At 37.0% G+C, this 72,089-nt stretch overlaps 3 protein-coding genes across 3 annotated transcripts; 1 reads left to right on the plus strand and 2 right to left on the minus strand.

Annotated features, from left to right (window-relative positions):
* The first annotated feature begins 19,392 nt into the window (after positions 1–19,392).
* Positions 19,393–27,240, plus strand: LOC133337314 (angiotensin-converting enzyme-like). The gene is made up of 7 exons (XM_061545549.1): positions 19,393–19,638; positions 19,707–20,420; positions 25,562–25,720; positions 25,783–26,023; positions 26,129–26,713; positions 26,774–27,017; positions 27,131–27,240. The coding sequence occupies exons 1-7, from the start codon at positions 19,393–19,395 to the stop codon at positions 27,231–27,233; spliced, it is 2,292 nt and encodes a 763-aa protein (XP_061401533.1). The 3' UTR covers positions 27,234–27,240.
* A 16,778-nt stretch (positions 27,241–44,018) lies between these two features.
* Positions 44,019–51,040, minus strand: LOC133337315 (uncharacterized). The gene is made up of 2 exons (XM_061545550.1): positions 51,029–51,040; positions 44,019–45,152 (listed from the first exon to the last, which is right to left on the minus strand). Exons 1-2 carry the CDS (start codon positions 51,038–51,040, stop codon positions 44,019–44,021), a joined length of 1,146 nt encoding a protein of 381 aa, XP_061401534.1.
* A 13,706-nt stretch (positions 51,041–64,746) lies between these two features.
* Positions 64,747–71,040, minus strand: LOC133337316 (skin secretory protein xP2-like). The gene is made up of 2 exons (XM_061545551.1): positions 71,029–71,040; positions 64,747–65,904 (listed from the first exon to the last, which is right to left on the minus strand). The coding sequence occupies exons 1-2, from the start codon at positions 71,038–71,040 to the stop codon at positions 64,747–64,749; spliced, it is 1,170 nt and encodes a 389-aa protein (XP_061401535.1).
* Positions 71,041–72,089: the final 1,049 nt, after the last annotated feature.

Consider the following 72,089-nt stretch of genomic DNA (forward strand, 5'->3'; position numbering starts at 1 on the left):
CGTACTGAATTAAGTCTAGAACGATGTGTGTTAAATTTTGAGGAAATCGGTTCAGATTTAGATGTAGCTTCCATATATAGTTTCGCCCGATTTTAGGTAAATAGTGCACCAAAGCCCCTATATATCATTCGATTTGCACGAAGTTTGGCACAGCGTACTGAATTAAGTCTAGCATGATGTGTGTTAAATTTCGTGAAAATCGTTTGAGATTTAGATATAGCTCCCATATATATTTTCGTCCGATTTTAGGTAAATAGTGCACCAAAGTCCCTATATATCCCTCGATTTCCACGAAATTTGGCACATAGTACTGAATTATGTCTAGAATGAAAGTTTCCTGAAAATCGGTCCAGATTTGGATATAGTTCCCATATATAGTTTCGTCCGATTTAAGGTAAATGGTGCACCAAAGTCCCTATATATCTTTCGATTTGCACAAAAATTAGTAAAGCGCACTAAATTAGGCTAAGAATGAAGTGTGCTAAGTTTCGTGGAAATCGGTTCAGGTTTAGATATAGCTCCCATATATATTTTTTAAATTATTTTTAGGGCGTTATTATTATTTTATTATTATTTTTTAATTTTCCTTTTCGTGCCTCTGCCATAACCTAGTCTATAGAACCAGAACCATAATCTAATCAAATTTTTTTTGAGATGATTTTACATTTTTTCTACCTGCATATATAATTAGTTAACGCTTCATGCACTCACTCACTCCCTACATACATACATTAATGTTTACATATGAGTTTCGATGTTGCAGATTTTTTTTTTCTTTTTCTTCTGGTTTATATTAAAACCAGTAAGGAAAGTAGTAAAGTCGGACGGGGCCGACTATATGATACCCTTCACCACTATGGGTATATTAAACAGGACTATTAAGATGAAATTGGATGAAATAAAATATGTGATATTTATCTAAATGTGAATCTACCTAAATCTATCCATAAAGTATGTAAATCGACTTCAAACAAATATAAATAGGTCATCCGTTGGGCTATGTCTGTACTTCTACAAAACGCAACTACGTAATTCTATGCTCAATTTTGTAAGTTGTGCAAAATTTGATTTCAATCTGACTAACATGAGGAGTTTGATGCCCAATTTACTTGAAATCGGGCGAAAATATATATGGAAGCTCTATCAAAATATTAGGCGATTTCAAACAAACTTGTCACAGGTTAGGTTATACTAATTTCAGAAAGTTTTGTTCCTATCAGCCTATTGGTTCCTTGGTGCATCAATTACTTAAAATCAATCTATAATAAAAGGAAGCTCTATCTAAATCTGGACCGATTTTCACGAAACAAGACAGACATCACTCAAGGCTCAATTCAGTACGTTATGCCAAATTTCGTGCAAATCGAAAGATATATAGGGACTTTGGCGCACCATTTACATGAAATCGGACGAAAGTATATATGGGAGCTATATAGAAATCTGGACCGATTTTCTTGAAACTTGGCAGACATCACTCTAGGCTCACTTCAGTACGTTATGCCAAATTTCGTGCAAATCGAAGGATATATAGGGACTTTGGTGCACCATTTACCTAAAATCGGGAGAAACTATATATGGAAGCTATATCTAAATCACGACCGATTTTCACGAAACTTGGCAGACATCATTCTAGGCTCAATTCAGTACGTTATGCCAAATTTCGTGCAAATCGAAAGATATATAGGGACTTTGGGGCACCATTTACATGAAATCGGACGAAACTATATATGGGAGCTATATCTAAATCTGAACCGATTTTCTCGAAACTTGGCAGACATCACTCTAGGCTTAATTCATTACGTTATGCCAAATTTCGTGCAAATCGAAAGATATATAGGGACTTTGGGGCACAATTTACATGAAATCGGACGAAACTATATATGGGAGCTATATCTAAATCTGAACCGATTTTCTCGAAACTTGGCAGACATCACTCTAGGCTTAATTCATTACGTTATGCCAAATTTCGTGCAAATCGAATGATATATAGGGACTTTGGTGCACCATTTACATGAAATCGGACGAAACTATATATGGGAGCTATATCTAAATCTGGACCGATTTTCACGAAACTTGGCAGACATCATTCTAGACCTAAATGATTAGGCTGTACCAAGTTTCGTGCAAATCGAAAGATATATAGGGACCGTTTACATTAAATCGGTTAAATATATATATGGGAGCTATATCTAAATCTGAACCGATTTTTCCCAATTTCAATAGGGTTCGTCCTTGGGCCAAATAAGTGACTTGTGCCAAATTTCATCCAATTCGGATCATAAATGCGACCTGTACTTTGTTTACAATTTAACATGGACAGACAGACGGACAGACGGACAGACGGACAGACGGACGGACGGACGGACGGACATGCATAAATCGACTCAGAAAGTGATTCTATGCATATTCTCAAAAGGAACCATGGGTCTATCTCGATTATTTTTGCCTGTTACAAACATATGCACAAAGACATAATACCCTGTACCACAGTGTGGTGAAGGGTATAATAATAGCTGGAACTAATTTTTGTTGTTGCTACTGCTGCTCATAATGGCCAAAGCCAAGGTCACGAGTTTCCGCCAAATAAAAATGTCATTGAGCAGATTTAACATTTTAAGTTAATGCACTAAAATTCGGTGGTGCATAAGTTATGGCAGATGGAGGTGAACTCAGGTGTGGAGAAATTTTATTTTTTGATTTTCATGATGATAAGGAAATAAAGAATTATTTATGAATAAAATTAAAAAAAAAATTAATTTATTTTCAAGTGGAACGAAGAATGTGCAATTTTTTAATTTAATTAAAAAATGTATTTAAATTAAAAATATATATTTTTAAAAATCGACGACTTATGGATGACCAATAAAAATATTTTGTTTTTTTTTAAATCCATGCCTTATGGATGAACCATAAAAATATATTTTTTTAATCCACGCCTATGGTAGAAGTCTAAAAATATATTGTAATAAATCCACGCCTATGGAAGCCCAAAACTATTTTTTAAAAAACCTACGCCCTGTATAAATGCTACTTATTGGAACCCATTCAGCATCCCACTTAAATCTATTTAAATATCGAATGTAAAAATAATGGATCCCGACAATAAAATTCCTGAAAATGAATCATTTAATTATTATTGTTATTGTGGCGAATGAAAGACTCCCCCGAAAACGAAGTTAACTGATTTGAGTGGCACTTAGTTTGCAATAAACAACAGGGTGGTCGTATAATTATATAATTTCTATATTACACCTGTAGCTGAGGCATACATACGTACATACTTACAAAGATTTTGTGGAAGTAGATAGCAGCAAAAAATGAGCTAAGAAACTTGAATGGAACAAAACAAATCGTAAACATTTTTTTAATTTCATTCTGTTATCGGTTAAGTGGGCACAGTGGGATAAAAGAAATACATTTTATTTAATTTAAATAACTGTTTTCTTAGACATATATAAGGCGTGGATTTTTTAAATAATTTTTTCCAAGGCCTATCCAAGGCGTAGATTTTTTAAATCATTTTTTTCAAGGCCTACCTATCCAAGGAGTAGATTTTGTAAATCATTTTTTTCAAGGCCTACCTATCCAAGGCGTAGATTTTTTAAATCATTTTTCCAAGGTCTATCCAAGGCGTAGATTTTTTAAATCATTTTTTCCAAGGATTTTTTAATCATTTTTTCCAAGGTCTATCCAAGGCGTAGATTTTTTAAATCATTTTTCCAAGGTCTATCCAAGGCGTAGATTCTTTAAATCATTTTTTCCAAGGCCTATCCAAGGCGTAGATTTTTTAAATAATTTTATCCAAGGCCTATCCAAAGCGTAGATTTTTTAAATAATTTTTTCCAAGGCCTAGATTTTTTAAATAATTTTTTCCAAGGCCTATCCAAGGCGTAGATTTTTTAAATAATTTTTTCCAAGGTCTATCCAAGGCGTAGAATTTTTAAATAATTTTTTCCAAGGCTGCCTATCCAAGGCCTAGATTTTTTAAATAATTTTTTCCAAGGCCTATCCAAGGCCTAGATTTTTTAAATAAATTTTTCCAAGGCCTATCCAAGGCGTAGAATTTTTAAATAATTTTTTTCCAAGGTATCCAAGGCGTAGATTTTTTAAATAATTTTTTCCAAGGCCTATCCAAGGCGTAGATTTTTTAAATAATTTTTTCCAAGGCCTATCCAAGGCGTAGATTTTTATACCCTTCACCACACTGTGGTACAGGGTATTATGTCTTTGTGCATATGTTTGTAACAGGCAAAAATAATCGAGATAGACCCATGGTTCCTTTTGAGAATATGCATAGAATCACTTTCTGAGTCGATTTATGCATGTCCGTCCGTCCGTCCGTCCGTCTGTCCGTCTGTCCGTCTGTCTGTCCATGTTAAATTGTAAACAAAGTACAGGTCGCATTTATGATCCGAATTGGATGAAATTTGGCACAAGTCACTTATTTGGCCCAAGGACGAACCCTATTGAAATTGGGAAAAATCGGTTCAGATTTAGATATAGCTCCCATATATATATTTAACCGATTTAATGTAAACGGTCCCTATATATCTTTCGATTTGCACGAAACTTGGTACAGCCTAATCATTTAGGTCTAGAATGATGTCTGCCAAGTTTCGTGAAAATCGGTCCAGATTTAGATATAGCTCCCATATATAGTTTCGTCCGATTTCATGTAAATGGTGCACCAAAGTCCCTATATATCATTCGATTTGCACGAAATTTGGCATAACGTAATGAATTAAGCCTAGAGTGATGTCTGCCAAGTTTCGAGAAAATCGGTTCAGATTTAGATATAGCTCCCATATATAGTTTCGTCCGATTTCATGTAAATTGTGCCCCAAAGTCCCTATATATCTTTCGATTTGCACGAAATTTGGCATAACGTAATGAATTAAGCCTAGAGTGATGTCTGCCAAGTTTCGAGAAAATCGGTTCAGATTTAGATATAGCTCCCATATATAGTTTCGTCCGATTTCATGTAAATGGTGCCCCAAAGTCCCTATATATCTTTCGATTTGCACGAAATTTGGCATAACGTACTGAATTGAGCCTAGAATGATGTCTGCCAAGTTTCGTGAAAATCGGTCGTGATTTAGATATAGCTTCCATATATAGTTTCTCCCGATTTTAGGTAAATGGTGCACCAAAGTCCCTATATATCCTTCGATTTGCACGAAATTTGGCATAACGTACTGAAGTGAGCCTAGAGTGATGTCTGCCAAGTTTCAAGAAAATCGGTCCAGATTTCTATATAGCTCCCATATATACTTTCGTCCGATTTCATGTAAATGGTGCGCCAAAGTCCCTATATATCTTTCGATTTGCACGAAATTTGGCATAACGTACTGAATTGAGCCTAGAATGATGTCTGCCAAGTTTTGATAAAATCGGTTCAGATTTAGATATACCTCCCATATATAGTTTCGTCCGATTTCATTTAAATGGTGCCCCAAAGTCCCTATATATCTTTCGATTTGCACGAAATTTGGCATAACGTACTGAATTGAGCCTAGAGTGATGTCTGCAAAGTTTTGATAAAATCGGTTCAGATTTAGATATACCTCCCATATATAGTTTCGTCCGATTTCATTTAAATGGTGCCCCAAAGTCCCTATATATCTTTCGATTTGCACGAAATCGTTCTGAATTAAGCGTAGAGTGATGTCTTCCAAGTTCCGAGAAAATCGGTCCAGATTTAGATATAGCTTCCATATATAGTTTCGTCCGATTTCATGTAAATGATGCACCAAAGTCCCTATATATCTTTCGATTTGCACGACATTTGGCATAACGTACTGAATTGAGCCTAGAATGATGTCTGCCAAGTTTCGTGAAAATCTGTCCTGATTTAGATATAGCTCCCATATATAGTTTCGCCCGATTTTAGGTAAATGGTGCACCAAAGTCCCTATATATCCTTCGATTTGCACGAAATTTGGCATAACGTACTGAATTGAGCCTTGAGTGATGTCTGTCTTGTTTCGTGAAAATCGGTCCAGATTTAGATAGAGCTTCCTTTTATTATAGATTGATTTTAAGTAATTGATGCACCAAGGAACCAATAGGCTGATAGGAACAAAACTTTCTGAAATTAGTATAACCTAACCTGTGACAAGTTTGTTTGAAATCGCCTAATATTTTGATAGAGCTTCCATATATATTTTCGCCCGATTTCAAGTAAATTGGGCATCAAACTCCTCATGTTAGTCAGATTGAAATCAAATTTTGCACAACTTACAAAATTGAGCATAGAATTACGTAGTTGCGTTTTGTAGAAGTACAGACATAGCCCAACGGATGACCTATTTATATTTGTTTGAAGTCGATTTACATACTTTATGGATAGATTTAGGTAGATTCACATTTAGATAAATATCACATATTTTATTTCATCCAATTTCATCTTAATAGTCCTGTTTAATATACCCATAGTGGTGAAGGGTATCATATAGTCGGCCCCGTCCGACTTTACTACTTTCCTTACTGGTTTTTAAATAATTTTTTCCAAGGCTGCCTATCCAAGGCGTAGATTTTTTAAATAATTTTTTCCAAGGCTGCCTATCCAAGGCGTAGATTTTTTAAATAATTTTTTCCAAGGCTGCCTATCCAAGGCGTAGATTTTTTAAATATATTTTTCCAAGACCTATTTAAGGGGTAGATTTTTTAAATATTTTTTCCAAGGCATAGATTTTTCAAATTTTAATTTTAATATAAATTTTAATATTGAACCACTGTGCCTCATCACCCTCTTTACGATTGCACCCACCATTTCAAATACTTTGTTTCTGTCATCAATACCCGTAGCTTTGCAACACATACATACACATGTTTGTGTGTATTTGCTTCAGTGTGGAAACAATCTGACAACTCACCTGACCTCTGACTGTGTGAACTAAACAAAAACAAAATAAAAAACCCAAGATAACAACAACATCGAATTCCGACTTACATGCAATCGAACGAACAACAATAACAATAAAAATTCATAACAAGCATTTCGGATGTTTGGTTAACACTTTTCCGATGATGGCTGGTAGCTGGTAGTAAACATGGCCAGTTAACAAATAAACGTTTACGATGCGGGGGGACAGAAATGTTGGGGTTTTTATTGTTGTTGTCATATGGATGGAAAACCCAATCTAAATTTTGTTGTAACTCCATTGTCATCTGATGTTGCATGTGTGTGTTGAGGCATCATTGAATGACAACCGAAGCAACAACATCAATCGAGGCACGCATCATATTCAAACATTTTGTTGTTGTTGTTGGTGGTGACCCAATTTTTTCCGTCTTGAAGAAAATTGCCTATTTTTTGAAATTTAGAGGTTAATGCAATTAACATTAAGTGGGTCCCACATGTCATGCGAGGGGGGTTGGGGGATGGTGTATGATACATGGCCGGAAAATCCCCCCTTTATGAAAGCAGCTTTGGAAAATCTGCCTAGACCGACTACCGTCCATATTGACAAATGCTATGGAGAGTTATCAACAATTATTCGTAATTGTTTTTGTATTTTTGTTGTTGTTTTGTTTTATTGTTTGACTTTACAAAATATTTTAATTGTGGGAAAAAGTGAAAAAAAAACTATTTTTAACAAGTGAAAAAGCGTTAAGTTCGGTCGTGCCGAACTTTGGATAACCTCCACCATAGATATACTGACAGGTACTAGAAATGAATATAAAGGGAACATACCAAAAAGTGAACATATACCGACATGTCTAAAAACGGATTATGTAAACCATAATACAAATTTCAGAAATTTTTAATTGATAATTCAAAATCGAAGATGGGGAATATCGGTCCACTCCTTCTGAAACCTCCACACAGGGGCTAGGTCTAAATGCGGCTATAGTTAATTATCGAACCTTACGTTCTAATTTTTTATCTCGCTATCCTCCGCAGGTGAAATGATTACAACAGAGTCTTAGAACCAAACTCAAAACGCGGAACAAATCAGATAACTATTTTAATATAAAAAAAGGGTTATATGAGGACTACCCCAAAAAGGGGGCGAATATTGATAAATTTTACCATATACGACTACAAAATACCAAATTGAAGCAAATTTGGTTGAAAAACGCGCTCAAGAACCCCAAAATACCGAAAATTGGGGGTACCCTTATATGGGGACTATCCGAAAAATGGACATATATTCATAATTTTTTTGTGTAGAGATTTGGTACCTATTAAAAACTCAAAATACTAAATTACAGATAATTCGGCGGAAAATACGATCAAAACCCCCAAATACTGAAAATTGGGAGGTACCGTTATATGGGGCTACCAGAAAAAGTGGACCTATATTTATAATTTTTTGTGGAGACATTTGGGACCCAATAAGAACCCAATGTAGCAAATTTCAGCGAATTCGGCTCAAGAACCCCAAAATACCGAAAATTGGGGGGTACCCTTATATGGGGGCTAACCGAAAAAATGGACCTATATACATAATTTTTTGTAGAGAGATTTGGTACCTGTTAAGAACTCGAAATAATAAATTACAGCCAATTCGGTGGAAAAATACGATCAAAACCCCCAAAATACTGAAAATTAGGAGGTACCGTTATATGGGGGCTACCAGAAAAAGTGGACCTATATTTATAATTTTTTGTGGGGACATTTAGTATCCAATAAGAACCCAATGTACTAAATTTCAGCGAATTCGGCTGAAAAACGTGCTGAAGAACCCCAAAATACCGAAAATTGGGGGGTATTGTTATATGGGAGCTATGTCTAAACGTGGACCGATATATCCCATCTTCGAACTTGACCTGCCTGCAGACAAAAGACAACCCCGTGCAAAATTTCAGCATCCTATCTCAATTCCTTCAGAAGATAGCGTGATTACAACAGACGGACGGACGGACAGACGGACGGACATGGCTTAGAATTTTACCCTGATCAAGAATATATATACTTTATAGGGCCGGAAATGAATATTTCGATGAGTTACAAACGGAATGACAAAATTAATATACCCTCCATACTATGGTGGAGGGTATAAAAACAATGGGGGAAGGGGAAATATTTTTTATTTTTTTAAGGGTCAACCATAAGGCGTGGATTTTTTAAAAATTATTTTTAAGGGTTAAACATAAGAAGTACAAAGCCGATATTATTGCGTTACAGGAAATGCAATGGAAAGGGACTGGCATAAGTAAATCACATGATAACGCCCTGTATTATAGCTGCCATGAAAAGAGACGTGAATTTGGCTGCGGATTTATGGTTAACAGGAGAATAAAAGACCTCGTCTCCAGATTCGCTCCAGTAGATGAGCGAATTGTTATAATCAGTTTAAAAGCGAAGTTCTTCTACATCAGTCCCATTTGATCCCATGCCACGACCGAAGATAAAGATGAACAGACCAAAGACATATTTTACGAGCGCTTAGAAACAGCATATTATCGTTACCCTGGCCATGACATTAACATTCTGCCAGGAGATTTTAATGCAAAAATCGGAAGTGAAAATATTTTTGTCGTCGGAAAATTCAGCCTTCATGAAGAAACATCCGACAACGGCATGAGGCTGATTGACTTCGCGGCAGCAAAAAGCGTAGTAGTTAGCAGCACCAGATTCAAGCATCTCGATATACACAAGGCCATCTGGATCTCTCCTGATCAAGCAACGAGAAATTGATCATGTTGTGATGGATGGAATGCATTCATCCAGTGTTTTAGACGTCCGATCGATTCGAGGAGCGAATATCGATTCGGACCATTACCTTGTGGCAGCCAAGGTACGAACCTGTCTTAATGTAGCAACAAAGGTGCGATCTAACACAACACGGAAACTCGACGTCGACTCCGCTCAAATTACCCATCTGCTTGAAGAAAGCACTTCTTGTCCCGATGCCGAGAATGCCTGGTATAGAAACACAATGGGAAAGAATTGACCACTCTCTACAAATAGCAGCAAAAGGAACACTTGGGTACCAAAAACCACCACCAAGAAACCCATGGTACGATCAGGAGTATCGTAATGCTACTGATGTGAAAAACGCAGCGTATAGGTTAACCCTGCAGACAGTAGCAACACGTAACGTGATGGAGAATTATCGCGAGAAAAGGAGAGAGGAGATGTCGTATTTTCAGAAAAAAGAAGAAAGAACAAGAAAAACGTGAGCAAATCGAGATCTACAGGAGTCAGAATGAAGTCCGGAAATCTTACCAACGAGTAAAACACCAAACCGAAGGCTTTGGCGCTGGCACATTCTCCTGTAGAGATGAAGAAGGAAACCTGGTGACAGATACAGACAGCGTGCTGAGGATCTGGAAGGAGCATTTTGAAAAACTTCTGGTATTAAATAGTAGCGGTGAAGAGGATACCCCAGAACCAATAATAGATGACGGTATAGGGTGTGGTATACACCAAAATGAGGTCATAAAATCAATTAATCGGCTCAAGAACAGCAGGAGTCGATGGGTTACCAGCCGAACTATTCAAGACTGGTGGTCAGATGCTGGTCAGGAGCATGCACCAGCTGATTAGTACAATTTGGCTAGAGGAATGCATGCCCAATGATTGGAACCTCAGCATACTGTGTCCCGTGTACAAAAAAAGTAGACAAGACGATATGTGCCAACTATAGAGGAATAAGTATCCTTCCCATCGCATATAAAGTGCTATCCTGTGTGCTGTGTGAACGACTGAAGCCAATGGTCAATGACATTATTGGACCATACCAATGCGGCTTCAGACCTGGCAAATCCACCATTGACCAGGTTTTCACTCTGCACCAAATCCTGGAAAAGACCCACGAAGAGCACATCGACCCATACCACCTATTCGTCGACTATAAAGCCACATTCGACAGCCCTATTCGTTCAGAGGTGTTTAAAGCCATGTCTGCGTTTGGAATTCCTGCAAAATTAATACGGCTATGCAGGATAACTTTAACTGGCACAAGATCAGCAGTTAAAGTCGGAAAGGACCTCTCGGAGCCTTTAATACCGAACGAGGATTCAGACAAGGTGACAGTTTGTCGTGTGATCTTTTTAACATTCTGCTAGAAAAGGTCATACGAGAGGCAAAAGTGAACAGAAATGTCACTCTGTGCACCAAACAAGACATGTTATTCGCTTAAGCCGATGACATCGACATAATGGGTCGAACACTGAAAGACGTAACAGCCACCTTTGAACAAATTGAGAAGGAGTCTGCTAAAGCGAGTCTGGCTGTAAACGGGGAGAAGACCAAGCTGATGTTATTAACGCGCAAGACGTCCTGTAGACTCGGACCAAATGTGGAACTAGAGACCTACAGCTTCGAGGTAGTCAAAGATTTTATATACCTTGGTACCGCCAAAAATAAAACAAATGACATCAGTTTTGAAATTCGGAGAAGGATTGTGATGGCCAACAGATGCTTCTATGGTCTGAGTAAGCAACTCAAAAGCAAGGCCACCTCCCGCCAGACCAAACTCACACTCTACAAGTCGCTGATACTACCCCTGCTGTTATATGGATCTGAAGCATGGGTACTTACGCAAGCAGATGAGGCAGCTCTTGGAGTGTTTGAGAGTAAAATTCTCCGAAAGATCTATGGGCCGATCTGCGTTGACGGTGAATATCGCCGTCGAATGAACCATTAGTTGGCCCAGCTATTCTCGGACATCGACATTGTTAGACGTATTGAGCTGCAGCGACTACGTTGGCTAGGTCATGTTGTGAGAATGGATGAAGATGCCCTAGCCCAAAAGGCATATAAAAGCGAACCAGCTGATGGTTCATGCAGAAGGGGAAGGCCGCGAATAAGATGGAAAGATCAATTCGAAGACATCATTGCCGAATATGATCTCTCAAACTGGAAAAACTGCGCAAAAGACCGACGAGCCTGGAAATCTTTTCTAAGCTCGGCTTATGGAACGAGTGTTCTGTCACAAGCCAGCTAAGTAAGTAAATCATAAGGCGTAGATTTTTGAAAATTATTTTTAAGGGTAGATCATACGTTGTAGATTTTTTAAAAACGATATTTTTAATTTTTTTATATTTGATTCACTCTCCACCCTAATAACCCATGCATGCACCAATATGTTTTGCCTGTAATAAATATTATTTTGTATAAATATGTCTTACCTGCCTCACACTCACTAGAATGACTCCCCAACCAAAAGTTAAGTCACTAATTGTTAATTTCATATCATCTACGAGTATGTATGTGAATGTGCATGATAGATAGCTAGACTGCGGGTTTGTTCACTCATCTGTTACGTCGTCCCTCAGCGTCTTGACTTGACTTCCATTGTTGTTGTGTTGCTTCCACCAAAACGTCAACATATGTAGATAGACGTTACAAATTTGAATTTCATTGTTGTTGTGCTTTTGTGTGAATTTTTTGTTTTTTTTTTCACTTTTGTTTTTGTTGTTGTTAATTTGTTTTTTTTTTCACTTTTCACAGTACTTCTAGCTCTCTAGCCGGCATACAAAGCGTAAAAACAAAACTCAATTCAATTCTTTATAGAAAAAAAATCACAACTTGCAACTAGTAGCGTTTTAGACGTGTCACAACACGGGTTACGGATTTTCGAATATCGGGCGCGGTTATAATCGTGGAGAGGATATTCGCAAGGATAGCCTTCGGTTAGAGAAATAAATTATTGTTGTGATTAAAATTTTTATTTTCGAGTTGTATGTTCGGGTGTTTGTGTGTGTGTTGCCAGTGGAAATCGTGAGATATTTGTTCCACTGCACGGTTAGAAAAAATAATAAACTTGAACTTGAAATAAGAAAATAAAATATTGAAATAAAAAATTGAAACAAAAAATAGAGTGTAGGTGATATTTTTAAGTGTTAAAAAAATTAAAAATTAATTTAAAAAATATAAAAAAAATCTAAAAAAATAAAAGTATTTTAAATGTTAAAAAATACCAGAAAGTGAATTAACCAATTTACAAGGCGTGGATTTTTTAAAAAATATTTTTGGGCATCCACTCCTCCATAGGCGTGGATTTTTTAAAAAAAATATTTTTGGGCTTCCTCCCCCATAGGCGTGGATTGTTTAAAAAATATTTCAGAGCGTCCTCCTCCATAGGCGTGGATTGTTTTAAAAAATATTTCAGAGCGTAGGCGTGGATTTTTTTAAAAAATATTTCAGAGCGTAGGCTCTGACATTTTGGACATCCACTTCTCCATAGGCGTGGATTTTTTAAAAAATATTTTTGGGCTTCCTCCTTTATAGGCGTGGATTTTTTAAAAAATATTTTTGGGATTCCTCCTCCTCCATAGGCGTGGATTTTTTAAAAAATATTTTTGGGATTCTTCCTCCTCCATAGGCGTGGATTTTTTAAAAATATTTTTGGGCTTCCTCCTCCATAGGCGTGGTTTTTTAAAAATATTTTTTAAAAGACTATCCATAGGCGTGGTTTTTTAAAAATATTTTTTAAAAGACTATCCATAGGCGTGGTTTTTTAAAAAATATTTTTGGGCTTCCTCCTCCATAGGCGTGGTTTTTATACCCTTCACCACACTGTGGTACAGTGTATCATGTCTTTGTGCATATGTTCGTAACGTGCAAAAGGAAACGAGATAGACCCATGGTTCCCTTTGAGAATATGCATAGAATAACTTTCAGAGGCAATTTATGCATGTCCGTCCGTCCGTCTGTCTGTCTGTCCATGTTAAATTGTAAACAAAGTACAGGTCGCATTTTTTATTCGAATTGGATGAACTTTGGCACAGCTCACCTATTTGGCCCAAGGACGAACCCTATTGAAATTTGGAAAAATCGGTTCAGGTTTAGATATATCCCTATATATCTTTCGATTCGCACGAAATTTGGCAGAGCGTACTGAATTGAGTCTAGAATGATGTGTGTTAAGTTTCGAGAAAATCGGTTCAGATTTACATATAGCTCATATATATATTTTCGTCCGATTTAATGTAAATGGTGCACCAAAGTCCCTATATATCTTTCGATTTGCACGAAATTTGGCATAGCGTACTGGATTGAGTCTATAATGATGTGTGCTAAGTTTCGTGAAAATCGTTTCAAATATATCTCCCATATATATTTTCTTCCGATTTAATGTAAATGGTTCACCAATGCCCCTATATATCTTCTGATTTGCACGAAATTTGGCATAGCGTACTGGATTGAGTCTAGAATGATGTGTGTAAAATTTCTTGAAAATCGGTTCAGATTTAGATATAGCTCCCATATATATTTTCGTCCGATTTAATGTAAATGGTGCACCAAAGTCCCTATATATCTTTCGATTTGCACGAAATTTGCACAGTTTACTGAATTGAGTCAAGAATGATGTATGTTAAATTTCATGAAAATCGGTCCAGATTTAGATATAGCTCCCATATATATTTTCGTACGATTTATGGTAAATGGTGGACCAAAGTCCCTATATATCTTCCGATTTGCAGGAAATTTGGCATAGCGTACTGAATTGAGTGTAGAATGATGTGTGTAGAATTTTTTGGAAATCGGGTTAGATCCCATATATATTTTGTGTACAATATTTGTGTACAATTTCTTAAAAATCGGTTTATGTTATACTGGTTTTAGACCCACCTTTAAGTATACCAATTGTCATATCTCGACTAGCTGAATCAATCTAGACATGTTTGTCCGTCCGTCTGTCCATTATAATTTGTAAACACGATACAGGCCACAGTTATGAACCAATCTTCACGAAATTTTGCATGTAGGATGGGTTCTGGCCAATGAAGACCCCTATTGTTTTTGGAAAAGATCGGTTAATATTTAGGGGAGGAAATGGACCAAAAACTTTATTTTTGTCGGTTTTTCTGGTCGCTCCAGAGGTCGCAATTATGGCCCAAACGCCGCGATTTTTTGCATGGAGAAGGGGATCTGGCCGGAAAATAAGCATGTCTGTTTTGATAAAGATGGGTCAATATTTAGCTTGTCAAATGGGTTCATAATTTTGTGTGTAAAATGACAAAATTTGTGTTCTATGGCATATATATTTACTCCTGAAGGACATAGACCCGAGATGTTGATAGTATATCCGTGAGGAGTGGTTGACCTTTAAATTGATATCAATTTTATTGTCGTGTGTACTAGGATGTGGGAGTTAGACTTAAATATTCACAGGTGCTTACGTATTCATATATTATTTAGCAATCCATTACACCACACTAGAGGACGGAAATATTTACGCTGATCGCTTTGAAATTTTCCCATAAGGATCCAGGCATGGTCAAGGACAATGCCTATAATTTTCGCTGATAATCAGATAATGATATTGGGATGAAGTGGCCCGAAAACTGAATCTTTTGTGTTTTTTTTTGAGTCGATCTACATGCCCAATTGAAAGCCGAACATCGTAACACAACCCACGCTGTAGGGAATCTGGTCAAGTAATTAGAAGGGCTGTACCGTGAATATTTGTAATATTTGTTGACCTCTAGTCGGTCAAGAGGGTGAAAATATTGTGAAATATTGCCCAAGCTCAGAATATAGAACCACACAATGTTAGATTTTCGTGGAAGTTGTGTAGGGTATCGTATGGTCGGCCCCGTCCGACTATACTGCTCCGCTCACTGGCTTAAAAAAATATTTTTGATTTTTTTTTCAAATTTCTTTCGATGAAAGTATTTGTTAGTCATTCTTCAAATATGTGACCCATTATTTTCTCACTTTTGTCGATCACAATTCCTTGTTTATTCTTTCTTCCATCCACAAGAAAACAATCAAATCCCTTGTTTCGGAACCAAATCGAAAAAAATTGTTTACATTTTCTAAGTAGCTGTGAAATTGACATGTTTATTTAACCAACTATGAAGGTTATAACTGCATTGCCGTCCACTAATGGTGGGTTAAACAGACAAGGCAGAACCAAAGCCAGGCAGGCAGGCAGCCCGCCAGCCAGCCGGCTATTCATTTGAGTTGTGTGACTTTTTTATGGGCTTTTTTTGTGAAGTTTTTGGGAATACATTGATTGTTTCGTGTCGTTGCTGGTTTTTATGGTTATATTCACAGCTGTCAATTTTCGGTTTGGAATTTGAAGACAAAGGAAAATAACAAAGTGGAAAATTTTGGGAGAGAAAATTAAAAAAAAAAATGTTTTTAATAAATCCACGCCTTGTGGATGGTCCCGAAAAAAAATAATTACTTACTTAGCTGGCTTGTGACAGAACTTTCGTTCCATAAGCCGAGCTTAAAAAAGATTTTTTTTTTCCAATTTTTTTCCAATTTGAAAGACCATATACGGCAATGTTGTCTTCCCCTTGGTCTTTCCATCTTATTCGTGGCCTTCCCCTTCTGTGTGAACCATCAGCTGGCTCGCTTTTATATGCCTTCTAGGCTGGGGCATCTTCATCCATTCTCACAACATGATCTAGCCAACGTAGTCGCTGCAGCTCAATACGTCTAACAATGTCGATGTCCGAGAATAGCTGGTACTAGCTGGTACCGTCAACGCAGATCGGTCCATAGATCTTTTGGAGAATTTTTCTCTCAAACACTTCAAGAACTGCCTCATCTGCTTGCGCAAGTACCCATGCTTCAGATCCATATAACAGCACGGGTAGTATCAGCGTCTTGTAGAGTGTGAGATTGGTCTGGCGGGAGGTGGCCTTTCTTTTGAGTTGTTTGCTCAGTATCGGTTGGCCATCACTATCCTTCTCCGAATTTCAAAACTGATGTCATTCGTTTTATTTATTGCGGTATATAAAAGGTATATAAAATCTTTGACTACCTCGAAGCTGTAGTTCTCAAGTTTCACAGTTGGTCCGAGTCTACTGGACGTCTTGCACGTTGATACCATCAGCTTCTCGCCGTTTACTGCCAGACCCACTTTGGCAGACTCCTTCTCAATTTGTTCAAAGGTGTCTGTTACCGCTCTCAATGTTCGACCCATTATGTCGATGTGATCGGCATAGGCGAGTAACATGTGTTGTTTGGTGTACAGAGTGCCATTTCTGTGCACCTTTTCCAGCAGGATGTTAAAAAGGTCACTCGACAAACTATCACCCTGTCTGAATTCTCGTTCGGTATTAAGGGGCTCCGAGAGGTCCTTTCCGATTTTAACTGCTGATCTTGTGCCTGTTAAAGTTATCCTGCATAGCTGAATTAATTTTGCAGGAATGCCAAACGCAGACATGGCTTTATACACCTCTGAGAGGATAGGACTGTCGAATGCGGCTTTATAGTCGACGAATAGGTGGACGAATTATAATCGACGAATAGGATTTGGCGCAGAGTGAAAATCTCGTCAATGGTGGATTTGCCAGGTCTGAAGCCGCATTGGCATGGTCCATTAATGTCATTGACCATTGGCTTCAATCGTTCACACAGCACACTGGATAGCACTTTATATGCGATGGGAAGGAGACTTATTCCTCTATAGTTGGCACATATCGTCTTGTCTCCTTTTTGTACACGGGACACAGGATGCTGAGGTTCTAATCATTGGGCATGCATTGCTCTAGCCAAATTGTACTATTCAGCTGGTACATGCTCCTTAACAGCATCTGACCACCAGTTTTGAATAGTTCGGCTTGTAATCCATCGGCTCCTGCTGCTTTATTGTTCTTGAGCCGATTGATTGCTATTCTGACTTCATCTTGGCTAGGTGGTATACCACTCTATACCGTCATCTCTTATTGGTTCTGAGGTATCCTCTTCACCGCTACTATTTGATACCAGAAGTTTTTCAAAATGCTCCTTCCAGATCCTCAGCACGCTGTCTGTATCTGTTACCGGGTTTCCTTCTTCATCTCTACAGGAGGATGTGCCTGCACCAAAGCCATCGGTTTGGTGCTTTACCAGTTGGTAGAATTTTCGGACTTCATTCTGACTCCTTTATATCTCGATTTGCTCACGCTCACGTTTTTCTTGTTCTTTCTTCTTTTTTCTGAAAATACGTTTCTCCTCTCTCGTTTTCTCCCGATAATATTCAATCATATTGCGCGTTGCTACTGTCCGCAGGGTTGCCCTATACGCTGCGTTTTTCATATCAGTAGCATTATGACACTCCATCGATTTCGTGGTGGTGGTCTGTGGTACCCAGGTGTTGCTTTTGCTGTAGTTTGTAGGGAGTGGACAATTCTCTGCCATTGTGCTTCTATATTATTATCGGGACAAGGGGTGCTTTCGTCAAGCAGTGGGGTAAGTTGAGCGGAGTAGGCTTCTGCTTTCTGTTGTTGCAGCTTTTCGACTTCGAATTTTCGTGTTACATTAGATCGCAATTTTGCTGCTACATTAAGGCGGGTGCTTACCTCGGCTGGCTCAAGGTAATGGTCCGAATGGATATTCGCTCCTCGGATCGAACGGACGTCTAAAACACTGGATGAATGTCTTCCGTCTATCACAACATGATCGATTTGATTTCTCGTTGTTCGATCGGGAGAAATCCAAGTGGCCTTGTGTATATCGATATGCTTGAATCTGGTGCTGCTAACTACCATGTTTTTTTGCTGCCGCGAAGTCAATCAACCTCATGCCGTTGTTGGATGTTTCTTCATGGAGGCTGAATTTTCCTACGGTGGGGCCATATATATTTTCCCTTCCGATTTTTGCATTAAAATCTCCTAGCAGAATTTTTAATGTCATGGCCAGGGCAACGATCATATGCTGTTTCTAGGCACTCGTAAAATATGTCTTTGGTCTGGTCATCTTTATCTTCGGTCGGAACATGGGCGCATATGAAACTGTTGTAGAAGAACTTCGCTTTTATATGGATTATAGAAATTCGCTCATCTACTGGAGTGCATCTGGAGACGAGGTATTTTATTCTCCTGTTAACCATAAATCCGCAGCCAAATTCACGTCTCGTTTCATGACAGCTATAATACAGGGCGTAATCATCTGATTTACTTACGCCAGTCACTTTCCATCGCATTTCCTGTAAGGCAATAATATCGGCTTACTGTACTTCTTGAGTACATCCGCCAAAGCGAACACTGCGCTTGTTCTGTACAAGGTGCGCACATTCCATGTGCAGATTCGCAGATCGTGGTCCTTTATACGTTTGCGGGGGTAGTCAACATTAGGCGGGTTTGGTTTCCGCTTTCTTTGCTTTTTCATAGTAGGGTCGGTTTTCCGAGTGTGGGCAACTAACCCGACGCCTCAACCCATGTTTTTATAGTTCTTATGGGTGAACTCGCGGCATATATTCACTATTTCATCGGGTGATGAAAATAGCTAACCCAGGTGGCACCGCGGGGAGGTCAGTGTCCAAAATTGAGATGAAAGATAAGCCAGGACCTCGCCATGTTAAAGCCCATTAGAGCCGTTGCTTGGTAGCTATCATCCCCTACGCCACCCAAAAATATATTTCTTAATAAATCCACACCTTGTAGATGGTCCCCAAAAATTATTTTTTAATAAATCTATGTCTCAGATACCCTTGAAAATATTTTTAAAAATTATTTTTTTTCTCCTTCCACATTTTTTCTAGTTAGTTTAAAATGTTCCCCAAATATCTGAAATTTTTTGTGGGCCTCATATGTACTCTGTCGTGTCCGGTATATGCCATAGCCCATGCTCAACTGGATCTGCCACCCTTACCCACCCCAAGGCCAGAGATATTCTACAATGGCTACACCGTATCCACAACTCCCGCCCAGGCCTTGGGTGATTTAGATCGAGATCAACGATTCGGTCCACCATATGCGGATGATGGCAATAATGATGATGGCTCGGATGATTTTAGGGTAAGCCAGCCTTCTCTCCCCACAATTTGTCTTCCAGAAAAAAATTAAAACCAAAATCACACTTCCAGAATGGTCAAACCTATGATGAGCGAATGCGTTACGGTTTCAATTATCGTTCGAATTTCACCTTCCCCTCGGATTCACCGTTTAGCGATAAAAATGTCTACAATACCCAAACTCTGCAAAATGATCGTTATGGTAATCGGAATTATGATAACAACCTTCTGAATCATCAAACCTACAACGATCGCTATGGTCAGAATGCCCTGAATTTGGCCAATCAGCTGCAACAACAACAACAGCAGCAGCAACAACAAAATAATCGTTATAATTATGCCAACAATAACAACAACTACAACAATAATGGAAATTTGGGTGGACTTGGTGTCACACCCCAGCCACCCAGTATTTTCAATAATCCCTCGACGACGCCGAGCTACAATCCGGTTACCCCACCCTCGTACAACAATCCATCCACCCCTACAGCTTTTAATCCACCTGTGACCACCTATAATCCGAATAATCCAAATAATCGTTTTCCGGAGGACCCTAATCGCTTTCAAAATCCCTATGATCCGAATCAGGATCGTTTCAATTTAAATCAACAATTCTTCGATCAACGTCAGCGATTTCAAAGTGATCGCCGTTATCAAATCGAATTGGAGCGGTTAAGGAATTTATTGGTTGAAACGGATCAGCAGGGATCGCAAGAGTGTACCGCCAATGTGGCGGCCCAGTGGAATTTCGAGACGAACGTAAATGAATTTACGCAGACGGAGGCGGTAAGTTAAGGGGAAATATTCTTTGAAATAGTCATTAAAAATCAGTGGCTTACAGAAGCCCTGAAAAATATTCTTTAAAAATTAGACGCTTACAGAAGTTCCGGAAAAATAGTCTTTAAAAAATCATAGGCTTAAGAAGCCCCGGAAAACAGTCTTTAAAAATCAGAGGCTTACAGAAGCCCCGGAAAACAGTCTTTAAAAATCAGAGGCTTACAGAAGTCCCGGAAAACAGTCTTTAAAAATAAGAGGCTTACAGAAGCCCTGAAAAAATACTCTTTAAAAATCTGAGGCTTACAGAAGCCCCGGAAAAACAGTCTTTAAAAATCAGAAGCTTACAGAAGCTCTGAAGAAATACTCTTTAAAAATCTGAGACTTACTGAAGCCCCGGAAAAAACAGGCTTTAAAAAATATGAGGCTTACAGAAGCTCTGGAAAAATAATCTTTAAAAATCAGAGGGTAACAGAAGCCCTGAAAAAATACTCTTTAAAAATCTGAGGCTTACAGAAGCTCTGGAAAAATAGTCTTTAAAAATCAGAGGCTTACAGAAGCCCCGGAAAAACAGTCTTTAAAAATCAGAGGCTTACAGAAGCCCCGGAAAACAGTCTTTAAAAATCAGAGGCTTACAGAAGCCCCGGAAAAACAGTCTTTAAAAATCAGAGGCTTACAGAAGCCCCCGAAAAACAGTCTTTAAAAATCAGAGGCTTCAGAAGCCCTCTAAAAAATCCACGCCTTAGGTCTGCCTCTAAAAAATATTCTTTAAAAAATCCACGCCTTAGGTTGGCCTCTAAAAAATATTCTTTAAAAAATCCACGCCTTAGGTTGGCCTCTAAAAAATATTCTTTAAAAAATCCACGCCTTAGGTTGGCCTCTCGAAAAATATTCTTTAAAAAATCCACGCCTTGTGGTGGCCTCTAAAAAATATTCTTTAAAAAATCCACGCCTTGTGGTGGCCTCTAAAAAATATTCTTTAAAAAATCCACGCCTTGTGGTGGCCTCTAAAAAATATTCTGTAAAAAATCCATGCCTTGTGGTGGCCTCTAAAAATATTCTGTAAAAAATCCATGCCTTGTGGTGGCCTCTAAAAAATATTCTTTAAAAAATCCACGCCTTAGGTCGGCCTCTAAAAAATATTCTTTAAAAAATCCACGCCTTAGGTCGGCCTCTAAAAAATATTCCTTAAAAAATCCACGCCTTGTTGTGGCCTGGCCTTAGGTTGGCCTCTCGAAAAATATTCTTTAAAAAATCCACGCCTTAGGTCGGCCTCTAAAAAATATTCTTTAAAAAATCTCGAAAAATATTCTTTAAAAAATCCACGCCTTAGGTCGGCCTCTAAAAAATATTCTTTAAAAAATCACGCCTTAGGTCGGCCTCTAAAAAATATTCTTCAAAAAATCCACGCCTTAGGTCGGCCTCTGAAAAATATTCTTTAAAAAATCCACGCCTTATAGAAGCCCTGCAAATTATTCTTTAAAAAAATCCACGGCTTATGGTAGGTTTCAGACTCGTTATTTAGTTCGTTGCCATGTTAAAAATTTTCTCCAAGGTCACACCAATGATTTTTCTTTGTGACTCCCCACACACTCACGCAAACCAATCTACCTCGATAATTTCTTGACATTGGAATACCATAAAAAATAAATTCTGAAAACCAACAAAATATTTTCAACAATACCTAAATTCTCCAACCCGCCACAACAACTGCTTTACCCTTTGATTAAACCTAACCTTGAGACCTGAGAATTTTCAATTTAGTTTTTTTTTTGTCAAGATTCTTAACAGGCTGCAGATTACATGAGACTTTTACTAATTTTCGTATTTAATTTTTGTTGTTGTTGTATTTTTATGAGAAATTGTAAAAACGCTTTTGTGATTTGCCTGCAACACGCAAATGAATCATAGAAGCGAACAAAAAAATATTGAAATTCAAAATGTATTAGATTTCATTTGATAACTTTTACTAACCTGCGGAATGATGAATGCTTTACATTTCCTATTTCAAATCTGTAATTAATTATTAATTATGTATGAGTAATATAACCGCACAACTCATCATGAATGAGACATGCATAGATATTGCGATCACACCCTTTTTTAATAAAAAATAAAATAAAAATTGTAATTCAAGCGGAAAACCTTTTACAAAATACTTGGAGTCTGAGACATATATCGGAATAGACTCCACCTAGTCTTAGTTTAAAAATTCTACGCTTCAGGATATTTTTGAAACCGAATAGACCATGTGATTCTTCAGGCATTTGCCTATTAAACTTTCTGACTAGCTAAATCCCGATGTTGATAAATATTTCGTGACAATTATGCGATAGTTTCTAGACCAATAGAGAGCCTGAAGGTCAAATTAAAATAGAGAAACTCAATATTATGAGTTTCATTGCTCTAATGAAATTAAAATTATTCGATCGATATTTCAATTATATATTTTTTTAAAACATATTAATTAAGAACTACTTAAACTTGTCTAACTTAGACTAATCGAAGACACAGCATATTTATCTCACCTAAAATGTAGGGTTGTTCTAGTTCAAACTATTCCGGAAAAGGAGCGATCGGTACTAGGTCCGCTTCTTTTGTTCATCTAGTTCCTTTTGCTTCGGTCATTACTTTTTTGCTCTCGTCTGCCTAGCTCCTTGTTATTCAATCGTTCATTTAGACCATCTCGTCCACTGAGTGCATTAATTGGCGTATATACCAATGAATGATGGAACTAAAAGGAACTATGTGACTAAATGAATCGAATAAGATCGAACAACTTTAGGAACGAAATTGAACAACTCTACACTATATACCATATATATATAACGTCAATATTTTGGTACCTCCGATGTTAGTACATCAGACGGTAATATTCGTCGTATAGGATTTCTTCGTCACGCAGCTTCAGGTATTTTCTTTTAAGGATAAAGGATAGTTTTTAATTATATTATATGTCTTTTAGCGGAACGAACCGAAGCAGATCGATACGCTTCAGCAACGAGGTTACCCATCTCTAGTACTAAAACCAGTAAGGAAAGTAGTAATGTCGGACTGGGCCGACTATATGATACCCTTCACCACATAGGGTATATTCTACATATTGACATAAAATTGAACGAACTTAAATCTAACCCGATTTTTTCGAAACTTTACACACGAGATATGGTAGGGAGAGATTTCCATCTCAAAGCACGAAAATTCCAATGAACATGCAGAACAACAACAAAATTCTGTAAATACACTTGTCATGAGCGAACAAATATATAAAAAAGGTTGTTAGTAGTTATAGTAACTACAGTACATTGTACGAAATTGTGTGCCGGTCGGCCAAACTTTAGGTCTTTAGTACACAATTTATATTAAATCGGACGAAAATATATATATAAAGAAATTTGAAAACAGCTATGTGATCGCATCTAGGTACCACCGGCATCTCTCCAACCAGCTTCTCCTAATGGTTCCTCCACGTTTGTCTGCCGGCTTCTTCTTCCAGCCTGAACCATTGGCTATATTCTTCATCAGCATCTCGGAATTTTCGACCTCTCGCCTCATCTTTAAGGCTGGACCATCGGCCATTCTCTTCTTCAGCTTCCCACCGGCCACGTCTTTCATCAGCTGCTCGCTACAGTTGATCGCCTTCATAAAGCCATTATCCATGGCGGCCAAAGTCTTTGCTTTTGTCTGCTCAATTCCTTCTACATTATTGGCAACAAAATCTTCTTTTGATTGGTCATCTTTGTCCACAGGCTCAAACTTCCCGGCCGCTTTACCAGGATTTATAGCTGCAATCTTCATGACCGGTACATCTATAATTAACGGCCTTTGCATACAAACCCAATCATCTTGTTTTGTCAATTCATCATCATTGTCCGCCTGCTTCATCTCCGCACCATAATAATCAACTGACGGCTCACACTTCACAGGCATTTTTTCCGGATTGACATCTTCTTGTAATCTCTTCCGCATCCTTTGAAATAGCTCCTCTGTGGCTATTTCATATCGTTTATTCAGTTCTTTACTTTTTTCCAGAATATCTCTTTTCTTCGGATAGTAAATCCAAATATGAAGCCAAGCGCCTTCTAGAATTGCACTTTGCTTGTCCCAGTCGTCCACCAAACACTCCAACAAATCCATATTAATTTCTAATCTCATTTCCTTGAGACTTCTTTCAAATGTGTGGATCTTAAACTATACAAAGTTTGAAAGCCTTCTATCCTCTTCGGCCGGTGCCGAGCTATCTGCCGATTCGTCCTCCAGGGAATATGGCTCCATAGCCGCATCCCTTTTGTCTGATGCCCTTTTGCCCAGAATTGAGACCCGCTCGGTGTTTTGGCTCGCTGTCACCTATGTCTTCCTTGCCGCAGTCTCCTTTTGACCCAGCATGTTGAAGGTTTGCAATGTACCGCCTCGTACTTCCACTGCATCTCCTTCTTCTCCTCTGCTACGGAAATGATGTCTCGCATTCACCGCCTTGTTCCTTGCCGCAGTCTCCTTTTGACTCAGCATTTTATTTTTCCAATTTTTTTTTCTTTCTGTGGATTTTTCACCAAGCTGACAGAATTTCCTTCTTCAGCATATCTTTCTTTACTATCGGTCACTGATCCGGCTTGAAGGACCAATGAAAAACTAGGAATCTGATCTTGATGACGAGCATATAGTCCGCGGAGTTACTTTCTTGCTGTGCATTTACACACTAATTTATTAATATAAAAAGTACTCCTTAAGAACTAAGTATTACAATGTGACCTAACCTATCTTAGACATCTTCCATGTGTGTCCGAAGACCTTCGCAAACCATAGGCTGGGGGTATATATCTGTCGGCAACACCGACTGTCACTTTTTTACTTGTCAAAAAATGTTTGAGTCTGAAAATTGAAGCTTTTGAGGTTGTACAGGAATATCTGTGCAAAATTTAGTTTAGGCGATTTTTGTGGTTGCGCTCTAGACCTAAATGAACAATCAGAAAAGTATGAGTATTAAAGAAATTGCTAAGTATAAAAATGAAACCTCGCCAGTTTTCCCACTTCATATGAGCATTTTGTTGCTGTTCTGGAGTCATGGTATAAGTTCTCGAAGACTCATGAACTCCACGTCTTTGAAAATATTGTAAATCGAAAAATTTTCAAATTTATTTTGTTTCCTTTTTCAGCTCAATGCCCAACAACGCTATGTAGAATTTCAACGCTTGGTGGCGTTGCAGTCACGTCAAATCAACAAGGAGCTGATATTCGATCGTCGCCTATATCGCCAACTAATGTTGCAGTCAGAAGTGGGCCCGAATGCCTTGCCATTGGAATCTTTGGATAGGGTGAGTAGAACAAAATCTTTCAATTTGAATTTAAAAATAAATTCTCGTCCTCTATATTTCAGTATAATCGCCTGATCAATGAAATGCTCTACATTTATAATGGAGCCACCATATGTGCCTACCAGCAGCCATTTTTATGCAACTTGCGCTACATACCCGATTTGAAGGAGATTATGTCGAAGTCGCGGGATTGGGATGAGTTGCAGCACACCTGGGTGGAATATCATCGTAAGGCTGGACGAGAAATGCGTGATGGTTATGAGCAGCTGGTGGATGTTATGAATGAGGTGGCGCATGTTAATAGTGAGTAGAAAAATTAGAGAGAGGGAGGGAAGACGAGATAGAGAGAGAGAGAGAGAGTGGGTGTGAGAGTGTAACATGATTATTGATAACTTCTCCCCTTTTCAGATGTCACAAATGGTGGAGAATATTGGTATCTGGCCTATGAATCGAACAACTTCCGTCAAGATGTCGATAATGTTTGGGAACAAATCCGCCCGCTCTACGAAGCTTTGCATGCCTATGTGAGACGTCGTTTGCGTGAATATTACGGACCGGAACGTGTTAATCGTATTGCCCCGATACCTTCACACATTTTGGGTAATATGTTTGGACAGTCATGGTCGAATATTTTGGATATTGTAATACCCTATCCGGGAAAGAAGCTCATCGATGTTACACCACGAATGATAGAGCAGCGTTACACGCCACAATTAATGTTTCAGCTGGCTGAAGAGTTTTTCACTTCGATAAATATGTCGGCGGTGGGACCGGAATTTTATCAAAATTCGTTGATAGAGCAGCCATTGGATCGGCGGGTGTTGTGTGAACCCTCCGCATGGGATTTTTGTAATCGTCATGATTTCAGGGTGAAACTTTGCACGGACATCAATCAGAAGAGTTTGATAAGTGTTCATCATGAAATGGCCCATATTCAGTACTTTTTGCAGTATCGCCATTTGCCTAAGGTTTTCCGGAATGGCGCCAATCCGGGTAAGTTTTTCGGAAGATTTGAAGGAAGAATAAAAAAATAATATTTGTTGTATTTTTCAGCCTTCCATCAAGCGGTAGGCGATGCAATTGGCTTATCGGTCAGCACTCCTCGGCATTTCCAAACTTTGGGGTTACTTCAGCGTTCCGTCGATGAGAGCAGTTACGATATTAATTATCTCTTTACCATGGCCATAGATAAAGTGGCCTTTATGCCCTATGCCTTGGCCTTGGATAACTGGCGTTATGACGTCTTCAGTGGGAATGCTAATAAGCATATGATGAACTGTCACTATTGGAATTTGAGGTGAGTATCCGGTGAGTCACGCCTTATGGGTGACGCTTAAAAATAATTTAAAAAACACGCCTTATGGGTGACCCTTTAAAATAATTTTTAAAAAAATATTTTTTTCTTTGCAGAGAAAAATATGGCGGTATTAAACCACCTGTATTACGTTCGGAGAAAGATTTCGATCCTGGTGCAAAATATCATGTTCCCGCCAATATACCATATATCAAGTAAGTCGTATTATTTGGATTATAAGTTTTATGGACTCAAGTTTTCATCATACTGAAAATAACTAAGCATACCTGATGAACTTTCTATCCTCCACCATGTATGTATAAAATCGATTGTTGCCGGGCAAAAAAGAAGTGTCAAACTACAAACACTCAGGTTGTAATTAGGATAGAATCTTAAACATATCGAACCTGACGTCTGACCTTTGTATGGGGGATTTGTAAAAACTTATAAAGTATATATAATGTATAAAGGGATCGACCAAATTTCCTTATCCATTATCGCGACATTACCGCCCTCTAGTGTGCTAATGGCAATCCTAAACAAGATCATAACTGCACGAAGCTATAATACCCTGACAACATAATTGTATAGGGTATAAAAAATCAAAATTCTAAAATAAAGCCCTGTCGGTGGACCTCCAAAAAATAATCTTGAAGAAGTTTATATTTTGAAGAAATGTGTTTTGGGGCTACCCTCAAAAGTGGACCCGTTTTGATAATTTTAAATAGGCATTGAAATTCGAATCCCAGTCCGCTTTCTCTGTTGAAGGAGAAGCTGACAACGGTCGATGGGACCATCAGGCGTGTTTTGCGGACTGATTGGGACTTGAGTAGGCGTTCTGTGCGTATCATATATGGTGGGCTTTTTGTTACCTGCGCAACTTATGGTGCACCTATATGGTACAGAACTGCCTATTCTGTCTTCGGGCAGAGGAAGCTCCTTTCGTGTATACGGGTCGTCATGTTAGCGTGCTTGTCAGTGTGTCGCACTGTTTCAACAGAGGCGTTGCAGGTGCTGTTTGGCTCAGGCCTTCTGATCTGGTGGATGGGGAGAGTAGGCAGTACGGCACATTCCTTCGGGATTGTGTTGTTGATAGGTGGAGGACAAGGTGGACTAACAGTGACAAAGGGAGGGTGACGTACGAATTTATTCGTGACGCAACGTTCGTAGTGGACCGGCCAGACTTTCGCTTCGGCTTAAGTACTGGTTTCTTACTGACGGGGCATGGCTCTCTCAATGCTTTTCTGCATAAAACAGGCCTGTCCCAGACGGATTTATGTGTGTGCGGGTTGACCGAGGACTGGAAGTATATACTGACGGAATGCTGTTACTATGATAACATTAGAGATTTAGCAAGTATGGGTATATCGAATTGAGGGGAGGGGTGGGATTTCAGTAGGGCACTTGAAGACGATCGGACCTTTAGTTGTTTAAGTAGTTTTGCTCGTGAAGCATTTAGGAGAAGGACGGTACTTAGTGGAGGTGGTCCTCGTACATGGCACCCCTTGCAGTTGGGTTTGGTTGGTTGCACCGGGTGGTGGTGGTGGGTTAGGTGCACCGGGTGGCGGTGCTGGTCTTGTTGCGGTTATCAGCGGTTGTAGGTGGTGTACGTGCTGCCTGCGTGTGTGTTTCGTGGTTTCCACTTCATGTGCTTCACTCGTCCTGTGGATGTAGTGTAGGCTGTCCGTGAGGGCAGTTTTGTTCATTGTTTGTGTTGTCTGATGCCGCCGTCCTTTGGTGCATTTGTGTAGTCCGTGAGGACAGCATGTTAATTGTTTGTGATTTGTGTATTTGTCACTGCTTGTGGCCAGGTTTTTCCTTGCCACTTGCGGTTATCGCCGTTGCTTAGTTTTGTTTTGGGATACCAGCCCGGACGTGTGTCGAACTGGGAGAGGCTCCGGTCTCGAGCCTGAGCGGAAGTTTTCCGTACCGCGGGTGTCAGGTGCCCCTGGATCTGTCGATCCAGCCTGACAGTTGGTGTGGCCCCCTGGGGAGCTTCGTGGGGGTTGTGGTTGCGCCCCTCACCATGGGGGTGAGTGTGCCTTCTGCATGCTCTCCGATTAGTACAGTACTTCGGTGCTGGTGCGCTGGTGGGCGCTTTTCCGCCAGTGGCTCAGCCACTGTGAGGCAGGCCAATAGGCAGGTACTCACATAAAACTCTTCAAGATACTTGTAGAAGTAGAGCCTGCACTATGACGACAAACACCGTGGTCCGCCAGATTGATTCTAAAACCAGTAAGGAAAGTAGTAAAGTCGTTCTGGGCCGATACCCTTCACCACTTTGGGTATATTGTACATATGTATCCTTACAATTGCATGTCAATGTTCCCTCGAAGGGACATACTCATGCCTTTCTGCAACCTATGCCAAATTGAATTTCATTCGGACAGATTTAGAGTCGTCTGCGTACCATGGGACCAATTTATGGAAAACGATGTATAGCAAAATTGATATACGCTATACGGTACGCTGCACTCATTTAATTTAATCTCAATCAGACACCCGTTCGAAATACATGAGGAAGCTATGGCTAAATCTGCACCAATTTCAACAAAACGCACTAACGTCATTCAAGGGCCCACCCCCTCTGGCTACGTCGTTGGAAGCTATATCTAAATCTGAGCCGATTTTTACGATACTAAACATACAGCATTTTATGCTTAATTCATTACACTATGCCAAATTGCCTGCAAATCGAAAGATTTATAGGGACTTTGGTGCACTATTTACCTAAAATCGGACGAATATATATATGGGAGCTATATATAAATCTCAACCGATTTTCACGAAACTTGGCAGACATCATTCTAGGCTCAATTCAGTACGTTGTGCCAAATTTCGTGCAAATTGAAGGATATAGAGGGACATTGGAGCACTATTTGCCTAAAATCGGGCGAAAATATATATGGGAGCTATATCTAAATCTGAACCGATTTTCAGGAAACTTGTCACACATCATTCTAGACCAAATTTATTACGTTGCGCCAAATTCCGTGCCAATCGAAAGATATATAGGGACTTTGGTGCACCATTTACATAAAATCGGACAAAATATATATGGGAGCTATATCTAAATCTGAACCGATTTTCACGAAACTTAACACACATCATTCTAGACTTAATTCAGTACGCTATGCCAAATTTCGTGGAAATCGATAGATATATAAGGACTTTGGTACACCATTTACCTTAAATCGGACGAAAATATATATTGAAGCTATATCCCAATCTGAACCGATTTTCAGGAAACTTAACACACAATATTCTAGACTTAATTCAGTACCCCATGCAAAGTTTCGTGTAAATCGGAAGATATATAGAGGCTTTGGACGAAAATATATATGGGAGCTATATCTAAACCTGAATCGATTTTTCACAATATCAATAGGGTTCATCCTTAGGCCAAATAAGTGACCTATGCCAACATTCATCCAAATCGGATCATAAATGCGACCTGTACTTTGTTTACGATTTAACATGGACAGACAGACAGACGGACGGACATGCATAAATCGACTCAGAAAGTGATTCTATGCATATTCTCAAAAGGAACTATGGGTCTATCTCGTTTTTTTTTTGCCTGTTATAAACATATGCACAAAGACATAATACCCTGTACCACAGTGTGGTGAAGGATATAAAAATCGACGGCTTCGATAGGCCTTCAAATTATATTTTTTAAAAAAATCCACGCCTTAGTTAATGCCTTCAAAAAAATATGCAGTCACTCGCTATATACATGCGGGTGGAATACTCGAATTATGACCTAATTTATCAGCACAGCCCGGTGTATTTTTCAACGGGGCTGATGATTTTCGTCATATAAATCCTACTGACCTTAGAATCGGAGATCTGACACTAGAAGTCAATATGTTAGTCGCCGAACTTAAGTGGGTAAAAGGCTAGAACATCTGAATTAGTGTAAGATCGATACTGGATCGTTGTCGGTAACGATTATATTGCTCTCAAAACCAGTACGGAAGGTGACAGATCCGAAGAGATGCGAGAGTAATTTTAACCGGCAATGCATAGAGCACCAAGATTTCCGTGGAAGTAATTTAAACCACCAAAATGTACGTTGGAGGATATTGAATGTCGCATCAGAAGGGCAAAATCATCTAATACGTTTGGTCCTGATCGAATCCCTATGGTTGTTCTGAGGCAACGGAATGAGATAGTAATAAAGGACATAAGCAAAGTCCTTAATTTGTAACATAGGTTAGTCCCGCTACTGCTGCCAAGTAAGGATGCCAGCAAATATTAGGTTGGGGGGAAAAGAAATACATTAGGCCGGTCGTCAAAATGTCGATTAAATCGGATACATGATCGAAGTTGACCGTCATGTTAGCAGTCGTAACATCGCCTAGTAGCTAAAAATCTACCATAAAACTGTTTTAAACCATTTACATAAAGCTGGATTCAAAAAGAAGCTCGATGGGCCACACTAGGATGGATCGAATTTCCATTTGCGAAGCCTTGGCCAAACGGAATGAGATAGACTCATTTCTTAAATGGATGGTGACTGGATATGAGAAATGGATCACATACGATAACCCTGTGCGAAAACAATCGTGGTAAAAGTTCAGGTGAAGCACCTCAAACGGTGACCAAACTAGAAGTAACGGCCAGGAAAGTTCTGTTATGCATTTGGTGGGTCTGGAAGGGGCTTACCTATTATGAGTTGCTTCCATATGGCGAAACGCTAAATTCTTATCTTTGCTGTTAACAACTGCACCGTTCGAAGATACCTATTGATAGGTCACCACAAAAAATGGCCAACAGGAGAAGTGTCGTGTTCCACCAGGACAACGCTAGGCCACACACATCTACAGTGACTCGGGAGCTTGGTTGGGAAGTTTTAATGCATCCGCCATACAGTCCGGACTTGGCACCAATCGATTATCATATTTTTCTTTAATGATAAAAAAATTGGTATCTATTGTGAAAATCGACTACTAGATTTTTTTTTGCAAATAGAAAGCATGCTTTCTATGAGAGAGGCATTATGAAGTTACCTTTAAAATGGCAACAAATCATACAACAAAACGGTGCATATTTGACCCTAATCGGACATTCCGAAGCATGTTAAATATAGTCCTATAGTTCATATAAAAAGCATGGATTTCTTTTTCCCCAACCTAATAGTTATTTTATACGCCGATCTCAGTTTTGTCGCCAATAGGTAAGACTCTTGAGGCATAACTACTCTTAAGCATTGACGGAAGGGCTCAACCAAATCATGGCATGTGATATAACAGTTGTGGAGACTCTTGATGACATTGGATACGGTCAATCACATCATAATGTTCAAAGTTGCCGAACGAACTATCCTCCAGACAATTTTGAAACGTTGGATAGTGAATTACATATGCAGATGCCTGTCGTATGTGGAATTTACAACTAAGAAATTAAAGACCCGTAGACTAAAAGAGGAAGTTTCCCTAAGGAGAGTTGGTGTCTTCGGAAAGGTTTACCCCCTACATTTGTGGAATTACTTGCCTAACGAACGTCATTAAGATCTTTTCATATAATTGTGCGATCATGACCTCTGATCCGGAAAATGTTGACATCTGCCATAGAATAACTATTCTATAAATATAGCAGAATTTTTCTATATAAGGAATATGGAAATATTCGCCATTAAGTCAAAGGCCACCGTTGGCCCATAATTTCGACCACTAATTACTTTAAGGTTCTAGGCGTCATTTTCGATAGTCTAGTAGTTCGTGCATGCCACAGCTATTTGTGATAAGGTTAGGGGATTACCAGCAGGAACAACGTTCTCAAGTTAGAATTTGATGTGCAATTATGATCAATAGAAGGTAGCCTTCAGTAATGGTAAAACTAAGATTGAGGAAACTATAGGCAGCTGGAGTGAGCGCATGATTGTGCAAGACTCTCACTAAAATTTATTCCCATCCAATGACAACGTAAATTTGTAACTGCCTTGTGTGTTTAATGATCCTTGAAATGTTTTTCTAATGTTATCATACAGTATCTCATTTTTCACTAACGTAAAATGGCGCCCAACTCGGTGTCCTCCAATATGTTTTCATTTGTGGAATAAAATGCAATAATATTTAAAAATTCATCGTTATAGTCCATCTATAGTCCTCAACATTTTTATACCCTTCACCACACTGTGGTACAGGGTATTATGTCTTTGTGCATATGTTTGTAACAGGCAGAAGGAAACGAGATAGACACATGGTTCCTTTTGAGAATATGCATAGAATCACTTTCTAAGTCGATTTATGCATGTCCGTCCGTCCGTCTGTCCGTCTGTCTGTCTGTCCATGTTAAATTGTAAACAAAGTACAGGTCGCATTTATGATCCGAATTGGATGAAATTTGGCATAGGTCACTTATTCAGCCCAAGGACGAACCCTATTGAAATTCGGAAAAATCGGTTCAGATTTAGATATAGCTCCCATATATATATTTAACCGATTTAATGTAAACGGCCCCTAAATATCTTTCGATTTGCACGAAATTTGGTACAGCCTAATCATTTAGGTATAGAATGATGTCTGCCAAGTTTCGTGAAAATCGGTCCAGATTTAGATATAGCTCCCATATATAGTTTCTTCCGATTACATGTAAATGGTGCCCCAAAGTCCCTATATATCTTTCGATTTGCACGAAATTTGGCATACCGTACTGAATTGAGCCTAGAATGATATCTAGCTCCCATACATATATTCTCCGATTTAAGGTAAATGGGTCTCCAAAGTCCCTATATATCTTTCGATTTGCACGAAGTTTGGCATAAAGTACTGAATTAGGTCAAGAATGACGTGTACCATGTTTCGAGGAAATCGGTTCAGATTTATATATAGCTCCCATATATATTTTCGTCCGATTTAAGGTAAATGGGTCTCCAAAGTCCCTATATATCTTTCGATTTGCACGAAATTTGGCATAACGTACTGAATTAAGCCTAGAGTGATGTCTGCCAAGTTTGGAGAAAATCGGTCCAGATATAGATATAGCTACTATATATAGTTTCGTCCGATTTCATGTAAATAGTGCCCCAAAGTCCCTATATATCTTTCGATTTGCACGAAATCTGGCTTAACGTACTGTCTGTCAAGTTTCGTGAAAATAGGTCAAGATTTAGATATAGCTGCCATATAAAGTTTCGTCCGATTTCATGTAAATGGTGCACCAAAGTCCCTATATATCCCGCTAATAAATCTTCAAAAAATATGAAAAAATTTTTATTGAATATCTATTCGAACCGTTATATTTTAATGAAGGCATCTTTAAATACGTGATCGACAGTCTGTCGTTCGGACCAGTGCCAATACTGACCCCGTCCGTCCGCCCATTCAGCTATCAAATGCACATCTGTTCCACAATAAAAATGCAAATTCCGAAGCGAAGAAGTCAATATGTCAAATACTTGGCGCTCATACTATACAGGGGCGTAGGTGATGGATCAAGGGACCCCAAGACGGATTTTCGAGCCTGGCTTTTAGAAGAATTTTTATTACCTCTAGAAATTAAAAAAATTATTAAAGATATTTTATAGCGATCTTTTCAAGGGGCCATTACCTATGCCCCCTTCTCTATGTCACTGTCTAAAAGTTCGGTAAACCCCAAGTATTTACCTCATATTTTTTCTTGGCATCCGACAATTGTCATTTTAATTTTTTTTTCGTTTGGCTTTGCTTTCAATGTTATTTGAGGCGTGTTTGTTGCTCCATATTTTTTATTTTTGTTGTGTTTTTTCATTACATTTTTGATTTGTTATTGCCGGCAACAATTGCTTATCGTCGTTGTTATTGTTGTTGCTGTAATAACTGCCGCCACATTTAATTTATGACTAGCTGCTAAAATTGTCACAACGAACAAAAAATGTGCGCTTCTTTGATTTTTTGCGCAAAATGACATACATTTTGCGGCTTAGAAGTGTTGCAATTGTTTGCAGTGTTAGTGAGTAGGAAGGAAGAGAGGGGTGGGGGAGAAGGTATGGAGATAAAATATTTGAATTAAATGAGCTGCAATGAAAGCGCATGCGCTCGTAGGTATTTTTGGAATTGTTTCGGTTTGTTTTTTTTTTTCTTCGAAACTAGGTCAAGTGGAACTAAAATGTGCAATAATTTAAAAAAAGTAATATCACGATTTATTATTGCATGAAGATGGAATAAAGGAATTTTGATATGGACAATGACTGGGAGAATGGCGCCCAATGTGGTGATAAGATTTTGATTATGAAATTCTATAGGCTTGGTATAAATATTTTTTTCTAATAAGAAACTTAACAGGCCTGTAGGAAAAAATATTTAAGAAATTTAGATATTTTTTCGAAGGTTGAAAATGGCGCCCAACGTTAATTGTTTTATTTCTTTTTCAATGAACACTAGTGAAGCAGTAAAGGAATTGACGTAATATTAAATTTCAAAGGCGATATTTTATTTCATAAGATTGAAAATAAATTATGGCGCCCAACATGAATTTTCCTAATGACTCTTGTTCCATAAGCAAACATAAAGTAGATATTTTGGGAAAAGTAGATATTTTTCGAATTTTTAAATTCGCCCAACCTAAAGCCCATTGAAATATTGAAATTCTGGTTGGGCGCCATCAATTAAAATTGTAGCGTAATAATGACGTCATAATTGACCCTGAAACAAATTATTTACCCATCAAAAGAGCTGATATTTCATCGATCAGTTGGAAATTGCATAATGGCGCATAATATGAACATGTCTAATAGTCCTTCAAGGAAATTAAAAAATATTAAGATATTACGTAAAAAGTCCACCCTTTTGGTCATGACAATACAAATACAAATATCCGATACAAATGTACGTTTTTTGGCCTAATATCCTGATAACACTTATCAGGATGTCGCCCAACAAAAGATTTTCTAATAATTTTAGAAATTTGGCGCCCAACCTTAAACGCAGCGAAATATTATTCTTGTTCCATGAGCTCAAGTTATGCAGTCAATTTTTGAAAACGTATTGAACAAACGTTGTGTAAAAAAATTATGATGTTTCCAAATATTCGATAAAAAATTAATCATCCAAACAATTTAGAATTAAAAATATGGCGCCCAATATAAGGACGTCTCATTGTCCTTAAAATAATTTAACAACAATTCAAAATTACTTAAGTAGTCCTTGCTTTTGTCCGGATAGTCCTTTATTAAAATATTTAAAAATAATTGACTATTTTTTGCGCAGACAGATCCTAACACATATCAGTATGACGCCCAACAAGAGGGTTTCTTAAAGTTTCATATTAAAAATTTTGGCGCCCAACCTAAAACACCACGAATTTTTAAAATGGTCTTGAACAAACGATGTGTGAATTAAGTTATCTGGTTTGAAATTATGGCGCACAGCGTGAGGTATTCTAATATTTCATGAAACAAATGATTTAATCGATATAATGAGTTTAAATATGGCGTCCAATATTATAATGTCTCAAAGTCCTTCAAATAATTAAAAAAATCCAAATTTACTTAAAAAGTGAAAAACTTGATGAGAATGTTGAAAAGTCTTTCTAACAAAATTTAAAAAAAAAAAAAAAAAAATAGGAATTACTTAAAAAGTCCAAACGTTTGTCCCCGACAGTCCTCAAAAAAATATTCAATAAAAATACAAATTTTTATCTTCGCCCTGATATCTCAGGATGGCTACCAACAAGAGGTTTTCTAACAGTTATTAAAAATTTGGCGCCTAACCTAAAACGCAACGAAGTTCTCTAACCTATCCAGTTCTATTAGCTTTAGCGAATCAGAAACATTTTTGAGAATGAATTGAACATACCTCATATTCTTACATTCGGCGCCCAACCTAAATTCTATATAAAAGAACATTATATGTTTTTTGTAAATTAAAATTGTGGCGCCCAATATGGCGTTTCGTAATGTAACTTGAAATAAATGAATTAATCATCCAAAAATTCCGATATTGGTCTGTTTGAAAGTTCAAATTGGCGCCCAATAGGATTAAGTTCTGATATTCCTACACGCCTGTAGGCCACTAAAAAATATGTTTTAAAAACTACATGATCCTGATTTTAAAAACTCCAATATCTGTATTTAAACACATAATGGCGACCATTAGACAATTTCTAATAGTCCTTCAAAGATTTGTTTTATATTCAAAATTTATTTCAAACAAGTAAAAAAGTGTCAGTTGGTGATGCCGACAGATATATACCCCCAGCCCATGGTTTGCGGAGGTCTTCGGAATTAGACACAGATCTTATTATTAGCTTTACATAAGAAATATGTTTTTATCAAAGAGGTTTCAGATTTTATGTTGATAAAATTTTATAAAATATTGACCATTACCATACCGGAAAGAGTGGACTACTGGGTCCCACCTTTGGACTTAATCTAGACTTCGTAAAGATAATAAGTTGTGCAAAGTTTGGTTCATATAGGACATTCCATTCGCTTGATATTGGATTTACAAATATTGAAAATTTTTACCATTTGTGGGGCAGGTACCAGAAGGAGTAGACCAATGGGTCCCATCTTCAAACTTGATCTATTGAATTGGTAAAGATAATAGGTTTTGCAAAGTTTGGTTCAAATCAGACATTCCACACGCCTGATATTGGATTTAATTTTTCACCATTTGTGGGGGATGTACCAGAAGGAGTGGACCAATGGGCTCCATCTTCGGACTTAATGTAGACTTCGTAAGGATAATGAGTTGTGCAAAGTTTGGTTCACATCGGACCTTTCATTTGCCTGATATTGGATTTACAATGGACCTTTATAGACCATCACAATAAATAGAATCTTGTTAAGGGACACCTATCCATAGGAAAGTCCTTCTATTCATAGAAAATGCCTTTTTCATAGTAGACCACCTTTAGAAGATTTTTCAATACAGGCGACAACTCTTGAGGTGTTGCCTGTATTTGAAATTCAGTCATATTTTATCTGCGGAAGATATATAGAATCCTATTTCAAATATGAAAGACATTGGTCTTTCTGTATGACGTCTGGAATGACCTCCGAAACCTCCTCTGTCTACAGAAGACATTTAAAAGGGCCTTCTATCCATAAAAAGTCTCTCAAATAGTAATTTTTCAGAAGGTGTTTAGAAGTGTTTTCTTTCTATAAATAATACGTCTCCAAGTCTATAGAATAGACATTCTATCTACATATGACCTATGGAAGGTCCATATTCTAACAATAGAAGGTCTCTTAAAAAGATTCTATCTTCAAGGAGTCTTATATTTATAGAAGGTATATCAAATGATAGTTTTTTTTTTATAGAAGTCCTTTAGAAGGGTCTTCTATTAGCTCTGGAAGGTTCTTCTCCTATTTGTCTATAGACCTCGTATTTTGTGCATAGAAGTCTTTCAAATATCCTAAAGCGATTTATATCTATAAAATACCTCTGGAAGCATATTTCTTATACCCTTCACCTCACTGTGGTACAGGGTATTATGTCTTTGTGCATATGTTTGGCAACAGACAAAAGGAATCGAGATATACCCATGGTTCCATTTGAGAATATGCATAGAATCTCTTTTTAAGTCGAATTATGCATGTCCGTCTGTCCGTCCGTCCATGTATTTTTGTTAACAAAGTACAGGTCGCATATGTGATCCAATTTGGATGAAATTTGGCTCAGTTCACTTATTTAGCCCAAGGACGAACCCTATTGAAATTGGGAAAAATCAGTTCAGATTTAGATATAGCTCCCATATATATTTTTGTACGATTTTATGTATATGGTGCACTAAAGTCCCTATATGTCCTTCAATTTGCACGAAATTTGGCACAGCGTACTGAATTAAGTCTAGAACGATGTGTGTTAAATTTCCTGAAAATCGGTTCAGATTTAGATATAGCTCCCATATATATTTTCTTACGATTTTATGTATATGGTGCACTAAAGTCCCTATATATCCTTCGATTTTCACGAAATTTGGCACAGCGTAATTAAGTAGGCCTAGAATGAGTTGTGTTAAGTTTCGTGAAAATCGGTTCAGATGTAGATATAGCTCTCATATATGTTTTCATCCGATTTTAGGTAAATAGTGCACCAAAGTCCCTATATATCCTTCGATTTCACGAAATTTGGCAAAGCATTCTGAATTAAGCCTAGAACGACGTGTGTTAAGTTTCCTGAAAATCGGTTCAGATTTAGATATAGCTCCCATATATATTTTCGTACGATTTTATGTATATGGTGCACTAAAGTCCCTATATATCCTTCGATTTTCACGAAATTTGGCACAGCGTAATGAAGTAGGCCTAGAATGAGTTGTGTTAAATTTCGTGAAAATCGGTTCAGATTTAGATATAGCTCCCATATATAATTTCGTCCGATTTAAGGTAAATGTTGTACCAAAGTCCCTTAATATCTTTCGGTTTGCACGAAATTTGGTACATCGTAATTAATTGCAGACTGGCATGTTTATGGATCCAATTTAATTTTACTGGTCCTTTAAAAATGCGACGTCTGTTAGGATTCATTTGTTGAATATACCCAAAGTGGTGAAGGGTATCATATAGTCGGCTCCGTCCGACTTTACATAGCTTTTACATAGCTTTAATATTACGTTTAGCGGAAATTTTACTGTGTGCGTGTGGGTGCTGAATTAGGGAAAGAATGGAATGCAATTCTAGGCACAATCGAGTGAAGGGAAAGTCGGCGGTTGTTAGCAACAGAAATAGTAGTCAAATAAATGGTTGCAAAAATGACAAAGAGACGGAGAGCGATATACAAAATTAAAATTCATTAATTTTTATATATGGAAAACTTCTTCTATTATAGACCTCCACAAACCTTATTCAAATAACTGATATTTATAAAAAATCCGCTATACGGCCTTTTTAGTCGCTTGTAAAGGCTATTCTGTCTACAGAGGACTTCTAGAAGGGGTTCTATCTTTGCAAGAATATGTAAATGGCCTTATATTTATAAAGAATCTTTGTCAAGGCCTTTTAGGGTCTTTGTCCTCTTTAAATATATTCTAATTATATAAATCCCGAATAAAAGGACTCTTGAAGACTCTTCTATTTAAAGAAGATTATTAAAAGGGTCTTCTGTATCTATACAAGAATTCGGAAGAGTATTTTACACATATATGGAAAACTTCTATAGGGGACTTTTGGCTATTGACCAATTTTAGAAGTACATTCTTTGTAAATAATTCTTCATGGGTCTTTGGCCGATAAAAGACCTCAAGAAACCCCCAGTGAAGATCTTCTATTTATTAAAAAACAAAATCAATAGAAGACATTATTTGTGGGTAGATGAAGGCCCATCTGCCTATACAATAACTTTAGAAGATTATATTTTATATGAAAAACTTCTTCTAAAAGGGTGTTTATTGTATTGAACCTCTAGAAAACCTCTTTAAAGATCTTCTAATTAATAAAAACCCCTAATAGACCTTTAGGAGCTTCTGTTTTCTCTATCTATAGAAGAATTCGTAAAGGGGGATCTTATGTCTGGCTTTAGGTCCGCTCTGGAAGTGTGTTCTTTGTACAGAACACCTTAAGGGTCTTCGGGCTATAAAAGACCTCTTGAAACCTATTGATAAAACTGTGGGACAAAATTGAGGTTATAGTCTGGAGGGTGAAAAATTCCTATTGGTGTTGAAAGGCCGTTGTGAGTATATGAAAACCCCAAAAGGAAAAATTCGCCTAAGGTTAAAGTTCGAAAATTTGTCATGTTTTTGCTGGCGACCCTATTATACTTAAAGTGAGAGAGCTTCATATCTTTATTAATACCTATAGTATGTATTTTTTTAAGATTGAGAAAAGGAACCGGTTTTCAAAAATATCAAACCGAATATTATGATAATAAAACCGGTTTCAGTATTTTATATACATATCTGTAGAAAACTACTAAACAAGCGTTATAATTTTATTGAACCGGACTGTTATAGGTTTTATTATCTGAATATCCGGTTCAAAAATTTTGAAACCCGGTTCCTTGTTCGTCTAAATTTATTTTTTGACATTTAATTTTCTAAAAACATATATAGTTATGTCAAATACGTCAAAAAAAACCAGTAAGGAAAGTAGTAAAGTCGGACGGGACCGACTATATGATACCCTTCACCACTGTGGGTATATTAAACAGATGAATCCTAACAGACGTCGCATTATTGAAGAACCATTAACATGAAATTAAACATGTCATTCTGCAACCTATACTAAATTTTGGACAGGTATAGAGTTGCTTCTTACGATGGGACAAAATAATGTAAATAAATTTAAAGCGAAATATCGAAATATAGGTTACACTTATTTCAGTATGGTTTTTGCATTCGGCCACATTTTGAGTTCTTTATTTACTTATAAATCCAAAATCGGACGAAAATATATATGGGAGCTATATCTAAATCTGAACAGATTTTCACGAAATTTAACACACATCGTTCTAGACTTAGTTCAGTATGCTATGCGAAATTTCGTGCAAATCGAAGGATATATAGGGACATTGTTGCACCATTTACATAAAATCGGACGAAAATATATATGGGAGCTATATCTAAATCTGAACCTATTTTCACGAAATTTAACACACATCGTTCCAGACATAATTCAGTACGCTATCCCAAATTTCGTGCAAATCGAAGGATATATAGGGACATTGATGCACTATTTACTTAAAATCGGACGAAAATATATATGGGAGCTATATCTAAATCTGAACCGATTTTCACGAAATTTTACACACATCGTTCTAGATCTAATTCCGTACGCTATGCCAAATTTCGTGCAAATCTAACGATATATAGGGACTTTGGTGCAATATTTACCTAAAATCGGACGAAAATATGTATGGGAGCTATATCTAAACCTGAACCGATTTTCAGGAAATTTAACACACATCATTCTGGACCTAATTCAGTACGTTATGCCAAATTTCGTGCAAATCGAAAGATATATAGCGACTTTGGTGCACCATTTACATGAAATTGGACGAAACTATATATGGGAGCTATATCTAAATCTGGACCGATTTTCTCGAAACTTGGCAGACATCACTCTAGGCTTAATTCAGTACGTTATGCCAAATTTCGTGCAAATCGAAAGATATATTGGGACTTTGGGGCACCATTTACATGAAATCGGACGAAACTATATATGGGAGCTATATAGAAATCTGGACCGATTTTCTCGAAACTTGGCAGACATCTCTCTAGGCTTAATTCAGTACGTTATGACAAATTTCGTGCAAATCGAAAGATATATAGGGACTTTGGTGCACCATTTACATGAAATCGGACGAAACTATATATGGAAGCTATATCTAAATCTGGACCGATTTTCACGAAACTTGGCAGACATAATTCTAGACCTAAATGATTAGGCTGTACCAAATTTCGTGCAAATCGAAAGATATATAGGGACTGTTTACATTAAATCGGTTAAATATATATATGGGAGCTATATCTAAATCTGAACCGATTTTTCCCAATTTCAATAGGGTTCGTCCTTGGGCCGAATAAGTGACCTATGCCAAATTTCATCCAATTCGGATCATAAATGCGACCTGTACTTTGTTTACAATTTAACATGCACAGACAGACAGACAGACGGACGGACGGACATGCATAAATCGACTTAGAAAGTGATTCTATGCATATTCTCAAAAGGAACCATGTGTCTATCTCGTTTCCTTTTGCCTGTTACAAACATATGCACAAAGACATAATACCCTGTACCACAGTGTGGTGAAGGGTATAAAAAAAAAAAAAATAAATAAATAAATAAAATAAAAAAAATAAATAAAAATAATAATCAATTTCGAGGAAAAACTAACCGGTTTTCAAAATGTTTGAACCGGATATTAAGATAATAAAACCGGTTTCAGTTCTTTATATGCATATCTTTAGAAGGCTAATAAACAAGCGTTCTAAATTTATTGAACCGGTTTTATTATCTGAATATCCGGTTCAAAAATTTTTGGAAACCGGTTCGTTTTTCCTCGTAGTTTATTTTATATACCCCTTCCATTGAAATTCCAAACCATTTTTTTTTAGTTTTGAAAAAAAATATTCTCTTTTTTCATTTATTTATTTTTTTATTTCGTCTTAATAATAAAATTTGGCTATATATAAATTGTTTCACTATATATGATTAGAATACTATTGACGTCTCATGGTACAAACACACTTTATAAATATTATTATTATTTTACAAATACGGTTGTTAGCTGGACGGCACTTAGAGGTTCAGAGAGGAACATTTTAAAACTTATCCATAGAGTCTTTGGGGTTCTTCGGGGAACACCATAAAAAACATGGTGCCAAAAATCGTATATATATATAAATTAGTTATCCTTATAAAAAAATCTTATCGTAAGTTGACATTGCCTTAAAAATTGAAAAAAACTTAGAAATGTACTGTACAAAATAAAAAATGGCTTAGATGTAAATTAAAAAAATCTCTAAATAATATTAACTACAATTGGGGGTCAAAGGGGTGGATTATTTAAGGTTAGGGTTTTTAAGAGATTATTTGAGGCCTAATTTTTATTATTATCCTTGGTTCCTTGGTACTGTATCTACTGTACTAACAATCTCTTAACTACTATCCTTAATTGGTATTGAATAGTTTTTTCCTATTTTTTCTTTTGAGGCCATTATCACGTTGAGGTTATACTAGGTCCATGGGGGTCATTATCCTATTTCTCCTGTGGGAGAAGAGGAAGCAGAATAAGCCTTGTAACAAAGTCCAGTCTCATCAGGGAATTTTAGGTCTCTCACTTTTTTTCTTCTTCTCAATTGTAATTTCATAATTCTCATTAGCCAAGACACCAACCATTCAAAATCACTCTGAAGCTCTCTCTTTCGCTCTCGCACTCTCTCTCAACACAATGAGGGTCAAGTTTTTGATGACTTGATTGCGATTCGGTTTTATACGGGTTTATTTTGTGAGATCGTTTCAGATTGTTTCGTTTAGTGATGCTGTTCGGAAAACAAAAGAGATCAAGAAAAAACAGAGAAAGAAAGAAAAAAGAGAGAGAGAAAAAATTTCGAATTAGTAATCATCGGGATTTACTGATGATGATGATAATAACTATGACTATAATCATGACTATATTTCTCATGATCCACCTCTTCTGGTTCTTCGTGTATTTCCTTGATCTCTTCGACCTCCTTGTGGCCACCCTCTTCCTCCTTTTCTTCGACTTTGTGTTCAGGTTCGTGATGTTCGATTTTCTTGTATTGGAATTCAGGTTCCTTGTACGAAATGTGTTTCTCATGATATTCGGGTATGTGTTTCTCTAAGTGGACTGGCACAGGCTTTTCATAGGGTACATGTACAGGATAGTGAACCTCCTTTTCAACCTTCACTGGAACTTCCTTAACAACGGGATAGGGTTGTGGGACATGTTCCTTAACTTCATAGGGTACGGGTTTTTCAACATGCACTGGCACGGGTCTGTCATAGGGGACATGTACGGGTACAGGGACCTTCTTGATAACATGTACAGGTACTGGTTTCTCCACTTCATAGGGGACGGGTTTCTCCACCTTATAGGGGACGGGTTTCTCAACTGGAACCTTAACGGGATAATGCACCACCTTTTCAACGGGATATGGTTTCTCCACAGGCACATGGACCTTCACAGGGTATGGGACCTTCTTCTCCACTGGATATGGTGCTGGAACATGCACCTTAACGGGCACATGCACCTTCTTCTCTACGGGATAGGGTGCTGGTACGTAAACCTTAACTGGGACTGGACGATCATAGGGTACATGTACTGGTACTGGAACTTTCTTTTCGACGGGATATGGAGCTGGCACTTCGTGAGGAACTTTAACAATTTCTTTCACTTCATAAGGTACATGCTTGACCACGGGATATGGTTTGGGCACTTTCACCTCATAGGGAACGTGAACAATCTTTTCAACGGGTACATGGACTTCCTTTTCCACCTTGACGGGATAGGGAATTTTCTTGATAATTGTTAAAGTTTTCTCCTCATGGACAGGATAGTGATGGACATGATGATGATAGGTTTCATGATGATGAAGTCCACGTTTCGATTTGGTGGTTTCTTCAGCCTGCTTTTCATCATTTGCCTGCTCCACTTGTTTTTCAGCTGCGGCGGATTTCTGCTTTTCTTCTTCGGCCCGCACTGTGGCGACTAGTAGCAGTGCTGCCAAAAGGAACGTTGATCGCTGGAATAAATGGGGAAGAAAAAGAAGAAGAGAGAGGAAAGGGGGATTTATTAGAAAAATATCATAATAGGGGGCAAAAGTGGACCTAACCTCAAAATCGGAAAATCAAAATTCGTAATTTTTTGTAAACTTTTTAACTGGCATACAAATCTACTCCATAAACCAATTTAATTTTTTTGTCCGAATTTGCTAGGCCTAAAAATCGCAAGGGCGTAAAAGTGTCGGACCTAACCTCAAAATATGAAAAAATGAAATTTGTAATTTTTGGAAGTTTTAGAATGCCAATATCATCTACATAAAGTTCCAAGTCGAAATTTTTTTGTTTGATGTTTCTAGGACCAAAAATGGGGAGGATCGAAAAGTGTCGGACCTAACCTCAAAATATGAAAATCTTAAATTTGCAATTTTTTGGCATTTTTGCGAATGCTATTAAAGTCTGTACCATAAACAAATTGAAAACAAATGTTTTTTCGGAGTTTGTAGCATCAAAAACCACAAGGGCCGACAGGTAGCGGACCTAACCTCAAAATATGAAAAATGAAAATTCTTAATTTTTTGATATTTTCTTAATGGCATATATATCTGAACTCAAAACAAATTTGAAAATTTTTTATCCGGCATTTCTATTACCAAAAACCGCGAGGTTCGGAAAGTGTCGGACCTAACCTCAAAATAACAAAGTTATAAATAGGTAGTTTTTTTGGTATTTTTGTGAAAGCTATTAAAGTCTGAACCATATACCATGAAAAAAACTTCATTCGAGGTTCCTAGCGTTAAGGTCCGGAAGGTCCGAAATGTTTCGGACCTAACCTCAAACTATGAAAATTTTAAAATTGAAAATTTTTAAATGTTATTTTAATCTGCACAACAAAAAACAATTTAAAATTTTTTTGTCCGCGTTTTCTATCTCCAAAAAAACCGCGAGGTCCGAGAAGTGCAGGAACTAACCTCAAAATTCAAAAAATTTAAATTCATGATTTGTTTGTGTTTTTAGGAAGCCATTAATATATGCGCTTATAACCAATTTGAAAATTTTTTATCCGAGGTTTCTAGCAATGAAAATCGCAAGGGATAAAAAGTTCCGATCTTTCGAACATAACCTAAAAATACGATTTTTTTTAATTTTTGATTTTTTCTGTTTCAAAATAATCTGAACGTCATTACAATCCAAAGGAAATTTGTTTGAGGTTCCTACGATAAAAAATGGCGAAGGCCGAAAAGTAGCGGATCATATCGGAATAAATTTTAATGGTAATTTTTCCGTTTTTTATTAATTTTTGGTATTATAAGTAGTCCATGATGTTCAGAAGGTCCTAACAATTCAAAAGAAATTTGTCGAGCTCTCTAGGATCAAAAATGACCAGGGCTGAAAAGTGCCGGACTTCGTATAAAAATTGGAATGGAGTCCATAATATTTTAGGTAGAGCTTTGAAATTTGGTATGGAGGTTTACCTTACACCGACTTCATTTGGTATTGAATATGAGCCAAATCGGTTCAGATTTTGTCCTGGACCTCGTATGACCCTCTTACAGACTTTTGATATTTTGAGTATTTTTTGAAATTTTTAAATAGTTTTGGTATTCCACATGGATCTGCAGGCCATAAAAAAATCAACATAAATTTGTCTGACCTTTCTAGGACCAAAAAAGGGCAAAGGCTGAAAAGTAGCGGACTTCGTATAAATATCAAAACGGAGTCCACAGTTTTTTAGTTAGACCGTCGAAATTTGGTATGGTACACCAAGGCCGTTTGGTATTGAAAATCAGCAAATCGGTGAAAATTTTATCATAGACCTTCGATGACCCTGTTACCGATTTTTGGCATTTTGAGGAATTTTTGAATTTTTTTTACATTTTAGGTTACAATATCGATCTAAATGCCATTAATATTAAAAAGAAATTTGTGTGGCCTTTATAGGACCAAAAATGGCCAGGGCTGAAAAGTAGCGGACTTCGTATAAAAATCGAAATAGAGTCCACAATTTCTTAGTTAGACCGTCGAAACTTGGTATGGATGTTTACCTTACACCAAGGCCGTTTGGTATTGAAAATCAGGCAAATCGGTGAAAATTTTGTCATAGACCTCCGATGACCCTGTCACCGATTATTTGCATTTTGGAATTTTTGATTTTTTTTTAATATTTTAGGTTACTTTATGGATCTAAAGGCCATATAAATTCAAAAGAAATTTATCTGAGCTTCGTAGGACCAAAAACGGAAAGGGCTGAAAAGTGCAGGACTTCGTATTAAAATCATAATAGAGCCCACAATTTTTCAGCTATAACTCTGAAATTTGGTGTGGAGGTTTACCTTACACCGATTTCATTTGGTATTGAATATGAGCCAAATCGGTTCCGATTTTGTCCTGGACCTCGTATGACCCTCTTACCGATTTGAGATATTTTGAGGATTTTTTTTTGAAATTTTTAAACAGTTTTGGTATTCCACATGGATCTGTAGGCCATGTGGCCATGTCCTTTAAAAAAAAATATATATATATTTTTGAATTTTTTTTTGAATTTTTCATATTTTATGGTGAACAGAATGTCCTTACAATTCGAAAGAAATTTGTCTGGTCTTTCTAGGATCAAAAATGGCAAGGGCTGAAAATACCGAACTTTTCTTTAAAATCGAAGTGGAGTCCTCAAAATTTTAGTTAGGGCTTTGAAATTTGCTATGGAGGTTTGTTTCATGTCAAGGTTATTTGGTAATGACTTTGAGCAAAACCGGTGAAAAATTTGTCATGGACCTCCGATAACCCTGTTACCATTTTTTTTGGGATTTTGAGAATCTTTTACAATTTGTTTTGAAATTTTTGGTATTCCATATTGATTGCAAGTCATAACAATTCAAAAGAAATTAGTCTTGCCATTCTAGAACCAAAAATGGCAGGGGCTAAAATGTGTCGGACTTTGTATTAACATCGAAGTGAAGTCCACAATTTTTTAGTTAGAGCTTTGAAATTCGGTATAGAGGTTTGCCTTATACCAAGGTCTCTTGATATTGAAAATCGAGCAAAATCGATGCGAATATTGTCTTGGACCTGATATAACCCTGGTTCCGATTTTTTTTATTTGGAGGATTTTTGAAAATTTTAAAAATTTTTGGTATTTCATATTGGTTTGCAGGTCATAACAAGTCCAAAGAAGTTGTTCTGAGTTTCGTAATACCAAAAATAATCAGGACTGAAAAGTAGCAGATTTCGTATTAAAATCGATGTGAAGTCCACAATTTTTTTAGTTAGAGCTTTGAAATTTGGTATGGAGTTTTGTCCCATGTGAAGGTTATTTGGTAGTAAATATGAGCCAAATCGGTGCATGTTTTGTCATGGACCTCCGATGACCCTGTTTATCCATTTTTGGTATTTTGAGGAACTATTGATTTTGTTTTAACATTTTCGTTTACCATATGTATTCACAGGCCATAAAAATTCAAAAGAAATTTGTCTGAGCTTCGTAGGACCAAAAATGGCAAGGGCTGAAAATACCGTACGTTTCGTTAAAATCGAAGTGGAGTTCTCAAAATTTTATTTAGAGCTTTGGAATTTGGTATGGAGGATTTTCTGATATAAAGGTTATTTGATATTGAAAATGAGTCAAATCGGTGCAAGTTTTGTCATAGACCGCCGATAACCCTGTTATCGATTTTCGATACTTTTTTTTTTTAATTTCAAATTTTATTGTTCCATAATGATCTGCAAGTCATAACAACTTCAAAAAAGTTGGTCTGAGGTTGCTATGACCAATAATTGCCAAGGCTGAAAAGTAGCGGATCCTGCTTTGAAATCGGAATGGAGTCCACAATTTTTATTTCTTTCAATATTTTGTATTCCATATGAATCTGAATGTCATTACAATTCGAAAGAAATTTTTCTGACTCTTCTAGGGCCAAAAATGCCAAGGGTTTAGAAGTATCGGAACCAATCGGAAACTTATAAAAAATTATTTTTTTTTCGATTTCTATAAGTTTTTGTATTTCATGGTGAACCATTCCAGAGAAGTTTGTCTGAGGTTTCTACGATCAAAAATGGCAAGGACTGAAAAGTACCGGTCTTTGTATAAAAATTGGACTTCGTATAAAAATCAAAATAGAGTCCTCAGTTTTTTTAGTTAGACCGTCGAAATTTGGTATGGAGGTTTGTCTCAAGTGAAGGTTATTTGGTATTGAATATTATCCAAATCGGTGCAAGTTTGGCCATGGACCTTAAATAACCCTCTGACCGATTTTTGACATTTTGAGGATTTTTTGAACATTTTTTTAAGTTAGGCCGTTGAAAATTGGTATGGAGGTTGGACTTATGTGGAGGTTATTTGGTATTGAATATTAGCCAAATCAGTGAAAATTTTGTCATGGACCTCATATAACCCTCTGGCCGATTTTTGGTATTTTAAAGGATTTTGGGCTCTTTTCTGATTCTGATTGACTGAAATTTGTGTATTTAAGCATCTAGGCTAATTTTTGGTGAAACATTTGCGTCGAAAAAAAGTTAATTAAAATTGGTCCGGCATAAGACCCCTATGTAAGTACCTTCCGATTTTTGTTATTTTAAATTTAATTTTTCCAAATAGGTTCTTTAGTCGGTAGAAGGTCCATGAGGGGCATTTTTGCTCCTAATTGTCCTTATTGAATATGAGCCATATCGGTGAAAATGTTGTTATAGACCTCCGATAACCCTGTTTCCGATTTTTTATGTTTTTTTTGGTTCTTTCCTGAATCTGGTCGACTGAAATTTATGTGTTTCAGCATCTAGGCTAATTTTTGGTGGACAATTTACATCCAAAAAAGTTATTTAACATTGTTCCGACATAAGACCCCTATGTAGGTAGCTTCCGATTTTCGTTATTTTTAATTTATTTTAACTAAAATTCTTCCAAATGACTTCTTTAGCCGGTAGAAGGTCCGTGAGGGATATTTCTGCTCCTTATTATTCTTATTGAATATAAGCCAAATAGGTGAAACATTTTCATAGACCTCCGATAACCCTGTTACCGATTTTTGGTATTTTAAAGGATTTAGGGCTATTTTCTGAATCTGGTCGACTGAAATTTATGTGTTTCAGCATCTAGGCTAATTTTTGGTGGACAATTTACATCCAAAAAGTGTTGTTTAGTATTGGACCGGCATAAGACCCCTATGTAGTTAGCTTTCGATTTTCGTTTTTTTAAGTTATTTAACCTTAATTCTTCCAAATGTCTACTTTAGCTGGTACAAGGTCCACGAGAGATATTTCTGCTCCCTATTATCGTTATTGAATATGAGCCACATCGGATAATTTTTTTTTCATATACATCCGATAACCCTCTTACCGATTTGTTGCATTTAAAAGGATTTTGGGTTCCTTTCTGCATCTGGTTGACTGAAATTTATGTATTTCAGTATCTAGGCTAATTTTTGGTGGAACATTTGTATCTAAAAAGTTGTTTAACATAGGTCCGAAATTAGACCCCTATGTAGGTAGCTTCCGATTTTCGTTATTTTGAAGGTTTTTTACTCCAATTTTTCAAGTGATTTATTTAGCCGATAGGAGGTTTATGAGGGACATTTCTGCTCTATATTATATTTATTTAATATGAGCCATTTTTCATGGACCTCCGATAACCCTCTTACCGATTTATGATATTTTTAAGGTTTTGGATTATTTTTGAAAGCATTTTTTTTTAATTTATGTGTCCTTTCGTCTGCGCCAAATTTAGCGAAAAATATTGCTTCCAAATAATGTGTTCAACATTGGACCATAAGACCCCTATGTAGGTAGCTTCCGATTTTCGTTATTTTGAAGGTTATTTACTCTAATTTTTCAAGTGATTTCTTTAGCCGGTGGAAGGTCCATGTTAGTACTTTATTCCCCATATTATCCTTCCTTAGTTTATACTCACCATTAATTTCATTGTTAATCCTTGTTTATGTTGTTATTGTTGGTTTATCCTTGCAAAACAAATCACGCCTTGTATATCCTCCGAGAAAATGTAATCCTCTTCTAACAATAGTTGTACACAGTAATGCTGTTGAGATCGAATGTGCACACACACAGACACAAATACACGTACATATGAAAAGAAGAAGTAGGAAGAAAAAATATTCGTATGAGCGAAAAACAAAAGACTTAGGAAACGAACTTTCTTTTGCAGTTGCAGATATTTTTTTTTAGTTTTTTTGTTCGAATAAATTTTTTTTTTTTTCAGCTTAGTCTTTGAGTTCAATATTTTGATTTATTGTTTTTTCGTTTTGTATTGGCTTTAATTTTTTTAAATTATTTTTTTAAATCAATTTTTTTAAATATTTTTTTCAAATTTAATTTTATTTTTTTTTGAATATTTACTTTCTATCGTTCGAGTCACACGCAAATTGTTTAAGGAAACGCACTCCGTTTCTGTTTTTTACAACACTTTCTTGACGCTGTGCTTTTCTGCTATGCCTTTTTGGGGGGTTGTGTATAGCTGCACAGTAAACGAATTACTGATACCTGGCTAAGCGGGGCCACTAACTTTTATACTAAAACTGCATGAATTCGAAAAGAAAAAAAAAGTGAATCAAATCAAAGCAACCAACAAACCCACTGACATAGTGAGCCAGCCATAGGAAAAAAGGGGTGGTGCAGCAAACAAACAAACGAACACATACACACACAAACACTCTTGCATTACAAGAGCAGCAGTGGCAAACGCCAAAGTTATACGGCCAATAGCAACACCAGCTACAATAACACCACACTAGTCCGGGTATTATCATCATCATCAACAGCATTATCATGAGCATTATTGGCCAAAGACAACAACAACAAAACAATTCCCAACAACACCGGCTAACAATAATAATAACACATTACAGAAATATTTTTTTTTTCTGTGGAATCAAAATTAGTGGAGTTATTTTATCGAACCAGTTTTCTGGAATACCTAATTTGATGGATACAAGTCAATCACAGCGAATCCAAAAATAAAAAAAAAATTAAAATATGGAAACTCGAAACATACAACAATACCTCCATGGTCGAAGAAGAAGTCCCTGACATAACACCAAGCCGGCAGGTGTCAGGTTTCATTGTTCCGCCATTTGAAAGTAAAAACAACTCTAATGTTACAAAAGCATTCTTGTAGAACTATGTGCAGATCTGCATAACAGAAGAATTGTTTATGATTTTTTGACTAAAATTTTTTGGGTCAAAAATGACCAGGGCTCGGAAGTAATGGACCTAACAATGTTCTTTTGTCTGATCTTTTGTCTACCACCAAAACCTGCAATGTTACCGGATTTTTTGGTCGGAAGAGGATGGCATAATATACACATTTTTGTGGTGTCTTCTTATGGTCTCTCCTTCTAGACGTCTTAAATACTCGCAGTCCTTCTTTCGTAATTGTAGAAGTTGTCAAGATTTCTTCTCATTTAGGGAACCCCTTTAAGGTCCTGATTGATCAGAAATTCTTGGCATAATTTTCCCAGCCGTGCTTGGGCTATAAAAAATAGAGCCACCCAACGTTGGAATTCTTTTCGATCAAAAAGTCATTCGAAATATCCTTTGGGTCGGAACTTCTGATGGTTCCTCATGATCTGATGGAATTTATTGTCGATGAACTTAACTTCGATAGCATTGACACATTTGTTTGTTGTGTTTGTAACAGATCCACTGTTTAGCACAATGAGGACGTGACATAGGACGGGAGGACGTGACAGACCCCGGACGAGTAAGTCTAAATTGACATTTGATGACTGACGCAATCACATGGTTTCATACCGCAATCCACTGTTGTCAATACAACAGGGATTCCGGTGGAAACCTCAGTATCAAAACTATGCTTCCAAGGCAAAATACCATTGATCTGTGGATTTTTAGAGTCACCGGAATCACTGTCGAATCCATAGCGTCATAATCGGTCGTGAAACGGGAGTCATCCCAGAGATGGGATGAGATGGGAAGAACCGATTTCCTCAATTAAATAGAGGAGAATATCTGCTGGCTTTCCAGGCTCAAGTAATAGGGTTGGGAGGGTTAAGAGAAAAGCCTATTGAAACCTTGGTTGTGGCAGATATCATAGGTGAGGTAAAATTAATAACTGAAGCTTCGAGAAAAAGGTAACAAGGCAACCTCAAAAACATTCGTTTGAATACAATCTGTATCCTTGCTGCTCACCATGAAGCACCAATGGGTATGACGTCGCGGTAGCGTGAACAGTTTGAGACCTAGGGATTGGTTACTTACGACGAAGCTTGTAAAAGTTAAGACGGAGGGTGCCCAGGCAGCCACACGAACATCAATCGAAGAAAAATTCTCTATAATTTTTTGTGCTTTTAGAAGGGGCTGGGGTTCTTTTTTTCGTTAAGAAGACTATCTTCGAAAATAGTCGGTATCCTGGCTGCAAACTGTGATAGACACTGTCGTTTAACAATCCATCGTTAGGCAGGTGGCCTAAAGCCTAGGGATTGGCTATTTAGCGTCGCCAATTTTGCTTAATTGATATTGGGATCATAGGCAATTGATCATTTCCTTCGAGACTATCCCATAAAATCGGCTGACTGTTAAGCTCTCGAAGCTTTTGAATGAATATTTGGGGTTTTCCACTATATGCAACCTGTGGACGCATTGTCTTATTAATAAACAGCTTTAAATGCGTTATTTTAATATGAAACCACTTTGAGTATATATACAGTCTTCGCCTTTTCGAAAGAACATTGACAAGAAATTGAACGAAAGATATATCGACGCCTCCGAACCATAGTATGCTAAGTCGACTTAGCATGTTTTAAAGTTCTTCACGTTTTTAGATACAACGGTCCTTAATTTAAATTCTCTGAAATTTTGGTAATCATCAGCCAAAATCGGCTGTGCAAATCGAAATATATATAGGTGCACCATTTATCTAAAATCGAACGAAAATATATATGGGAGCTATATCTAAATCTGAACCGATTTTTCCCAATTTCAATAGGGTTCTTGGGCCAAATAAGTGACCTATGCCAACTTTCATCCAATTCGGATCATAAATGCGACCTGTACTTTGTTTACAATTTAACACCAACTGACGGACGGACATGCATAAATCGATTCAGAAAGTGATTCTATGCATATTCTCAAAAGGAACCATGTGCCTATGTCGTTTCCTTTTGTCTGTTACAAACATATGCACAAAGGCATAATAGCCGGTACCACAGTGTGGTGAAGGGTATAATCACTATAATTTAGTGTGTTTTAAAAGCAGAGGGATGGGTGATTGTTTACAAAGTTCTCTTTCTATACCTAGAGAAGTAGGGGCGTAGGGTGTTGAGGCAACCACAATACCGACATAAATTCGCAATTATTTTGTTTGGGTTTCAAAGGGGCAGGGGTGCGTTTTGTTCTGAGGACTCTCTTCGAAAAAATCGGCAGCTAGACTGCAAATCATGAAATGCACATGGACACGAAATCGCCTAACACTCCAGCATTTGAAAGGACACTTTAGTAAGACACCTCGTCGATATTGGGATTATAGTCACTCTGCCGGTTTCCCGAGACTCTCCGCCAAAACCCGCTGACTGTCCGAAACTTAGTTTGTAGTTAATCTAGGAATACTATTTGGCTTCCCACTATGTGCAACCTCTCAACGCATTGAGAATTATTCCATTATATGTATCTAAAATTTTGGCAGTCTTTTAGGATTCTGCACGTATGCTCCATAAAAATTGTATGTTCTAATTTTCTGTACTTTTAAAATAAAAACAGTGAGTGGAGCAGTGTAGTTGGACGGGGCCGATCATATGATACCCAAACATCAACCACTGACCTCTAAGTTTTTGTCTAGTGTGGTAATGGTTAACCATTCTTGGATATACTATCAACTACTCCGGTCTTTGTCCTTCATGAATATATATATATATATATATATACGCCGTAGCAGGGACGAATGCAGATGGGGAGTATATCATAGATGTAATCATAATAAAATTGGTGGAGAATTAAGAATTGGTGGAGAATGTAAAGAAGGACATAAATATTAACTCATCAGTACTAAAAACAATAGGGGCCTTCTTTGGCCAGAAGCGGCCCCACGTGCAACATTTCGTGGTCCATAACCGCAACTTGTATCGTGTTTACGATTGTAATGGTCATGCTGACGGCCGGACAGACACACATGTCTAGATCCAATCAGCTAGACTCAGCTAGAGATATGAGGATCGGTATACTTAAAGGTGTGTATAGGACCAATAGTTGGCGGCGTTACAAACATTTGGGGCACACAGAGTTATGATACTTTTAACACATATTTGTGTAGGGTATAAATACTAATTACAGCCACTTCGGTTGTCAGGCATATGATCGAACAGTCGAAACGCCAAATTAGAGGTCCTTCCTTTACTTTTCCTCCCGCAGTTTTTTGGGGCTACCTTTTCTCTAATCCTTGCCTTTTCAATTTCGAAATAGACAACGGTGTGACTTACACATAGTCCTCAGACCTGTCCAAGCCTGCAACAAGAAGAGTCTTTTATTCGTTCTCCGGTCTATGGAAGTTTTCCAATGGGTCGCGTGTCTTCTTCAGCCGATCAAAGACTTTGAGCATGCGTTATGTAGTGAAATCTCTGTTGTTCCAAACACCAGTTAAACAAAGCGTCAACCAACCAAGCAAGGTCAGGCTTATTCTTCTGAGTATTTACTTGTCGTTCACTTTCATTTCACCGGTTCGCCCTGACCTGTTTTCACCTTTGTACCACAGGATTTCCCGGTCTTTTAGGAAGATTCGGATGCCGCGCTCGACTTCGGGATACGAGAACCGGCTGTAACTTTTAACATTAGCTTGGCTCAGCTTTCTCTTTATATCAGTCAATGGGAAGCAATTTTCAACATTGCGGGTTGGGCAGACCTAACCTTCTTCGCCGCTTCGTAGGTAAACTGACCGCTTCATCCCGACCACTTTACCGCTTTGTAACCCAGATAATTTGTTGATACCTGTTAGTTAGTTTGGGATTTTCGGTCTTTTCAGAAGATTCCGATGCAGTGCTTGTCTTCTAAATTCTGGAGCCATCAGTCTCCTTAAACTTTGCTTGGTTCAGCTTTCTCTTTTTTATCAGCCGACGGGAAGCTCTTTTTTTGTGGGGTTGACATTCGGCTGTTCTTCCGGATACATAGTCATCTTCGCCGCATCCGAGAAAGTGGAGGGAAGGTCACGCATCTGCTTCTAGTTGTCCTTCTGCTGTTCATTTTTGCTTATACGGTTCGTCCCGGCCAGTATCCGCCTTAGTAACCCAGATAAGTTGTTGCTACCTGTTAATTTGGGATTCTCGGTCTTTTTGAGAGATTTCGATGCAGTGCTTGTCTTCTGGATACTAAAGCCATGAGTCCTCTGTTATCTTTGGCTTGGCTCAGCTTTCTCATTATATCCGTCGACGGGAACATATTTCTGTTCATCGCGAGCTTGGCATTCGTCTACTCTTCCGGAGTTCTAGTCCTCTTCGACGCCTCTGAGAAAGTGGAGGGAAGGTCACGCTTATGCTTCTAGGTGTCCTTCTGCTGTTCAATTTTATTTGATCGGCTCATCCTGTCCAGTTTCCGCTTTTGTAACCCCGACATGTTGTTTTTGTTATTTGTTAGTTAGTTTGAGGTGTGATGCACGAGACATTGGCTTGACTCTGAATGCCCTGCATCAGCCAACGGGAAACTATGGAGACAGACCTTATCTTCCTGGGCGTCCTTCTGCTATTTACTTTCGTTTCTACCATTCACCCTGGCCATTTTTCGACTTTGTATCCAGATAAGTTGTTGCTACCTGTTAAATAGTTTGGGATTCCAGTTCTTTTCTGAAGATCCTGATATTTTAATTCTTCGCGGATTTGGCATACGTCTGCCCTTCGGGAGTGCTCTTCGTCGCTGCCGAGGAATGGAAGACTGGCCTTATCTTTCTGGACGTCCTTCTATTGCCAACTTTTGTTTCTTTGGTTCATACTGTCCAGTTTCCTTTCTTACTTCTTCCACCCTCTTATCAGCCTCTCGCTCCTCCGGAATTCTAAGACGATTATGTTGGTCTTACTTTCTTCATCAGATTCGGAATTTGATTTCTAGTTCTCGCTTGTCTTGGCAGGATGGTTCGAGATTGCTCTTTCCCGGTGGTTCGTAAACTCAGATCCTTTTTTGTCCATAGGTTGGATGCTGTGGCGATATCCTCGATAATAGATGCCAAGGCTCCCACTTCTGTGAAAGTTGTTTGCTCACGATTGCAGAATGATAACGGGGTGTGATTCGTGAGCAGATTAACGAAACCCGCCGGTACTGAGTTGTTTAGGCTCGGCTCTGTAGTGTTTTTCTTCTTTGTGCTTTCCATGGGGGTTTTTTAATTTAATGGGAACACCTTCTTAGTCAGTTTTGATTGTCGTCGATAAGGTGGGCTGTCAAACTATATCAGTACCTCCAAATTTATCTGATTGTAATACATCAATATGATATATTACAATCAGATCTCCCTATCTGCATCCTAGGATCCTAACGCCCTAACTTCTTGGAAAGGAATTTGTATATTCCTATCATCTGCCAAATCGGTTGGAAAATTCGTCAAGTATTTAAAATAGCAGCGGGATGTTTTTGCCAGAAGTTCTTTTTCCATTGAGAACCCAAAATACCAAATTCGGTTGGAAAATATGTGAAAGACCTTCAATATAGCTGAAATGGTAAGGGACTTTCACATGAATCCAGTATTTGAATTAGGACCTATGCCATATTCCTTCATCCATATCTCCTACCAATTAGCATCTTAAATCCATTGGCGATTTCTTCCCCCTTTCAATTTTGTCGATCATCAAATAAAATTTATGAGTTTTCAATGGAATTTTGAAAGCATTCATAAAAAACTCACATTTTTTATTTTAACTATTTTAATCAGGTCTATTATCGGGGCAATATTATTAGTTAATTGCTCAAAACACTTGGCCAATATATTTTGTGTTTCGAACAGCAACAACAACAGCACTGGTAATAGTAAGAGCAGCAGCAACAACAACAGCACTAGCAGTGGCTACAATAAGAAGACATAATACTAGGAAATGAATTGGTAATGAGAGAAGTTTGGTAGCATTAATGTTTCAGCAGTTGATGTTGTTGTTGCTGCTGCTGTCGGGGTAATGGAGCTGTTATGCCAACTCCATAAGTGGTTAACATCCACATGACATTCTTCTCGGTACATATCTATGTGTGCATAACGTAGAGGAATAGAAAGTGTGTGGTGCAGGGGAGAGAGAGAGGATTATGTGTGATGTGATCTACGGCCATTGAAGTCAAGAGTGAAGGTGTTTTAAATTCGAAATAGGTTTATGGGTTAATTTACTAATTATTTGAATTTATTTCTTTTGATATTGACATATTTTTGCCAATTTATTTGCAACTATTTACCTTGGCGTTTATTAGTCCCAGAAAAAAAATATATTTTTAATAATTGTTTAAATATAGAAATTAACAGTTATTTTACAACCCTATTTGGGAAATACCAAAGACGTGATTTTTTATTTGTATGGTTTTTTTTGTCCATAATAAAAATAATAAACGTTAGTAAAAATAAAACAGCATAATCTTTGGAAACCTTGTTAACTGCACATGCTCATGAACATATTTCCCTAATCCAGTTGATGACATTATTAGAATTTCGTTTTTGATTGTTGCTAATGTATTATTTTCGTAAAGGTCTTTTGTTCTTTCCCTTGAAGAAAAAAAATCAATAAATCCTCAAAAAATTCAATCGGGAGACTGGACGACTGCGAACCCCCTCGAGCAAGCTCATCAGCTATTTCATTCCCATCTATGCCACTATGTCCTGTAACCCCACAAAAATTTATGTTCGGTCTTATATCATGTAAAGCACGTTTGTAGTCAATATCTGTTTTTGAATATATAGTAAACGACTAAAGTGCCTTAAGAGCCGTTTAACTATCGACACCGGTCTTACATTGTAGACAGTGAGTGTCTTGACAATTTCAGTCGGATATCGTTTATTTTATACTTGTTTTTTTATACCCTTTACCACACTGTGGAACAGGGTATTATGTCTTTCACTTTCTAAGTCGATTTATGCATGTCAGTAGGTCTGGCTGTCCGTCTGCCCATGTTAAATTGTAAACAAAGTACAGCCCGCATTTTTGATTCGAATTGGATGAAATTTGGCACAGCCCAAGGACGAATCCTATTGAAGTTGGGAAAAATCGGTTCAGATTTAGATATAGCATCCATATATATTTTCGTCCGATTTTGTGGTCAAAAATATATTAAGGAATTTGTACGCTTTGATGGGATGGAAATGATCCCCATTGGACCAAATCCGTTTCACGCAACTTAGAGTTGATTCACAAATGTCCATACACCTGACTTGCTGGCTTGTGTACATGATAACTATCGAATTAATTAACTGATGTCGTGCAAACATTGTACACCGTAACTGAACTCAACTTTGAATATGGATGCTATTGCTATTATCAAAATTGTCAACATTAAAAAAAAAAAAACAAATATTTACTACACTGAAAACGGAGAATCCAAAATTATTTTGGATCTACCGGTTCATTCTTTCTGGTACCTCCCCCACAAAGGGGTGAAAATGTTGAATATTTGCTATTCTCAAATAATCTTCTATTCAATGCCATTCAAAAGTCATAACCGAACTTTGATCGAGTCTAAAAATTAAGGCTCTTAATTCAGCCTTTTTATTCAAAATGTTGAACATTTTTGAGGTTGGAAGATTAAGCCTATTGATCGTTTCTATCTGGCACCTTCCCCAAAAACATTGAAATTGTTAATACGTGTGTCAAATTGTAACAAAAACAAAAATATTGGACTAATTGGATTTGTAATTGGATAATCTGCTAGTTGGTTCTTTGTGGGAACTAAATTACAGATATTCGGGTTGAAAAACTGGGCTAGGAAATCAGGCAGACCATTGTATGGGAGCGATGCAATATTCATACAGCTATATGAAAACCAGTAAGGAAAGTAGTAAAGTCGGACGGGGCCGACTATATGATACCCTTCACCACTATGGGTATATTAAACAGAACTATTAACATGAAATTATTTGAAATAAAATATGTGATATTTATCTAAATATGAATCTACTTAGATCTATCCATAAACATGTCATTCGTTTGTTACAATGGGACAAAAGTATGTAAATCGGATTCAAACAAATATCAATTGGTCATCCGTTGGGCTATGTCTGTACTTCTAGAAAACGGCACTACGTAATTCTATGCTCAATTTTGTACGTTGTGCAAAATTTGATGTCAATCTGACCAACATGAGGAGTTTGATGCCCAATTTACTTGAAATCGGGCGAAAATATATATGGAAGCTCTATCCAAATATTAAGCGATTTCAAACAAACTTGTCACAGGTTAGGTTATACTAATTTCAGAACGTTTTGTTCCTATTGGTTCCTTGGAGCGTCAATTACTTAAAATCAATCTATAATAAAAGGAAGCTATATCTAAATCTGGACTGAATTTCACGAAACTTGGCAGGCATCATTCTAGGCTCAATTCAGTACATTATGCCAAATTTCGTGCAAATCGAACGATATATAGGGACTTTGAGGCACCATTTACATGAAATCGGACGAAACTATATATGGGAGCTATATCTAAATCTGGACCGATTTTCACGAAACTTGGTAGGCATCATTCTAGGCTTAATTCAATACGTTATGCCAAATTTCGTGCAAATCGAAAGATATATAAAGACTTTGGGGCACCATTTACATGAAATCGGACGAAACTATATATGGGAGCTATATCTAAATCTGAACCGATTTTCACGAAACTTGGCAGACATCATTCTAGACCTAAATGATTAGGCTGTACCAAATTTCGTGCAAATCGAAAGATATATAGGGACCGTTTACATTAAATCGGTTAAATATATATATGGGAGCTATATCTAAATCTAACCCGATTTTTTCCAATTTCAATAGGGTTCGTCCTTGGGCCAAATAAGTGACCTATGCCAAATTTCATCCAATTCGGATCATAAATGCGACCTGTACTTTGTTCACAATTTTATTCGGACAGGCAAAAATCGACTTAGAAAGTGAGTCTATGCATATTCTCAAAAGGAACCATGTGTCTATCTCGTTTCCTTTTGCCTGTTACAAACATATGCACAACGACATAATACCCTGTACCACAGTGTGGTGAAGGGTATAAAAATTTGCCTTATTTAATGGGTTTTATTTTATGTCCGATATTTCAACTGATTTAACCTTTATTGTTTTTATACCCTTATACCCATGTAGAATGGGTTCTGGCCAATGAAGACCCCTATTGTTTTTTTTGGAAAGATCAGTTAATATTTAGGGGATGAAATGGACCAAATACTTAATTTTTGTCTTATTTTCTAATCGATCCAGAGGCCGCAATTATGGTCCAAACATCGCGAATTTGTACATGGAGAATCGGATCGGGCCAAAGAATAAGCATACCTGTTTTGACAAAGATCGGTCATTATGTAGCGAAAAAATTACATAATGCGTATATATTTACTCATTAAGGACAGAGACCCGCGAAGTTGATCCAAGAGGAGTGCTTGACCTTTAAATTGATATCAACTATATTGTCGTGTGTACTCGGATGTGGGAGTTACACTAAAATATTTACAGGTGCTTACGTATTCAGATATTATATAGTAAACTATTACCACACTAGAGGGCGAAAATACATAGCTGATCGCTTTGAAATTTTCTATGAGGAGCCAGGTATGGCCAAGGACAAGTATATTTTTCGATGATGATCATATTATAATTTTGGAATGATGTGGACCGAAAACTTATTCTTGGTGTTTTTTTAATTGATCTACGTACTGAATATTAGTAAAATTTGTTGACCTCTTGTCGGTCAAGAGGGTGCAAATATCGCGAAATATTGCCCAAGCTCAGAAATACATCGCAGAAAGTTAGATTTTTTTGTAAGTTGTGTAGGGTATCATATGGTCGTCCCCGTCCGACTATACTGCTACGCTCACTGGTTTTATTTTGTATTTCAACAAGTAGGGAAAGCTCAAAAGTAGGATGGGGCCGACTATTTATTTTCTATTTTGGGTTTAACTGCATCTCGGTATCATGACAATATTTGTCATGCCACAGGATCTGTTATTCGCTTCATGTTATGTATTGTAAATTAATTTGAGGCGTATGCGTTATGACAATAGTCATACGCTCCATGTGTGCTATGTGGCGCATACGTTGTGATAATAGTCACACGATCGAAAGGATTAATTATTAATTTGTTATCTTGGGTTCATCCTATGCTTTGCTTTTTATAATAAAACAAATTCAGGCAGTATTTAATTATGAGAATATTGAAGATATTGTGGACAATTTTAAATATAACATATTTTTTATTTATTTCTCTTTCGAGATGAGATATGCAACCTTAGCCACCTCTTTTGTGCAATCTTAGCAAGGGCACAATATGCAGTTGTATACCATAGAAGAAAAAATATTGTAGTCTGAATGGAAAAAAAGTAAATGAAAATTCTGCTCTGAAGAGGGATGTTCTGGTGTATACGTGCTGTCAATACGCTCCAGGGGACCTTCTACTTGCTCAATTTAATGTATTGTCTCTATGTGGCGTATACGTTGTGCCAATAGCCATACGCTCCCAAGGCTTGATTTATTTATTTCAATATTAATAATTCTACTATGAATTATTATTTTAATTTATTATTAGGGGATAGGGGGGCACCTTTGAACACTTTTTTTCTTTCAAGCCGCATAAAATTTGTTATTTTATAATTTTTGGTTTCTTATAAATTGTAAGTAATAGTTACATATATAACCTTTACAATGAATATACATATGACATACTTTAAACTTGATATAAATATTTTATTGCTGTTTTAATGGACAAAGTCAAAGTGTTCAAAACTGCAGTTTTAAATTTCAATTATTCGAAAAATAAATTTGTGGCGTATACATGTTGACGATAATCATACGTTCTAAAGGAACCTTTATTTACACCATTTTATGTTGTCCACCTCAGTGGCGTATACGCTCCCAAGGCTTCAGTTATTAATTTCAATATTATTTATTTTATTATTGTTTTTTTTTGTATTTTTCTGTAATATTTTTATAAATGGAAATAAAACACAAAATTATAATTTTCTTTTTTTGTTTTGGTCGATATCAATCACTAAGGATTATCGGTATTCATTTTTATTTATTTATCATTATTTCTTTTCCTTCAGTATCACATCTTTCAATTTCTGTTTGTTTTCTTGTTGGCAGAAAAATGTTTAGTTTGTTGTTTTTTGGTAACATTACAAAAAAATAAAATTGGTTATATGTTAAGGGAGAATATGTGTGTGTGTCATTTTGTATAGCTATGGGGGTTATAGTTGAAAATACTGTTTAAAAAATTATGAACAAAACTCGTAAAATATTTTAAAAAAATCTTTACAATATAATACAATACGGTTTGTCTGGGTTCTGTAGTTGTTAGTTTAAGGGCTCTATTACTTTTTAGCTACACAAAAAATGGATCATATAAATCCTCCTAACATATAACCCTATAATATCAATATTTATAAAAAAATCCGCTAATGAAAATCATAGCTAAACTATATCTAAGGAAAAAATCGCTGTTTCTTTAAATAAAATCTCTTTTGTTTTCTATTCCTTGTTAAGGGGCGGGAGGTTGAGGGTCGTTGGCCCCTAATCTCAAAAAATTAAGTCTTACTTTTTATTATTTTTTTTTTAGCTACACAAAGTTAGCTGGACGGCATTGGGTTTTGTTTTTTGGGGAGCCTAACTTACATATTGAGGAGATCAACTAACTAAGACGCTCTCTCTCTCCGACTCTCTTTGGCATTTGGAGGGAAAGAGAGAGAGGCCAAATGATTAAATATAAATTATGTTAACCTTATAAATTAACTCATGTTGACATTGCCTTAAATTTAAAAATACAAAACAAAAAAATTAATAAATTCTTCTATACACAAAAAAGATGGCTTAAAAACTAAATAATAAAAAAATTGAGTAGTATTTAAAAAAAAAATCTCTCTCTGGGTGTTGGTTTTGGGGTTACTCACTTAAAAACTAAGTTTTGGGGGTATTAGGGAGTTTGAAGAGATAAATTGTTGCGCTCTCTCCAATGGGAAGTTTTAATCCTCTGGGGAGAGCTTTTGCCAAAAAAAAGTTATTATGCTCATTGTGTGTCTCTCTCACTCTCTATACACTCTCTCTCGGTGTGGGGGTTCAGGGTCGCATGGGGTTTTTTAAATAAAAATCTAAGTCCGTTATTTTTCTTTTTGAGGCCATTATCACGTTGTTGTTTTTTTGTTATTGTTGTCGAATAAAAATCCATAACCGTTAGTATCAGTACTCATTAAAGCCATATAACGTTCTCTCTGTCTCTCTCATTTCACATTCTCTCCTCTCAATTTACTCAATTAACTCTCACATTCAACATCATCAACTGGTTGTACTCTCTGAAGCTTGATCTCTCTCCGAAGGCCAAATTTCGTTTCGTTTTTTACTATTTACACGTCTCTTTTTACTTTGGTTTCCGGCGGGAGATTTCGGCTCTCAGATTGTTCGCTTAGTGATGCTGTTTAGGGAAAAAGAAAAGAGAAAAAATTGCACATTAGTATCGACATTCCGATTTAGTAATACTGATGATGATGGCCATAGCCATGATAACCATAGCTGTGACCGTGATCCACCTCATGATCCTCATGGATGGCCACTTCGTGATGGCCTCCGTAGTGTTGCAGGGGTTCATGGTGATGTTCCTCGATTTTCTTGTGAATAAATTCGGGTTCCTTGTAGGAGATATGCTTCTCATGGTATTCGGGTACATGTTTCTCTAAGTGGACGGGGACAGGCTTTTCATAGGGTACATGGACGGGATAGGGTACATGTTTTTCAACCTTAACTGGGATTTCCTTGACAACGGGATAGGGAGCGGGGACGGGAACCTTAACTTCATAGGGTACTGGTTTCTCGACATGCACTGGCACAGGTCTGTCATAGGGAACATGCACAGGAACAGGGACCTTCTTAATCACAGGCACTGGTACAGGCTTTTCAACATGATAAGGCACGGGCTTTTCAACTGGATAAGGTACTGGCTTCTCAACAGGCACCTTAACGGGATAGTGGACAACCTTCTCAACTGGATATGGTTTCTCGACGGGCACATGGACCTTCACTGGATATGGGACCTTCTTCTCCACTGGATATGGTGCTGGAACATGAACCTTAACAGGCACATGCACTTTCTTCTCTACTGGATATGGTGCTGGCACGTATACCTTTACGGGGACTGGACGATCATAGGGTACATGTACTGGTACGGGAACTTTCTTCTCGACAGGATATGGAGCTGGAATTTCATGTGGCACCTTAACTATTTCCTTAACCTCATAGGGTACATGCTTAACCACAGGATATGGTTTGGGCACTTTCACCTCAACGGGGAAGGGTACATGTTTCTCGACGGGAACATGGACATGTTTTTCCACAGGTACTGGGTAGGGTACCTTCTTGACAATAGTTAAAGTTTTCTGCTCATGTATCGGATACGAATGATGGTGATAATCTTCGAAATGATGGAGACCACGTTTTGTTTTTGTTGTCTCATCGGTACCATCGGATGATTTTTTCTCATCCTCAGCTTTGGTTTCGATTTTTTTATCCTCAGCTCCGGCTGGTTGCTTTTCTTCTTCGGCATGGACGACTACCAGTAGTAGTGCCGCCAGCAGAAATGCTGTACGCTGTTTGGGGAGAGAGGAAGAGAGAAAATAGAAATGAGAATAAAACTGAGAAATAAATGGACGAAAGAGGGTTTAACATATCAGAGAAGATGGATTTTAAATTCGGCAAAAGGTCACTAGCAAAAAAGAAGTGGAATTTTGGTAGATTTTTTTTAAGATGAGATTCTGAATATGAAAAACAAAATTGATCGGAAATTCTCTATATCTGATAAACTATTTGAGGTTGTATAGCTAACTCGGAATCCATTTTTCTAATTTTTGAGTTGGCTTCCAGAAAGTATGGAGTGTTATTGGAAGTTCGGATTTCGCAGTTGGCTTCCTGAAGAAATGACGTTTTATTGGAAGTTCGGAACACAAGAGAAGGTATTTTTAATAATATTGAAGGCTAACGATCGAAAATCAATCAAAGTTTTTTTTTTTTTGAACTACAATTTTTGAGGAGATTCTAGGAGATTTGGTATTGGAAATATTTCATATCGGTCCACGTTTTGGTATAGCATCCATATTGCGCTTTCCGCACAACTATCGGTCTTTTGAAAGGGTTTAGCCATATTTTCAAATCGAAGTGGTTGTAAATTGGCACAGCAGGGTTTTGAGTCAGGCATATACATCTATGTTGAAAATTACCAATGTAGGTCAATATTTTCGCATAGCTCCCGTATAAGGGTTCCGACCCTCATAACTCCCACATAGAGATTCCGCTGCATTTTTGGTATTTTGAAGGATTTGGCCTGATGTGCCCACTGAAATAGATGTTATTTGATATTCCTAGTTGTTGGAGGATCACATATATATCTATGTAGAAATTATCAATGTAGGTCCATATTTTGACATATGTCCCATATAAGGGATCCGAACCATTTTCGGTCATTCTTAAGGTCTGAAATGGTTGTAACGTGACATTCAGGGTTCTGAAGGTTAAACAACATCTTTGCAAAAAATTGCCGATTTAGGTCCATGTGTGGAGATAGCTCCCACATAAAGGTTCCGCCGCAATATTTGGTATTATGAAGGATAAAGCCTCATTTGCTCATCCCGAATTTTTGATATCCCGAGTTTTTGTAGTCTCACATATATTTTTGTAAAAATTATCAATGAAGGTTCATATTTTGACATAGGTCCCGTATAAGTGTCCCGAACTATTTGCAGTCATTTTATAGATGCAATGTGACTTTTAGGGTTCTTGAAGGGTAAACACCATGTACCGCACCGAATTGTCAGCATTTGGAAGGTTTTACACATATTCTCGTAACGAGATGGCTATAATTGACATTCCAGGATTTATGAAGGTGATACACAACTTTGCAGAACATTTTCTATACAGGTCCAAATAGAAAATTTCCTGTATCGGTTCATATATTCACACAGACCTCATGGTCCCGTCTCCATTTTTTTGGATCTTGAAGGTTTTACCCACAACCGATGTGGCTGTAATTTTGGTTCATGCAGGGTAATTCAAGTTATTAAAGATCAAAGCAAAATCTTTGCAGACAATTTCTAATATCAGTAGATTTTTTGACACAGTTCCCCTATATAATTGTCCTGCTACATAATCGGGATTTTGAAGGTTTAACCGAAATTGCTCTTTAAGTGGCAGCAATGGGGTATTCGGGGCTCTTGCATGGTAGGAAAAATATTTTTTTGCAGAAAAACAGATCCGAACAGAACAGAATGACAGATCCCTGTTTTGATATAGCCCTCATAAAAAGGTCGGATTTTAAAGGTCTTCGCCTCAATTCCCCAAAAAATGGCTGTAATTTGCCATTCCAGGTTCTTGAAGAGCGAAGCAACATCACTGCAGAAAATTTTGCAATATCGGGTGATTTTTTGACATTGGTCCGCTTAGAAAGGGTTTCCCTATTTTCGGTATTTTAAAGGTCTTGACCACATTTTTAGCGATGATTCTTATTGCAGTGGATGTTATGAGGCATTCAGTGTTCTAGAATTGGGAGAAATATCTCTGGAGAACATTTTTGATATAGGGCCACCTTTTTGATATAGCTACTGTTTCTCAAAGTATTTTGAGAATTTTGGACATATTTTTCAACCAAATTGGATGAAATTTTGGGTTTTTGGTTCTCATAGGGCAGAAAATTTCTCTACCAAAAAAATTTCAATATTGGTTCATCTTTCGTGGTAGCTGCCATATAAGGGTACCTGCGAAGTTTCGATATTTTGGTTAGTTTTGGTCCAATTTGCAACCGAATTGACTGTAATTTTATATTTCAGGTTCTTATTAGGTATCGTTCTGATTGAGAATCGAATCTTTTTACCAACAATTATGAAAATTGGTCTTCTTTGTAGGGTAGCACCCATATAAGGTTACCTTCGAAGTTTCCATATTATGGGGAGTTTGGGAACATTTTGCAACTGAATTGGCTGAAATTTGTTACTTTGGGTTCTCATAGGGCAGAAAATCTCCCTACCAAAAATTATAAACATTCATCCTCTTTTTAGGGTAGCCACCATATAACAATAGCTTCGAAGTTTCGATATTTTGAGGAGTTTAGGCACATTATTCAACCGATTTGCGTAGGAATTTTGAGTAACGGATCTTCTTACCAAAAATTGTAAATATTGCTCTACTTTTAAGGATATCCACCTTTATAAAGGTGGATAGCCCGCATAAGGGTACCTTCGAAGTTTTGATCATTTGCCGATGTAGAGGCTCATTTTTCAATCGAATTAAATGTAATTTGGTATTTTGTGATCTCATTGGATAACGAATCTTTTTACCAAAAAGTATAAACATTGGTTCACTTTATAGGGTAGCCCCGCATATAAATGTACCTCCGAAGTTTCTATATTTTGGGGAGTTTAAGGCACATTTAGTACCCAATTTGGCTGAAATTTAGAATTTTGGATTCTTTTTGGGTAGAGAATCTTCTTATCAAAAATTATCAACATTGGTTCACTTTGTAGGGTAGCACCCATAAAAAGTAATACTTCCGATGTTTCGATATTTTGGGAAGTTCAAAAATTATCAACATTGATCTCCTTTTTAGGGTAGCCTCAATATGAACTAATTTTTCTGACTGTAATTTGTTATTTTGGTAGTCCCCATATAAATGGCATCTCTGAAGTTTCGATATTTTGGGGTGTTTGGTCACTTTTCTGCAACCGAACTGGCTGAGTTTTCCTACTAAAAATTATTAATAAGAGAAATGTTCCAAATATTTTGGGAAGTTTGGGCACATTTTTTAAACTAATTTTTCTGAAATTAGAATTTTGGGCTCTCTATGTGTATCGAACCTCTCAAATGATCAATATTGATGCCTAGTTCTCATATAACGAAATCTCCCATATTTCCAAAAAAAAAAAATATTGGAAGGCTTGGATTTTTTTTAAGTATTTTCAGGGACTTATCATTGAGTTGGATTTTTTTAAATCAATGACCTATCTTTTTGTTGAATTTTTTAAAAACTATTTTCAGGCTTCTACATTGGGGTTGGATTTTTCAAAAAATATTTTTTTAAGAATTCACAAGGGGTGGATTTTTTTTAAATATTTTTTCAAAAATTCACAAGGCGTAGATTTTTTTAAAATATTTTTTCAAGTATCCACAAATGCTGTGGATTTTTAAAACTATTTTCATGGACCTGGGGTTGGATTTAAAAAAAGATTTTTTGAATATGGCAATTGTTGATTCCGAACAAGGGAAATTGTAAGGGATTATTGTTGGGATACAATTTGGCCAAATATTGGTGATGTTAAGAGCTTCGAAGTTAGTTCTGAACAAGTGGCCTTGATAAGGATTACATTTGTAGGGAAATTTATTCAAGAATCCATGATATTAGGACCACATATTTAGACCTGCAAATTGGTCAATTTTTTTTTTAATTTTTTAAAGAATTTACGACATTGGCAACTTTTATGTAGGGGTATTTTTGAGGTTATTTAGTTCAAGAAGCGCACATATTGGGAGCTTTTTTATGGCGGATATTATAAACGGGAAACCGATATTGTAAAGGGAAATTGTAAGGGATAATTGTTGGGTTAACATTTGGCCAGATATTGGTGACATTAGGAGCTTCGAAGTTAGTTCTGAACAAGTGGCCTTGATAAGGCTTATTTATTAAGGGAAATTTATTCAAGAATCCATGATATTAGGACCACATATTTAGACCAGCAAACTGGTATTTTTTTTTTTAATTTTTTTAAAGAATTTACGACATTGGCAACTTCTATGTAGGGGTATTTTTGAGGTTATTTAGTCCAAGAAGAGCACATATTGGGAGCTTTTTGAAGGCGGATATTATAAACGCGTAACCGAAATTGTAAAGGGATAATTGTTGGCCTATATTTGTCCAAGAATTGGCGATATTAGGAGATTGTTTTAGTTCTTATTATGGGTCAAATTATTGGAAATTGTTGCTCAAGAAATTGCGATATAATTTAAATGGAACAACTTCTGGTCCTGAGAAACGATAGTTATAAGGAATGTTCTTCGTAGAGGTAAATCTCTCGTCTAAACGTCTAACGACAATTATAAAGCGATTCTTGTTGAGCTAAATTTGTTCAAGTATTAGGAGCTTGTGCTAGTCCTGAATATGCAATTTTAAGTTGTATTTTTTGACCGTAATTATTTCATGAAGTGACTTTAGTTTGGTCTTCTTCTGGCTCTGAATATGAATCATTTATATTGTCGCCATGACATTTGGATCTCTCTTTAGGAATATATATATATATATAATATGGCTTAAATATGGCAACCTTTGGTTTCGAGACACGAAAATTATAAACGGGTATATTTGGAGCTTAATTAGTCCACAAGAAGCGACGAAGGAAGTTTATCCTTTAGAGCAGAATTTTGATTAATTTTATCTGCTCCTTTTTGGATTTTTTCCAATAGCTTTGGAGAAGTCTCCATGAGAAGACAATAGGGTCCAATCTAATTTGACCCATAAAGGGAAAACTATTTTTTAATTATTTCCTGTTACATTGGTCGCAGGATATCCTTAGATTTCCTCAAATCCGTAAATCCTTAAACCAGCTGCAGACTTCTTTTGGAATTTAAAAAAAAATATTTGGACCATTTTTTCCTCTCATCCTTGAGACGATTTTTGAATTCAATTCCATCTCTTGTTTTCTGTTAATCCACACTTCGTTGCTTGCGATGTCCTTTTTCACATTTTTTTTTCTTTTTTTAATGTTCCTTCTTTTACTCACCATTAACTTCATGGTGTTTTTAGTCTATTTGTTTAGCTTAGTTAGTATGAAGTAAAGCAACTAGCCACAAAATATCCACACTGGAAAAAAAGTATCCTTTTTTGTATATAAATTACACAGTAATGCTGATTACAGGGCAGGAACACAACGATACACATGAAATTAAAGAGAGAGAAAAACAAAAGACTTAAGTGACAAACTTGGTGGTGAACAAAATTATTTTAAAAATTGTTTTTTTTTTTTTAATTTAAAATTGTCTTTTTGGTAATGTTTTTCGGGATTTCTATTGTCGTTTTTTTTTTTTTTAAATTTTTTTTATTTTTTTTTATTTTTTTTTTTTTTTTTAAAAATTTTTTTTTAATTTTTTTTTAAATTTTTTTTTATTTTATTTACTTTATGTATCCGAGCCGCACGTTTAACGTAAGGAACGCACACGTTAAATAGATTTTGAGAAAATCTGTGCTAGTTTGCTATGTTGTCTATAGCTGCACAGTTAACAATTAAATGATACCATTCAAACGCTTAGCACTAACTTTTATACGAAAAGTTTCGAAAAAACCGAAACCCCGAAAAATGAAAAAAAAAACAGAAACAAATTTACGCTTAGGCAAAGCAAACGGACTACGCTGTTAGTAAGCAAAGTAATCAAATGAGCGGTAACGTAACGCAATCCAAATAAAAAACTGCCATGGTGATGCAGCGGTTTTGCAGAGGAGTCAGGCGAGGAGGGGGTCTGACTACAGCTGGGTCATACAAAGATCCCCCCGAAAAAACAAAAACAACCACATTGAAAACGTTACAGGTCGTTTAATGTAGAAAAAGAAACACAAGACAACAGCAACAACAACAACAACAACATCATCGTGCTGACTAAAAGAGACGGGGGCCTGGTTTTTCTTCATATGCTGTTGGCGTTGTTTTTGTTGTAGTGGTGGTTATTGGCGGCAAGCAAAAGCTAAAACCCAAAAACCTAAGAAGCTTGAATAACCGAATACAAATTACAGCGTATGTATAATAGCAGCCGCAGCAACCCCACCACCAGTTAGTACAGGTAGTAAGAC

This window comes from Musca vetustissima, unplaced genomic scaffold, assembly GCF_032173495.1.
Source record: "Musca vetustissima isolate MV318-11 ecotype Yass unplaced genomic scaffold, APGP_CSIRO_Mvet_v1 utg29001, whole genome shotgun sequence".
Taxonomy (NCBI): domain Eukaryota; kingdom Metazoa; phylum Arthropoda; class Insecta; order Diptera; family Muscidae; genus Musca; species Musca vetustissima.

Bases quoted from the DNA above. Each gene is read 5' to 3' on its own strand.
- LOC133337314 (XM_061545549.1), top strand. From the start codon at position 19,393: ATGTTCCCCAAATATCTGAAATTTTTTGTGGGCCTCATATGTACTCTG. The intron at 19,639-19,706 runs GTAAGCCAGCCT...TCACACTTCCAG, and splicing joins ATGGCTCGGATGATTTTAGG to AATGGTCAAACCTATGATGA. The intron at 26,714-26,773 runs GTAAGTTTTTCG...TGTATTTTTCAG, and splicing joins CCGGAATGGCGCCAATCCGG to CCTTCCATCAAGCGGTAGGC.